Here is a 72,089-nt window from a genome sequence, read left to right as displayed (position 1 = left end):
AAAGCCCTAATGCAGTAGAATAATCAAGACCTAACTCCAAATCAATTGAGAAATTGAAATACCAATACACTAGCAAAATCACAAGAATAGAAAAAAGGAGATCTAGACTCTCAACTTACCATAAAATTTAGGTTAAACGTACTTTAAAAATTAGGAATTTAATTCTACAAAGAAAAGAAGGTCACTTATTTTCATTGATGACTCGAATGGAAAAGCATCAATTCTTCTTAGGATTGAATGCAATTAGGAACCTCCTTATTCTATGAGAATTTTGGGTTATTAGTTTGTGGGAACCAGTCTCAAAATTGGGGAAAGAAAAAGAGAATTTTTTTAGAGAGTTTTTTCAACAGAACGTTTTTTTACCTAAAAAATCTTCCTTCTGCAGAACTATTTAGGCCTGAGAGACTGAGAGTTAAACGTGGGAAGTATCCCACATTTTCTATTACTCCCATACGTGGGAGTTGTCCAATAAATTTATTTAATTTAACTAATTCAATTAATTCAATTAATTAAATAATTAATAATTAAACATAATTCAATTAATAATTTCATTTAAATCATATTTAAATGAACATCTCTCACATAATTTATAGTTTTAATTCAATTTATTTAATTAAATAAAAAATAAAATAAAATAATTAATTACTAAATTATATCACATATTTAATTTAACCTACATATGAATCATATTCAATTGTATTTCTTTCATAACCTATAATTTTAATGTGCATCTAATACGCATTAATTTTAACTTATAATTTCAATATGAATCCAATTCATATTAAATTAATACTTGAACCGTTCAAATATTTAATTCTCTCATAAATTAATTTCAAATCATATCCAAAATTAAATTTATATTATAAAGTTTAATTAAAATATAAACTTTATATTATAATATAACATTATAGATTATATTATTTTCTTAAGTGAATTTGAACATTTCAAACTCTATTCAAGATATAATTACCTCAATTCCCTTTACAAGCTAGAAAGGGGACCTCATTGGACCTCCAGATCAGAAGCTCCAACGATATGAGATTAATTTACCAAACTTATTAACCACATTAATCAATATTCGTTAACTGTGGGTTCACTATACTAAAGACCTATAGCTGCACTCTTCTCACTACAGATGTATTTCTGTGTCCACGAATTTAGATCAATAAGAGCAAGTTAGTCCTTCACGAGTATTCGTAACACCAACTGGGTCAAATTATCGTTCTACCCCTAGATTACCTCTATATCCTTAAGTACTAGTGTTCCTCTAATGAATAGTATGTTTATCGTCCAACCATTAAACATAATCCCTCTCAAGCCAGTGAGAGGGTAAGGCCCTTTATTCAGGTCCCAAATACACCACCTTAGGGAACACTCATCTACTTACTCTAAAGTTAGGAAGGAGTGAAATTCATCTTGTATTATTATGTTTTCAGCTCCCTACTCGGTCTTGTCTCCAAAATGGTAGGCATATTGAGTCGGTGAATTGGCCACTCTCACCCATACAAATCAAAGGAAAATCCCTCGTGAACAAGAGTTCATAATATACTCAAGATTAAGACTAAGTTGCCTAGGTCATCCTATTGAAATAGAAGCCTACCTAGTCAATAGAGTTACATCTAGTGGTTACTATTTTGTGATTCGTGTCTTATATAAACTCATTACATATGATACCCTCAATCGCATGTCACCTACACGAACGCGTTGGATAAATGCATTTGTATCAAATACAAAGTAGGTCGTGTCCATAGTGTCACCAGGATAAGGTACCCAACTTTATCCCCATACTGTAAACTATTTAGGTTGTATCTTGAACATTGATCCTTGTATGTCTCCACATACATTTCAAGACTCATAAGACAGCCTAGGATGTTAGTTTATTGGATTTAGAGTTATTAAGAAAAAACGAATACAATACAATCAATAACACTTATTGAAATAACATCAATAACTCTTTAGTGATGTCAGCCAATTATTTACATTTTTTATGTACAAGTTTTAGGACATAAAACCCAACAAAACAATTATTAGATTCTCTGTGGACGATCTCTTTCTTGCCATCTATACTATGTGTTAGTGTAGGTTGTTGGATTGGAGTTACAAATTTATTTGGTCCTTGGAAGTGTGATAACGAGACACATAGTCAAGTCAACCAAAAGGTCCCTTATATGCAAATATTTTATAAATTTAAAATTTTATGCTTTCATTTTAATCCTTTTAAAAACAAAAATAAAAGATTAATCTATTTCTAATCAAATTAGAAATATTTTAACATAAGTCTAAGTGAATTAATTTTAAATAATTTAAAATTAATTAAGACCTTACGTTTGCATGCAACTCTTTGTTACATGTTTTATCTATCTCATTAAACATATAGCACTTATTCAGCAACGTCAGACTTTGAGAAATCTAGCTCTTTAATATCCATAACCTCGACTTCAACCTCGTCCCTAGTAGGGTCGGCCTCAGACTTAGCTTAACCAACTTCAGACCTGAAGAAATCTAGCGTTCCAATATCCATAGCCTCTACCTCGACCTTGTCCTTAGTAGGGTCAATCTTGAACTTGCCTTTAGAAGCCTCAAACTCGGAGAAATCTGGCTTTTCAATATCCATAACATCTTCTTTGTGTATACTGGGCTCAAACAAGATTTTTACCGGTACTATTTTGCTAATTTCTATCTCATATGTTGTTGCTAATCGAGCTAATGAATCTACATTTGCATTCTGTGACCTTGTAACTTGCTTGATTTCATATTTTGGGAATGAAGCAAGTAATTCCCCAACCTTGGTTAAAAAAGTTGCCATCCTTCATTCTTTGGCGTGGTATTCCGTTGTTACTTTCTTTACTACTAATTTTGAATCACTCAAAAATAGGAGGTTAGAAATACCTATCTCTTTAAAACTTTTAATTCTGCAACAAGTGCTTCATATTCTACCTCAGTATCGTTCACCATCAGGGGATACCAGCAAAATCCATGTGTCACACCTTTTCATGTTGGATGATCCATCAACAGAAAGGGTCCATTGAAGGCTTACACCATTGAATGTAATGAATAGACCTTAGTCCTTGCTCTCTCTTGGTCGACCTTAACCTCAGCCTCAACCTTGGTATTAGTTAAAGTCAATTCTCCTAAAAAGTCTGTCATTTCTTGTACTTCTATTGAAGTCCTCGGCTTGTATGAATATCAAGTTCTCTTATCCTATTGCCCATTTCATTAATTACCCTGACGTCTCAGGATTTTGTAATACTTGCTTTATGGGAAAGTTAGTCAAAATCATATCTCTATATGCTTGAAAGTAGGGCCATAGTCTCTTGCTGAGACGATTAATGCAAGCACAAGCTTTTCTACTTCTGGATATCTGGCTCAGCCCCCACCATTGCCTTGCTTATATAGTAAATCGAGCGTTGATTCCCATTTTCCTCCTTGATCAGAACTGAGCTCGCTATTGTATTAGATGCTGCTGAATAGAGAAGTAATTTGTCTGCTGAAATAGGCTTAGCAAGAAGAGGAACTTTACTTTAGTATGCTTCAATTTTGAAAAGGATTTGTCACATTCTTCTGTCCACTCGAACTTTGACCTCTTCTTTAAAATCTTAAAAAAGAGAGTTTCGCTATTGAAAAATCTATTTACGGCAGAAATCTTGCCACTAAGGCTTCAAAGTTGCTTGAGATTGGTTGGGGCATATTTGTCAAGGATTGCTTGAATTTTGTCCGGCTTGGCTTCTATCCTTCTTCGGTGTACCATAAAGCCTAAGAACTTCCTTGATGTTACTTCGATATATTTGATAGGGTTTGACTTCATATTATACTTGTGAAGAATTTGGAACACTTCTTCAAGGTCGGCCTCACGTTGACTAGCTTTAATACTCTTCACCAACATATCATCCACGTATACTTCCATGTTTTTTCCAATAAGCGAAGTAAACATGTTATTTACCAACTTTAATATGTAGCTCCTGCATTCTTGAGTTCGAATGGCATGATTGTATAACAGCATGTATCTTTACTCGTAATGAAGGAAGTTTTCTCTTGGTCCAATCCATTCATCTTAATCTAGTTGTAGCCTGAATATCAAAGATGCAGTCAGAACCATCGGACCCGATGGAACCGCACCAATCGGTCGAAACTGCCAGTGGTTCAGTGACGGCTCGGCTTTATGGCATGGTGGCAGGTCATCCATGCTGGAAACTGTCCAAATTTCTATCAGCTTCGGTGGAGATGTTGTTTTGCCTTTTAAGAATCGAGCCGATCGAATAACTAAGCCTTTTTTCCTCCGCCGTTATCCACTGTTGGCACTACAATTTGCCTCTGAGATCGAAAAACTCACAGATGCTTGAAATTTTTTTATCAGACAGTGGGATTGGGACTGAGAGAAGGATACTCAAGACTAACATGACAAGACTTGAAATTTTAATCTTAATAAGACAAGGACAGGTTGTCCTTTTCCAATTTCCATTTACTTTGCGTGTAAAATTGTATATCATTAATCATTCTATATAATATTAAATATAATATATATTATTCTTAATTCTTCTTCTTTTTTTTTTTTTTTTTTCAAATGATCCTAGTTCATTTTCCAATTTCATTATTTCATATTCAATGTCATGATAATTTAATCTTAATTTTTAACTAATTTTAATTTTAATTTTATCCCAGATTGGATATGATTTTATTTCAAATTTTCTAAATTCAAATTCAAATTTCTAAATTATGTAAATATAAATCTAATTTATCCTTAAATTAAAAGATTTTGACATAATTATAAATTAATTCATATTTCCTTTTCCTACACATTTTTCAATTTTCCAATTCCAACTATATAACATAACTCATCTACCCTAGACCTGACGAGTAAACAATAACAATGGAATACAATTTTGTAATTTAGGCGTGATCAGGCTTCAGGCAAGCGTCACTAGCATTGGCAGCACAACAGTCAACTAGTAAAGCACTAGGCGAATATGATTTTTTTTAAAAAAATATATATATAATAACTATAAAAAAAAAAAAAAAAAGGAAGAAACATGCGAACGCACAGGTAAACTGCCCGCCCTGCGACCCAATTCACAACCTGCATGCCTGTGTGGCTAACCAAAGTCGAACTGATCAAACCACTTGGTTCAGCCAATGCGGTTTTCCTTTTAGGAAGTTGTCGAATTAGTTGTTCATATTTCCTTTGTTTTTTTAGCGGTTAAGTTTCAATTTTGTCCCTAAACTGAGCCGAACCAGCCTATGAACATCCCTACTCAATATGCATCCATGAAACTTAATATTTTATGGCCAACTGTTGCATCTGATCTATCATGGGAAGAGGAAAACTATCCTTTGGACAAGCTTTATGAAGATTAGTAAAGTCTATACGCATATGCCATTTACCGTTTTCTTTCTTTACCAAAACTACAATAGACAACCATTGACGGTAATGGACCTCTCTAATGAGTTCTGCTTGTAGTTATCTACCTGGCTTACTATGATTTTGTTTCACTCTTGATTAAACATTCACCGCTTTTGCTTTATTGGTTTGAAATCTCTATCCACATTAAGATAATGCATTTATACATTGAGATCAATTCTAGGCATATCCTCATGTGACCAAGTAAATATATCAGCATTCTTCCTCAGAAATCTGATCAAGCTCTCTCTTTGTTCTGCCCCCATTCTAGTTTTGATATTTACCATCTTATCCTCTGTGGTGAATGAGATTGATTCTAAAGTTTATGTTGGTTGGTTTCCTTGGTTGGCCTTGGTGTTGACTTCATCCTCCCCCCTTTGGTTGGAAAATTGATCGTTCCTTCTTCTTTTTAAGGAATTGAGAATCCCTTTCAATCTGAGCTCTCCCTCTTTGAAACTGTTAGGCTTGAGAAGTGAATGATGGGTTGAATACACACACTGCACTATTGATCTTTTGGGCTTAATGAAACCCAGGTCCTATTCTGAATACCGAATACCACCTTTGATAATCACACAAACATAAAACAATGTGCTAAAAGCACAATCCATGTGATAAGAAATGACCCTACACCTTGATGGCTGAGATTCGAGAAAGGCATTGCTGTCGTTTGTAGAACTCTAATGTCTATTCTTTTATTTTCTTTGTTGCAGAAAAAATGGAGAGAAAAGAAAAGAGAGAACCGAAGAGATATGTTACCGAAAATCGCCTGAACGATGAGGCTGCTATCGTCTACCCAATTGGAGGTAAAGCAGGAAGTCATCTAGACGATAAGGGAAGAGTCGTCTAGATGATGGAGGCTTTACTGAAGATCGTCTAGACGATGGGATTCAAGTCTACAAGGGTCTACATGATAGAGGTGTTGAGATAAACGATCGATGGCTAAATGCTACACGATCGATGGCTAAATGGTAAACGATAGAACAAGAAGAACGGAGAAGAAGATGAACACGATGATTTACGTGGTTCGGCCAAGGATAGCCTACGTCCACGAAGAAGCTGACGGGAGTTTTATTAGAGGAAATTACAAGATAGCTACAAGATAAGTCTCAATGCTTTCTTGCACACTCTATATAATTTTTCTCTCTCTCTCTCTTATATTTAGTTACAAAGTGTATATAAAAGTAGTTTGAATGTAACTGATTTGTAACAACCTTGAAGTTGTTTTCACCTTTTTGTAATAACAATCTCCACCTTGAAATAAACTTCAAGGTTTCTTCAGCTTCTCTGATTTGACTGTCTTCTTCTTTAACCTTTTTCTCTCAGCTCAAACCCTATAATATCAAGGCACTTCTGAAGTTTGAGCTGAATGACTGTCTTTGTCAACATGTCGGAGGCATTCTCTGAGGTATGTACTTTCAAAACTTCAATGTGTTTTGCTTCTATCTGTTCTCGAATGAAATGAAATTTAACATCAATATGTTTAGTTCTGTTATGGCACTGAGGATGCTTAGATAAATGTATGGTGCTCTGATTGTCACAAAATATCTTCACTGTATTCTGTTTGATCCCGAAGTCACATAGGAGACCATTTAGCCATTGGCCTTCCTTTACAACCTCTGAAAGGGATAAACTCTACCTCAATAGTAGAAAGGGCTACTACTAATTGTAAAGTAGCCTTCCAGCTTAGGATACACCTTCATATAGGAAGATATACCCTGATAACGATCTTTTCTTGTCTAGATCACCAGCATAATCTAAGTCAACATACCCAATCAGCTCTGATTCACTATCTGAAAGTTGTTGGTACATTAGTTTAGCATTAAAAGTACCCTTAAGAAACCTCATTATCCACTTTGTTGCCTCACAGTGCCTCTTATCTGGATTAGCCATATATCTGCTCACCAAGCTAGTAGCATAGGCAATGTCAGGTCTTGTAGACACCATTAGATACATTAAGATTCCCACAATTTGGGAATAAGGGACTGTTGACATTATCTTCTGATGTTCAATGTCAGATTCTCTAGAGCGCCAAAAACTTGGTAATAAAAATTCAGAATCATATATGATGCATGTCTTAGGCTATGCATATGTTCTCATGCGTCGGTGGTTATGCATTGGAATGGGAAGTATGCGTTAATCTCGTATGCAATGACCATGCGTTCCTATCACAAGATTTCTTGCTCTCTCGCCAAGTATAACGAGATCGTAGGTTTCTCGGGTGATCCGAGGTCGAACTCAGGGACTTGTAGCTAAATGTTATGAAGTTAAGTGTTTAAGGCGAAGAATAAAAGAATATAGAAGGTTATGGGGTATGCACTACTCCTACTCCTAATTAATAGATTAAGCAGTGGAAGTATGACTGTGAGAGATAGAGACATGGCAACTGTTAACGTGTAATAAGATGCATGAAAAAATAGATAAAATAGCGGGGATGACTTCACTGCAACACTAAGCTTGATCGCAAGGTTAACCCCAGCCAACGCAAGCTATGCAATTATGCTACACACACTTGACGAAAACGCATGCGATGTATATCCTATAGTGTCGAGAGGCCTTATTTCTAAGTCTCTATTCCTGCTCACGTGCTCTCACACATAAACAAGATGACCGCATACCACCATATCCTACTTCTGGACGCATGTGATGTGACTGCATACTTTCATATCCTATCTATAGGGTGCATGCGATGTGTAATAACAAACGGAGCTTATTTCTAAGTCTACATTCTTGCTTATGCGATCCAATCTGCTCTCTCAAGTCTAGGCTTTTAGACTACTCTCCCAAGTATGCCTAAATGATGAATGATGCGTTCATAAGACAAGGTAATCACATAAAACATGGTTGACATAAGATTACTGCTATCTCTAGGAACACTTGCTTACTTTGCTTAATGCGTTCAACTACTTACCCTCTAGGGTAGTTGGTCGCTGCTGATTCTACTCATAGACAAGCATTACGTCCGCTTATAGACAAGCGTTGGTACAGCTTCACATTAGGCAAATAGGATTTTCTCACAACACTCGCGCAACGCACACCTCTCGGTGGTTTGCTACATACTTCATATGTCTATGCCGCATGATTAAGTATGTGATACTCTAGTAGTCTTACTTAGTAGTGCAATGTATGTAAAGGATGCTAAGTAAATGAAGATGGAGATGGAGTCGAAAGAAAATATAGAAATGCATTGCTTACAAAATGTATTAATCTCTTAAGACACAATGTAATACAATACAAAGATAGAAGAGAAATGGAGGGTCAGATGGAAGCAATGTCTTGCTTCCATCAGATGTATGTCAAGGTTGCCGGTGGTGCCATGGATGAGCGGTGGAGCAGTCTCTCTCGAGATCTAACTCCGGCAAAGGCTCCGGTCGTCACTCAGAATGGTTGAAGGAATGAAGAACTCTTAAGACTATCTCCTCACGCTTTCATCTGGATCAGAAAGATCCACCCGAAGGTAGAAACTTGGATTCCCTTCAAGCAAGGGACCTTGGATAAATTGAAATTGTGCTCTAAGGCTTCTATTTATAGAGCTTGATCGTCGACAGCATTAATGGACCTGCTCTGAATCTGACAATTGCGGCATGATGGTCCTTCTCTGAATCTCGACCTTTCGCGGCATAGTAGGTGAAATGTCAACATCATCTTTTTGATAATCATAATGTATGTGTTCATGGTTGCATTCCACCAACCTTGTGATTGCCCTTCTATTATGGTTATTACTCTGTAGCCGTAATCTCCCTACGATGACCGCATTCGTTCGACAGCCACGACACCCATACAGCGGACGTATGCGATCACCGCATGCGATCGTCTTCGCGATAGCTTGGCTTCCGCGCATGCGATCGATTCCTGCATTAGCTACAAAAATAGACAATTAAACAAAAATAATGCATAATAGTGGGTTAGCCGAGATTCTCAATGTCGATCGATGCAAGCCCATTTTCTCATGAATTCTTAGTATAATCACCGCATATTAACAGCCCTCATAATTCTAAATAAAGGCTTATAATGACGTACATTTCTACCCGTCATTAGTGGATTCTCTGCTGAGAGTTTGAAATGGTTAGCTATAGGAGTAGATACTGATTTGGCCTTTATCATTTGGTACTTCTTTAACAATTTATTGCAATACTATGACTGATCAATGCTTAGAATACTTGTTTTTCTGTTTCTAATAATGTCAATGCCTAGTATTCTTGTTGCATTACCCATGTCTTTCATTTCGAACTCTGACTTGAGTAAATCTTTTACTTTATTTAACTCTTTCATAGTTGCTCCTGATAAAAGCATGTCATCCACATATAGTAACAAGTAGATAAGATGAGTGTAGGAATCTGTGTTTATGTAAACACAACTGTCATAGGAGCTTTTATAACAGCCATTCTTCTATACAAAATCACTAAACCTTCTGTTCCAGCATCTAGGGGACTGTTTGAGGCTGTAGATAGACTTTTTAAGTAGGCATACATAGTCTTCTTTCCCTCTAACCTCATACCCCTTAGCTTGGCTCATATAGATAACTTCCTCTAGGAAGCCATGTAGAAAAGCTTTTTTAACATCTAGTTGCTCTAGCTCTAGGTTATTTTGAGCCACAATAGACAACAAAAATCTGATAGAAGTCTACTTGACCACTGGAGAAAAAATCTCATTGAAATCAACATCCGACCTCTATGTAAAACCCTTGGCAACTAACCTAGCTTTATATTTAGATCCTTGATCATTAAGGAAACCCTCCTTCAATTTGTACACCCATTTGGATGCAATTGGCATGCATCCTTTTGGCAAAGGTGTCAACTCCCAAGTGTTGTTTCTTACTAGTGAATCAATCTCTTCATTCTTTGCTTCTATCCACAACTTAACTTTAGGACAACTCACTTCTTCTTCAAAGGTTGAGGGTTCTGAATCATTAGATAAATCAGAAGCATTCAAAGCTAAGTAGTCTTCATACCTTAAAGGTGGCACAATGGTTCTTCTCTGCCTATCTCTAGCCAGGTTGTGCCCTCTCAAATCTGGTTCTTCTTACCTGGGATTAGTAGTGGCATCTTCTACTTCTTCTTCTAAATGAAGTAGTTGATCAAAAAATGATCCAGAGCTTAAAGGATCAGAATTAGGGATAAGAACTTACTCCACCTCAATTTTATAATTCTTCATTTGAGGTGTTGAAACAGTAGGATTAGATCTCTACATATACATTTCATCTTCCCTTAAAACAACATCTCTGCTGGTGATACATCTCTTCTCAGTAGGGTGCTACATTCTAAACCCCTTAACACCTTCTGTGAAGCCCAAAAACATACACTTCACAGCTCTGGCAGCTACTTTCCCTTTAATCTGATGAACAGAGCCAGTGCAACCAAACACCCTTAGGTTATTCAGGTTAGAAGGTTGTTTGGTCCACCTTTCTTTAGGGGTTATAAGGTTAAGAGATGCATGGGGGCATCTGTTCAGTGATAGACAGTGTATGAGGTTGCTTTTGCCCAAAATTTCTCAAGAAGTATAACATCAGACAATAGGCTTCTTACTCTCTCCATTATTGTTCTGTTCAATCTCTCTGCCACCCCATTTTGCTGAGGTATATACCTAACTGTCTTCTGTCTAGTTATACCATGTTGTCTACAAAAAACATTAAACTCCTCTGCACAGTACTCAAGCCCATTATCAGTTCTTAGACACTTAATTTGACAGTTAGATAATTTTTCAACCATAATCTTCTATTCTTTGAACTTTTCAAAAACTAAATCCTTAGATTTAAAGAAATATATCAAACTCTTTCCAGAATAGTCATCAACAAAGGTTAAGAAATACCTGGCTCCACTTAAGGACTGAAAAGGTGAAGGACCCCATAGGTCCAAATGCACATAGTCAAGGATGGCCTTGGTTGTGTGCTGAGCCTTCACAAAACTCTACCTGGTAGCCTTCCCTATCATATAATGTTCACAAAAGAATAGGCTCTGATGAACTCCCTTAGGTAGAATTCCTTGGTTGGCAAGAGCTTGTAGACCCTAGCACATAGTTGAGCTCTATTTTCCTTTTTTCTTTATTGTTCTGTTTTGACTTACCCTTGACAAATAAGCCCTCTGTACTAGGCTTGTCTTCCTTACTAGTTATAAGCTCCATTTCTCTGATTTTGAGAGCAGAAATAATAATGTCAATAGTTAGGGAATCTCTCCCATATTTTAGGGCAATCTTCACATTTTTATAGGAATCCAGCAATGAGCTGAGAAGCACAAAGGCTTCATTATCTACCCCAATCTCTTCTCCTTGAGTCTTGAATTCAGTAGTTATCCTCTTAAAATCATCTAGATTCTCTGTCAAGGATTTAGAAGCACTCATCTTGAAGGTAAAGAACCTTTCCCTTAGGAAAAGTTTGTTGGGCAGATTTTTAGTCTCATATAACTCATTCAACTTGTTCCACATCTTAAAAGCTGTCTCTTGGTCGATCACTTGCCTTAGGACACTGTCAGACAAGTTTAAAACTAGTGTTTCATGAGCAATTAGCTCCATCTTTTCTTTTTTTTCTTCTGTTGCAGTGCTTAGCAGCTTGGCTGGATCCTCTAGAGCCTTATGTGCCCTTTGTTGTCCCAAGATAGCCTTAATTTTGACTTTCCACAAACCAAAATCGCCTTTCCCATCAAATTTTTCAATGTCATACCTTGCTACTGCCATATCTGTTTCAAATTCTAATTGAAAAGCTCCAAGATTTTGCTTCTATAGAATCTTGACTAATCTTGAAGCTTTCTTGCAGGCTCTGATACCACTTATTGGGCTTGAGAAGTGAATGATGAGCTGAATACACACACTGTACTATTAATCTTTTGGGCTTAATGAAACTGAGGCCCTATTCTAAATACCGAATACCACCTTTGATAATCACACAAACATAAAACAATGTGCTAAAAGCACAATCCATGTGATGAGAAATCTCCACCCTACACCTTGATGGCTGAGATTAGAGAAAAGTACTGTTGTAGTTTGTAGAACTCTAATGTCTATTCTTTTCTTTTCTTTTTTTTTTTTTTTTTTTGTTGTTGTTGTAGAGAAAATGGAGAGAAAAGAAAAGAGAGAACCGAAGGGAGATGCTGCCAGAAATCGCCTAGACAATGAAGCTGCTATCGTCTAGCCAATTGGAGGTAAAGCAGGAAGTTGTCTAGACGATAAGGGAAGAGTCGTCTAGACAATGGAGGCTTTACTGAAGATTGTCTAGACGATGGGGTTCAAGTGACGATGGTCTACACGATAGAGGTGTCGAGATAAACGATCGATGGCTAAATGCTACACGATCGATGGCTAAATGTAAACGATAGAACAAGAATATCGGAGAAGAAGATGAACACGATGATTTACGTGGTTCGACCAAGGATAGCCTACGTCCACGGAGAAGCTGACAGGAGTTTTATTAGGGAAAATTACAAGATAGTTACAAGATAAGTCTCGATGCTTTCTTGCACACTCTAAATAACTTTTATTTCTCTCTATCTTACATTTAGTTACAAAGTGTATATAAAGGTAGCTTGAATGTAACTGATTTGTAACAATCTTGAAGTTGTTTTCACCTTTCTGTAATAACAGAAACTCAAGGGTCAGCCTTGGCCTCTTCCCCTAGCTGGGAGGTTGGTCAAATTTTTTCTGTTAAAGAATCGAGAATTCTGTTTGATCTAGAATCTCCTCTCTTAAAACTCCAAGTGTCGACCTTGGCCTTCTTCCCCGTGTTGGGAGACCAATTGTCTCTTTTCTCTTTTCAGGAATCGAGAATCCCTTTTGACCTAGGTTCTCTCTTTTTAAAAATTCAAAGGCTGGCTTCAACCGAATAAACCTGTTTTGACTCCATTATGTTCCCTTCATTGTCTTCCTTGTCCATTGCTTCAAAACCTTTAGTTCCTTTGGTTTGGAGTCGTAGGGATCTAATTCGTCCACCATAGTTCTTGGGCTTTAAACATCTCCTCAAGTTGATCTCATTTGGCCGAGACTGTGGGGACTTTTCACCTTGGATCCTCAATGGTTGAGGATCTTGATCGACTCCACCCTTGCATCGGCTGATACCTTCCATTCCTTTATTTACTCCTTAGTGAATCTGGTGTCAAATTTAATGTAAGCTATTTTTTCCCACAGACGGTGCCAATTGTTAATACTGAATTTTAGCCAAGGAAAAATGCATTTTACCTCTACGTGATGACAACGATAAATTTGTATTACAGGGAAGAGAACTCACCTGCAAACGAAGAGAAATCTGAACACCAATGTGATGTAAGCCACAATCACTCCCATGCTTAAGTCAGAAGATTGGAAAACACTAAGGGTATTTGATTATAAATGGAAAACTTACTTCCTTGGTATGTGTCTACTTCTCTTATTTATAGGCTTCATTCTTTATCCTTTTCCTTATTCTTTATCCTTTCCTTTTCCCTATTCTATTAGGGTTTTACATCGGGCAGACTGCGTATGGGCCTTACTCGGACTGAGGCTGATCAACCTAACATTCTTCCTAGGCACGCTAGGGTTTCATCCTTTAAGACCTAACCATACTGGGCCTTTGGTTATTAGGCTACTCTAGAAGGCTCGACGTTGATTGGGTCAAAGACGGCGAGGACCAGTTCACCCCTGGCCTATTCTCTCGATCTTCTCTTACTCTTTTTTTTTACTATTTTACCCTTGATTCTAGAATCCACCTATAACATACTCAATTTTTGTTCTTTTAATTTGTTTGTATCTAATTGTTATGTGCTTACATTCTTTTAATTGTTTTTTTATCTAATTGCAATCCATGTAATATGATGACCCACCCTAATAAATTTCATCTAGTTCATAGGTAACTTCGACTAGATTTATTTTATCTAATCTTTACTATATATTAAAAGGGCAAAGTGGGAACTATATATAAAAGGGGCAAAGTGGAGAGAATCTTTACATTTCCACTTTGCCCCTTAATTTTTAACATACGACTTATACCCCTGGCTTTAATGGTTAGCTGTTAACAAATCTTCTTAAACATACAATCAAAACCTTCCCACCTTTCCATCAAAGCATCTTTTCAATAGAACATAACTTTTCACCAAAATATCTATTATTCTGCATGTAGATCAGTGATTTCTGGGGCAGCCCACCTCTTCTCCAAACAAAGATAATCACTATTGATGCATGTTTTGTATTTTTTTTTTTTTTTCTAGATCTTCCCTTCTAATTGCGCTTTCAGTAGTAACATCTCCATAGAAGCATTCTCAATAAAATATTGTAAATACTTGTACTTTTTAGGAGTTTTATTTTAATCAAAACAAAGATAACTATCATTAACATGTGTGTGCTTTTCCTTGTTTTTATTTTCCTCGATTCTTCCTTCTCCAAAACAAAGGATATCCTCATGTATACGTGTTTGCATGTTTTTTTTTCCTTGGCTTTCTTTTCTTTTCTTTCCTTTTTTTTTCCAATTCTTCCCTTGTAACATCTCTAGAAAAGCATTGCTTTTGTAGATACTTTATTTTGATTGATATGTTTATGTTTATGGCAATCTCTCTTCTCCAATATAAAGGTAACTACCATTAATGTGTGAGCTTTTTTGTTTTTTGTTTTATTTCTTTTTTTGGTTCTTCCTTCTATATTCTCAATAATACTATAAGTGCTTGGGCTTTATTTTGATTGATATGTTTATGTTTATGTTTATTATTACTATGGAACATTGAATAGAGAAAGAAAAGAAAATAGGGAAGAATGAAGCGGGAAAAGGGAGATATAAAGGTAACTACCATTAATGTGTTTGTTTTTTTGTTTTTTTTTTTTTTTTGTTTTTTTTTTTTTTTTTGTTTTTTTTTTTTTGTTTTCTTTCTTTTTTTCAGTTCTTCCTTCTACATTCTCAATAATATTATAAGTGCTTTTTTGTCAGCTTTATTTTGATTGATATGTTTATGTTTATTATTACCATGCAACATTGAAAAGAGAACAAAGAGAAAAAGAGAGAAGAATGAAGAGAGAAGAGAGAAATACAGATAGGGATTCTAGAAAATCCACATTAGGATCAGTGTTCACTCTTAATTGAGGGGTTATAGTCTGGTGATGTACAAAGTAAGGCTGCATTGTTAACTCTACCATGGAGGCAAAGTATGTAGCTATTTGTGAAGCTACTAAGGAAGCTTGTGACTAAGGAAGTTTTTTAGAGACTTGGAAGTTGTTCTTGACATGTGAAAGCCCATCACCCTTTATTGTGATAATAGTGGTGCTATGAAAAATTCTAGGAAACCTAAGAGCCACAAGAGAGGAAAGCACATTAAACGCAATTATCATCTCGTCAGGGAGATTGTGCATCGAGAAGATCATGTCACGAAGATCACTTTGGAGCACAATGTTGCTTATCCATTTACAAAGGCTCTCACGGCTAAATTTTTTTAGGGTCACCTGGAGAGTCTAAGTCTATTGGACATGCTTCATCTTGTCTAGGTCAAGTGGGAGATGTTATTGGGTATATTGTATGCCCTAGGTTATTATATTGTATACTTTATTTTATTTTATGCTTTGTATTATATACCCTACTAACTTTAGGACAAATGAGAGATTGTTCGAGTTGATTCCCTAAATCTCATGGATTTCATAGTTTGTAAATTCTTTGTACACAAATTAATTATTTAATAAAATAAGAAGTTATTTTATTTGACATTCAGTGTGCATTAACCCTATCTAATAAACTAAGATTCAAGGTTATTTAATGTAACTTAAACATGTATATGGTTGACATACAAGGGGATCATGTTTAAGAAATAACTTGAATGGTCTATAGTATATGGATAAGGTTAGATACCTTATCCTGATACACTACGGATACGACCCACTTTGTAATTGTTATAATAGTTGCAAAGTGTTACAAATGATCTAATCCTGATCATTCAAGTGGAGACATGTAGGTATGGTATCCTATATATAAAGTTTGTATAAGTCAAACCGTGAAATGTTTAGTCTCAATTTATAACACCATTATTTGAAGGCATTTCACTAGGATGACCATAGGTGACTCGACCTTAATCCTAAGTAAGTACTTCTGCCTATGATAGCAATCCTTTGATTTGTATGGGTGATAGTGGTCAGATTCACAAACTCAATAAGCCTACTATTTTGGGGATATTTTCGAGTAGGGAGCTAGGAACACAACTAAAAAAGATGAAATTTACTCATTCCCATTTTGAGGGTAAGTAGATGAATTGCTCTCTTAAAGGCTTATTCAGAATTTTGAACAATGAGGTACCTTACCCTCTCACTGGCCAGAAGAGGTCTAGTTTGTAGTTGGTCTATAACTAATTGTTCATTGGAGGGATCAGTAGTACTTAAAGAGTTATATATGAAGAAACCTATGAAGGTTCTAAGGGAAACGTAGAGATCAGTCCCAATTTCAATTTTACACATAATACCAATTACAGAAACAATTATGCAATTCAATTAAAATTTACAGAATGCCAATTGAACAAGAAAAAAGAAAAGAAAAATATTAGGGTTTCAAAAATCCTTACCTTTGAAGAACTTACTTCTTCATGTATTTCCTTTTCTCCAAAAATGGTCACATACTACCACGAACTCAAAATCCTAATGGCCACCACCAATTGGAGCCTTCTATATTCTCTATGATGAGAATCACAAAAAATTGTGGGCTTTGTGATTTTTGGAAAGGGAAAGAGATTGAGAGGAGGAGAGGAAAACGCTTGGAAAAGGAATGCAGAGCAAAATCAATGGTTTTCTGTAATTCTTCTATGAAGAAGATCAAGAAAACCACCCACACCAAAACTTCCCTGAAAAAGAGAGAAAAGAGGGGGAGAGAGTTACAACTCCCTTCCATAATTAAATTCAAAATTTAATATTAAATAAATAAATTTTAATATATATTTATATAATAACTAATTTATCATATAATATAATATATATATATATATATATATATTAAATCATATGTTATATCGCATATAATACATAACCTATAGTTTTTATATTGTATCAAATACAATAGTCTATAGTTTTTAATTATCTCATTAATACATGGTATTTAATATAAATCTCATTTATATTAAAATTAATTATATGAATCTAATTCACATAATTAATATTTAAATCATATTCAAATATTACTATCATCTCAAATAAACTTTATATTATAATGTATCAAATATATTATAGTGATTATATCATATATAATTAAATTAAATTAATTATACCATATATAATTAAATTAAATTAATTATATCACATATAATTAATTCCTTCATTTAATTTGAACAATTCAAATTAATCCACATTTGATTCTCAATAAATCCTTGTAGAGCTATAGAGGGGACCTCATGACCTGTAGCTTGAAGTTCCAATAGTATTTGAATAATTAATTAAACTCCTTTAATTAAATTATTCAACATTCATTAACTGTCGGGCACTCCACTAAAGACCGATAGCTGCACTATTCACACTATAGATATATTTTTGTGTCCATTGGATATAACCAGTCAACAATGCGATGACCCATCACAAATTGCTCATAAGTACAGCTAGGCCAAAATTACTATTTTAGCCCCGTAGTTACATCTAACTCTTTAAGTACCACTGATCCCTATAATGAACAATAAGTCATAGTCCAAATATGACCAAACCCCTCTCGAGCTAGGAGAAGGTGTGGCGCTACATTGTTCAAGCCCCGGAATTAGCCCTTAAGGGAGCAATTTATCTATTTATCCTAACATTAGGGAATAAGTGAATTTCATCTTGTGTAGTTGTGTTCCCAGCTCCCCAATCAGACGAATCCCCAAAATGGTAGGCTTATTGAGTCAGCGATCTAGCCACACTTACCCATACAAATCAAAAGACCGCCTTCATAGGTAAAAGTTCACAACTCACTCAGGATTCAAGTTATGTCACCTATGGTCATCCTGGTGGAATAAATATTTCTTTTGTTATGCAATTAGTCCGTCGAATATGCACAACGGTTAGTTGTACACGTGTCACAATCCTCCGCATTTGCGTTGCTCATTTGTATCTTTCGATCGTGTGTCCGCATGAGGTGTTGTTTTTATTACCGCATACGGTTGAAGTTCAGCTCTGGATCGACTGTCGCATTGCGCCGTCATTGCATTGATCGTCTTTTCAGTATTGATTTGACGGGCGCAATGCGGCGGAGATGCATTGTTCAGTTTCTCTTTGAGCCTTGATCACAAGCGGTGACTTGGTTTCCTGCAAAACAAACTTGAAATATCCTTTTCTACCATCTTAATGGTCTTAGTGGGTATATTTGCGATAATTTATAATTATTGAATTTCTTAGTTAATTTTCATACAATTGATGCATATTTTCTCTCTTTTGGCCGCAATATCTGAATAAGGCAGCATACATAACTTGTATTTCTACAAGTTATCATAAAGTTATTGCATTCGTGATCTTTTGCAGAGGTTTTCAAGAAGAATTTCTACAAGGGTAAGTGTACTCATTCCCTTTACTTCTTAGTAGAACAACATGCTTAAAGTTCTTAATTTTCATCCCATGATACGTTTTTTTTTTTTTTTTTTGTATGTTTTCTCTATTTTTCATTGGTTTCAAAATTAAATCACAAATGCTCAATATTCACATGCTTTTGCACGGAATTCAGTTCCTTTAGTTGCATCCATGGATATAACCATTACATGTAAGTCAATTTTTCACGAATTGTTCGTAACTACAATTGGATCAAATGTCTATTTTACCCCTATAATTACCTCTATATCCTTAAGTACCACTGATCTTCTAATAAACAATTTGTTCATGATCTAACCATAAACCAAGTAACCTCGCCAGTGAGAGGGTAGGGCCCCATTGTTCAAGTCCCGGAGTCAACACTTAAGAGAACTACTCATCTACTAACCTTATATGAGAAGGAGTAAATTCCATCTTATGAAATTATGTTCCCAATTCCCTATTTGGTCAAGTCTTCAAAATGGTAGGCTTATTAAGTCGGCATCTCAGGCCACTCTCACCCATGCAAATCAAAGGACTAGCTGATAACGGGCAGAAATGCATGTTATTACAGCGCAAATAAGTAAAACAATGAGGGAATGCGACGGTAAAAATATACAAAATCATGTCCAAAAGCGTTAAACTAATAATATTGCAATCGCATGCGCCTATCGGATAAAAGCAGCTAATTTACTTATTTTGTGCAGGAAAAATGTGTTGGCGCAAAGCAAATTGCAATCCAAGGAATTCGCGACCGCGCGTATTAAAAGATTGTGACCGCAAAGCTATGTGATCGTATGCGCTCACGAGAATCTGCTCAAGTAGGTGGCCGCATAAAGACAACACATCAAGGTGAAAGCATAATAAATCATGAGTGGATGGAAAGTTGATGACGGTCGAATCCGAATTTAGTTGACAAGTCGTTAACGACACACTGTAGCAAGTACATTCAACTTTTTGATGACTATTAATCGGCGCATCAAACATAAGATTTAATGACCTCCCATCATTGCAATCATTAGAGAGAAAAGCTTCTTCACCTTGAGCTCTATAAATACCGAAGGCCACCATCGTTAAAGGAGTTTGACACATACAGAAGATAAATCATATACGAAATAGATAGTCGTTAGTCTGTAGTTATTCATATACTTAGAAGGCAGAGACGAGCAAAGAGAAGAAAACGCCGAAAGGACATTCCTGGACAGCTCGAAAAACTGTCGGGAAGTGCTCTATACAAGAAGAGAAGGCCGACACTTGCGAAAGCAAGTATATTCTTCTGGACAGAGTAGAGTAAAAAGATAGTGTAAAAGCCACGGGAAGCAAGACATTGCTACCGGGCTTCTTATCCCTACTTTCCATTGTTGTTTTGTATTCTGACTTTATTTATAAAATGGAATTCTCATCTCAACATCTGTTCAATCTCTTCACATTTCGCATGAGAAGCTAGAAGCTAAACTTCTAAATGGGTTGAGAACCACTTAGCTAGCATGAACTAAGATCTTCACTTTATGCGATCATCTTGTTTTATGTATGTTCCATTCACCCTTTAGAGATACTTGAGAGAGTAGTCTAAAGAAATAACCTAGACTGAGAGAGTCAGGTTAGAATCTAGGCTTGAGAGAGTTAGATTAAAACCGCATAAGCAAGAGATAGAAACTCAGACATAAGTTCTGTTTACTATTATGCATCGCATGCACCCTAGAAATAGGATATGATAGTATGCGGTCACCTTATGTATGTATATATCATTCATCATCGCATAGACAAGAATAGAGGCTTAGACATAAGTCCTATCGACATTATCGTATACATCACATGCTCCTAGAAATAGGAACTATGGCATTTGCATTGAGAGATGACATGTTGTTGTATGTGTGTAGCATGATTGCATAACTTGAACGCAATCTTAAAAAGTGTTAGCTAAATCCTTTCTCAACCTGTTCATCGCATACTCATTGTATTTTCGATTTCGTCAACTCTTTACTCAAATCCGTCACATAGGATTTACATTTAAACAAAACACCAACCAACTTATTTGTTTTGCCACCGCAAAGGAATCAATTTTACTGTCGCATAGTATCTCAGTAGTCCTTGTGTTCGACCCTGGACTTATCAGGAAACCTAGTGAGATTTATACTTGGGTCTTACTAGGAAAACTTGCATGTGCAACGCATAAATCATCATCGCAATTATACACCATTATTTTATCACATTTACAATGCATCACTAGCCCCTATAAGCAAAAGTTCATAACACACTCAAGATTGAAATCGAATTACATATGATCATCCAGTAAAATATTAATCCCTTCAATTAATGGAGTTATGAGGAGAGATTAATTATTTTGTGGTCCAATATTATACAAATTCTTTGAATATGATACCTCATTCACATATTCCACATGAACAATTTGGATTACATCATTTGTGAGAACACTTTGGAAGTTGACACTTAGACTTTAGAAGTTGACACTTAGACAAAATTTGAAGTAGGAGCTGTCATATTGGAAAAAGTTGAGGAGATGACACGGATGGCTTGAAAAGTTTATAAATACTAAGAGAAGGAGTCGAGCTATTAAAGAGGCAGTGTGAGAGGAAGAACTTAGGTTGTTGAGATGAAAATGAGGAGGTCGACCATCACCAACACCATTCGAAGACAAGCGATGCACCCAACTGATTAGTAGTATGCACCTGACATGTTGTGTAGGTGTTGAAAAGGACTGTCTTTGGGCCCAACTGATCTGAGGAAGACTGTCCCTTCCCCTATTGTTGTATTTAGTTATCAGAAGCCTAATTTTGCACCTATGGGCATTGGTAAACTAAATTTAGGGCAAAAAATTATTAAAGGTTATTTCAGCCCTAATTACAGGATTCTAAGCCAAACTTGAATAAATTCGGGATGAATTGGAGTTAAAGGGAAATTGAGGATCCAAAAAGAGACTAGGAAGTTGAGAATACTTGAAGAAAGAAGGATCCTTGTCAGGGAACTGTGAGTATTTTATTTTCAAATGTTATGGTTAATATACTATGTATGGTAATATATATGTATGGTTTGAAAATCTAGCATGATCTGTTTTACATGTTTTCGACTGGTTGAAAACTCTGGATATAGATAAATATATTTCATTTATGGTTTGCATGAAAACATGTTTTATATTTGAATTTATTTATAAATAATGGTTTGGCTAGAAATCTCTGGTTTTGATTAGAAAACTTATATTTCATTGTGGTTGCTGGAAATGGATTTCAATCACTGGATAATGTATCCTGGTTTTGTTAGCATGTCTCGAGCACATTAACGAGATATTGTCAACATGTGCACATAAGATGGGTTGTATTAGGTACGGGATTGGTATGTTTTTCGAAACTTGGATGTGCATTTTACTCTTGGATATATTTGGAATAAAATTTGTGATCATATCATACTACTGTTTATTCTGTTTTATCTGTTGATGCTCATATTTTGGAACCTACCTGGATATTTCATTATTCTTTTGTTGGTTTACATTGAAAATAGTTTTATAATAGGTTTTCAAAAGAAAAACGTATGTTTATATTAAAATGACCACTTATTGGGCTTTCAAGCTCATTTTCCAAATGTTTTGTTTTTCTCCCCCAGGTAGCAGAAAGGGTTGAGTTTTGTGTGCCACCCAAAGACGAGGTCTACCACACCATAGGATTAGTCTTCTTTTCATAAGTTTAGTTTCTGAGGGTTCGGGTAGTTTGAAGTTGGGTTTGGAGTTTTAAATACTTTGTATGAATATATAAGTTGTATAAATTTTGAGTTGTTGCAATAAAATAATTAGCTTCCAAGTTAAGTTCTTTACTTGATTTCCATAGTGGTTAAGCCAAATAGGTCAAGGCGGATAGTAAGTATCATAAAATGGTGGTATTTGTTGTCTTCACGCCTCCTTTTAAGTGAATGAGGTAAGCCTAAAAGGGAATGTGACATCATTAAACTCGAAAAATGTGTTTATCATTTCCAATTGGTAAAACCCTAGTTTTAACAAGAATTATTAAATAACAAAACACGTTACAAGATAAATTGACAAATCATACAATCCATTCTTCACAAGGTTGCCAAAAATCCCCGTGGGGTCAAGTTCCTACTCTGATCGGGGCGGAAAATCCCCGATTTGAATGGGGATGGGGTCAAACTGGCGATTCTAACCAGATCCCCGATCGAGGACGGGAAGGTATCCTCGCCCCGTCCCCGATTAAATTTTTTATTACTTTATTATATATATATATATATTATATAAATGGGGATGGGTCCCCGTAGGGACTCGTTTCCCCGATGGGGATGAGGAATCCCCCACCCCGCCCCGACCCCGTTGCCAACCTAATTCTTCATCGTCTAGCGATTTTTCCAAACAAATTCAAGTTATCTCTCGAACAGCATACAAATTCAAATTATAAGCTTAAGTCATCAACTAGCAAAAGTAATTAGAACATAAAAGAATGAAAACAAACCAATTCAAGTAAGAAGACAAAAGTACACCACGGAAGAAATGAAAGTTGTCAATTCCTAATGAGATTAGAGCTTCTTCTTTAACAATTGAGAGAAAAGAGAGGAGTGATAGTGGAAACTTAATATATTTATACAGAATTAACAATAGGGTTAGGTTCAAATTAGTGGGCTTCGGCCCGTAGATTTATTACTGAAAAAAAAAAAGAGAATTTGGACCACATACCAACGTTTTAGGATAATAGCTTTTTTTTTTTTTTAAATATGAATTATTACCTGTTTAGATGGACCAATACTATAATTTTTATTCCAATATATCCTCGTCCATATTTGATGATCAACTTTGATGACCACTTTCATGCAAAAATCATCTTCAATGATCATCTTTGACAATCACCTTCGTGCGATCAACTCTGACGACCATCTCCGACAAAAAACTCTGGCAAAAATCATCTTCGATAATCGACTTCGACAACCACCTCCAAATACTATAAGACCAATGACTTTTAAAGTATGTTGTAGATTGTTGATTATATAAATAATAATATTTTTTCTACGTTAAGTGTAATATTTATATGTAGAAAATTGTTAAATATATTTTTATTTAATTGATTTCACATATCAAATGAGTGTTAAGAATATTTGGAAAAGTATGAATGTATTGAAAAATATGTAACAAACAACAAAAAAAACCCATAAAATGGAGTTGTTTTTTTCCTGAAATATTTTCTGACAAGAATTAGTGGAAAAAAATATTTGTTCTCTAATGATCCTCCAAGTTTGGAGGAATTGAAAGGGCATTTCATTGGCCGCTAAGGTGAATGAGGGAGATTCAATTAAAAAAAATCGTGACAAAGGAACAATCCAGAGCAAAACAGGAAGAAGAAGAAAAAGAAGATGATGATAATCATGAAAATCATGAAAAAAAAATAGGAATCAAAAGTTTTGATTTCTTTTTTAGTTTCCTATTTTATAATCATATTCCTACGAGAAAAAATGTTGTAGGTTAATTATAGTTCATTAGAAAAATAAAATAAAATAAAATAAATAAAAAATTGTAATCTATATTTTGTTCAAATAAATTAAAGGTGAGAAAAATTATTGAATAAAAAAATTTCGAAACAAAAAATATAAATCATAAAAGTAGATTATTTAGAGTTTAAAAATTACACTAGATACACCGAATATATGGACTCAACTATGCACCTCAAACATAATCCTTATATGTTTCATTCAATCACATGGCTCTATTTGACCTTTTCTCTGTTGAATTTTCTTGGAAGACAGTTGCTGTTTGGTCTCTATCTATGTTTTTTCTTCACTCTAAAACACTAAACATTTGCATGTTCAAGAGTCCATTCATTTTAAAATTACAACTATATATGTGAAAACATAACTCGATTTGGGACTACAAATGATATGAAAAGGGAATCACTCGGCTTTAAGGAAAGTTACAAAGCTTAGAAGACAAAACCCAGCTGACATTTTTAAAAACGTTCCATCCAGTCAACTCCATTTTATAAATACTGTTTTGACTAATTTCCCAAATTCAAAATTTGATAAAAAGACAACCAGAAGAATGTTAATACTCTCTCTAATGCTTGACAAACATAACCTTTTGGTGATGATTGGCTTACACTTGAAAAAAAAATTGAGGCTCGAGTAATTTTGTATTTTGGATTGTACCAAAATCAAGTTATAGATACTTAGATTTGCATAAGTTGTGTTTAGATTGTAGATTTATTATTTGTAAGTGTAAGTATGAAGGGTAATTGGTAGGTTCTCCAAGTTTAGATGCGTAATTTCTTATAGCCTAAGAGATATGAAGCACGGATATGACATGTTCGACCTATTTATTTTTAATTTTAGACACGTGGGTCTATTTAGGACACTTCTGCGACACGCTTAGGATATCTTTTTAGAGAGAATATATTGTCCAACTTTTTATGCTCGACCTAAATTTAAAGTCCAAATCAATTATATGTTAAACTAAGATTAAAAAACAAGAAAACAAAAAAGAACCAAAAGGAAAACCCATTTTTTAAATCCAATGATTCAAAAAAAAAATAAAAACATAAAAAACCAAAGTTAGAAACCTAAGACCCTAATCGGTAACAATTTCGTTTTTTTTTTTTGGTTTTTTATTTTTGAAAATTTAGTCTATTTCCTCCCTTTTTATACGATGGTTGACATTTTTTTAAGCATAAGAATGTAGTTCTTAGGTAAATTCTAAAAATAAAAACAAGTTTTTAAAAAATTACTTATTTTTAGTTTTCAAATTTTGACTTGATTGTAAAAAATGTGGTATAAAGTACATAACAAAGCAAGAAATCTAGAGGTCTAAAAGGTATCTGTAAGTTTAATTTTCAAAAACTAAAAATTAAAAACCAAATGGTTTAACGGGGGCCTAAATCTTTCATCTCCTATAATTGTTAATAACTTGACATTTTATGCTTTTTTTAGTGAAGTATATTTAGTATTTTATATTAAATCTATATATATTCTAAACTAAATATTAATAAAAAAAAGGAGTGCATCCCCAACATATCCGTGTCCTAGGTTTTCTGAAATCGTGTATTGCCGTGAATATGGATTGGCTTCTAAATTCAGCTTTCATAAGTTTAGTTTATGAACTAAACACCCTTTTATTGAAAATTATTACTTGCTAGATTAGCTAGAATTAGAAGATTATAGAGTTGGTGTTAAAGGAAAACAAATGGTTGGATTTATTTGCTAATATGTATAATAATAATGGTGCATACTACAATTCTAAATAGCTGATCTCAAATAGAAAACCCCCTTCCAAAGTATATAATGGGAAAAAAAAAATAATAAGCAATATAAAAGAATCTGTATCCATGTGAAGATTTTTTTTTTTTCTTTTAATTTGTTTGTATATGTGCAGCTATTGTTGTTCTTCCATATGTCATGTTCTAAATTTATTTTGGTTTGTGGTGAATATATAGAAATATTCAACAGTATGGTGATGAATGAACTAGTAATAAAAATGGAGAAAATACAATGATAATAAAAAATGGAGAAGATAATTATGTTGATGAATTTCATATTCATTGATTATGAATTGTGATTATGTTGAGGTCTTCATGAAATAGAAGACTAAAATCTTGTGATTTTGGCTCTCTTTAGTTATATGAGGTTTGAAGTTGTGTAAATTTAAGGTTTCGTTTAATAATCATTTGGTTTTTGAAAATTAAGTTATGTTTTGTTATTCATTTTTCTACTAATATTTTAAAAACCCACACTAAATTTTGAAAACTAAAAATAAGAGTCTAAAAAATTAGTTTTTATTTTTAGAATTTGACTAGAACTTTAAGTGTTTTTTAAAAAGATGAAAATCATAATTAGAAAATTGAGAGAAAATAAACATAAATTTCAAAAACTAAAAACGACATCGTTATCAAATGGAGTCTAAGTTTGTACATTTATTTTAGGGACAGTTGCAAATATAGCAATTAGATTCAAAGTATTAGCAAATATAGCACAATACAAAAGAATTTGAAATATAGCAAAATTTAGATCCAACTCTTAGAGTTTATTAGTGATAGACCATATCGCTGGTAGGAGTCTACATTGATAGATTTTTCTATATTTTTAATTCTTTAAAAATATTGCTATACATTTAATTAATCTAAGTGCTACTCATCCCTTTGGTTTATGGATACAAATTTAGTTAACTATGGGCACCCCATTAATTGAATCTTTTTTTTCTTTGGCTTGAATATATTTATAAGGAATTGAGAAGTAGGAGTTATGAACTCCACCCTTATTTGGTCCATGGATTTTACGGATTCCACTATTAAAAAACATCAATTTTATATGGTCAACTTCTTACACTATGAGCTCCAGAAGTTTACAATTCTCTAGACTTTATAATTCCTTTGAGCTCATTATCGCACTCTGTCTCGAATATAAATGATTATTAGTTTTTCAAAAAATAAATAAAAAAAGGAAAAAAAAAGACTAAAAAATGGATGGAGTAGAATGATTTCTCTGAAAAATGTATCCATGGTGAAAACCCTGTGAAGGAGAACCAAAGCCCAAATGCTCAGCCTAGTGATCTACAACCTACAGCCCACACACAAACAGCCCAACGGTGCTCACTACAACAATCAAATTTATGATTTCCTTTTATGGACTGTACAATGTATTTTCCTTTTATTTTACTCAGCCCAGTTTGGCTATTCTTTGGTTAAATGTATTATAAACCTAGGTGTCTGAATAATGCACTGAAATATACAAAGGATTTTCCCTCGAAAGGCTGCCTCCTTATTCTGCTTATTACTGCTTCTTTGATCATCATTGAATTAGTATCAGAGCTGATGGCTAACGCCTCCTCAAATCAATTCAATGGTAGCAGTTAATTCATTAGCCCTACCTACAGCAGCCCATGTTGAACCAACTACTTAATCAGATAACTACAATCAAGCTGGACCGTGGAAACTTCCTTCTCTGGAAGAACTTGGCCTTACCGATTTTGAGAAGCTACCGGTTGGAAGGACTCTTGACCAGAGAAGACATTTGCCTTCCAATGATGACTGAGCAAGGAGAGGGAGTCACAAACCAAGTTTTTGGAGCTGGTGTGAGCGTCAATCAACAGCCTGATGGTGGTTTCAGAGCTTCGAGCTTGTCCTCTGCTTCAGTCCCTACGGTAAGTCCCCTGTATTTGTCTTGGATCGCTACTAATCAATTGATTTTGGGCTGGCTATATAATTATATGACTGTAGAAGTTGCAACACAAGTAATGAGACATGAAAATGCTCATAGTTTGTGGAGTGCAATTCAGAAGTTGTTTGGGATTCAGTCCCGAGCTGAAGGTGACTACCTTCGTCAAGTATTCCAAACCACCCGAAAAGGATCAATGAAAATGAACGATTATCTTAGAACAATGAAGAGTCATGCTGATAATTTGGAGCTGTCTGGCAACCCGATTTCCTTCAGATCATTAGTGTCTCATAGAATTGGATGAAGAATATAACCCCATTGTGGCTACATTGTAAGGAAGAGCTGAACTGAAATGGGTAAACATACACTTAGAATTACTAAGCTTTGAAAAACAGCTTGAACTGCAGAACATAAGCAAAGCAACCTCACTGGGCAGTGCTTCTTCCACTAGCAATCTCACAACCAACCACACCAACAGTCAGTCTCACAACGGGAACAAGCAACAAAACAGCCCCAGCACTCAACCTCCCTTCCAAAATAGTGGATAAAGAGGAAATGGTCTTGGCAGAGGCAAGGGTCTATGGAATGGAGCTAGCAACAATAGACCTACATGCCAAATCTGTTTCAAACAGGGTCATACTACCCTTAATTATTACAAACTGCTGAACAGAAACTTTGCCCCTAGTCAGAATACACAGCAAATCAACAGAAATCAAACTTTAAGGCCACCATTTAATAACCAACACCCACCACTCAATCAAGCTCTCATGGCAACCCACACTACACCTTCTTGGCCACCCCTGAGTCAGTTGTTGATCCCGGATGGTATATGGACAGTGGGGCCTCTAACCATGTCACCAGTGACCCAAACAACATGATTTATTATCTGAATACGGAGGTACTAAAAAAGTAACAGTAGGTAATGGAAGTACTCTTCCCATTTCTCATGTTGGTTCTTGTTCTCTTATGACTGATACTGGTATAGTTCATTTGGAAAATATTTTATGTGTGCCTGAAATAGCTAAGAACCTTATCAGTGTTTCAAAGCTAGCTAAGGATAATAAAATGGCTATTGAGTTTCTTGATGACTGTTGTTTTGTTAAGGATATCCATACGGGCAAGGTGGTGCTGAAGGGGGAACTCAATGAAGGGTTATATAAGTTGAAAGCAGTAAGAGCCACTGGCAGTAAAGTGAAGTTGCATAGTTCCCACTCAATATTGGATGGTAAAATAATGGCTTGTTCTGCTGTTACTCAAAGTCATAGTGCTAATGTAGTCGTGTCCAAGGAAGTTTTGCATAGAAGACTTGGACACTCATCTCTAAAATTCATGAATGATGTAGTTAGAAAATGTAAACTGCCAGTAAAAGTTAATGAAGCCTTTACTTTCTGTAAAGCATGTAAATATGGCAAGTCCCATGCTCTTCCCTTCCTCAACTTTTCATCTCATGCATCTTCACCCCTTGATTTAGTACACTTTGAATTGTGGGGCCCTACACCAGTAATGTCATCTGATGGATATCGTTATTATGTTCATTTTCTTGATGACTATAGTAGATTTGCTTGGATATATCCTTTAAAACTGAAAAGTGACACCTATGTTGCCTTTACTCACATCCTTAATATGGTCAAAACTCAGTTTGGAATAACCATCAAAGCTTTTCAAACAGATAATGGGGGAGAATTTAAAAGAATACATCAATTATGTAATACTCTAAGGGTCAGTTCAAGACTATCTTGTCCATATACCTCTACGTAGAATGGACGGACAGAAAAGAAACATAGGCATATTGAAAATGGAACTGACTTTATTAGCTCAAGCCTTCATGCCCCTAAATTTTTGGTGGGATGCATTCATGACCTCTACCTTTATTATTAATGGAGTGCCCACACAAAGTCTAAAAGGAAAGTCTCCAATGGAAAAACTTCTTCACAAACAGCTGAATTTTTCTGAATTAAGAACCTTTGGCTGTGCTTGTTATCCCTATCTCAGACCATACAATAGTCAAAAGTTTCAATATAAGTCAGAAAAATGTGTGTATCTTGGGCCTAGTCCAGTTCATAAGGGTCACAAATGCCTAACGCAATCGGGGAAAACCATTATATCAAGGCATGTTGAGTTTGATGAAACGTTTTTTTCCCTTTGTTTCAGGTTTTGTAGCAGAACCAACACGGTCCCAACCCACTGCCCAACCATCTTTAATTTATCCACCACCACTTTGGTATGATCAACCACCACACTGTCCATCTCCACAACTCAATACTGAAACCAGTCCAACAAATATCCCAGCCTCAACTCACGCCTCTATCCAACTCCAAATCAGTTTACCTCATTCTCACCCCTGCCAAGCATACCTTCTTCCCCTTCATCTACCCCACACTCACCCAAATCAGTAAACCCATCTCCACTGGCCTCACCCTCCAATCTGCTGCCACTGCCTAACCCCTCCCCAATGTCGCCCTCCACTCACTCAAATATTCCATCTCCTGAAGGCCAAACCTTCCATATACCAGCACCTTCAGGCCACCCATTGATAACCCGTGCCAAGGCTGGAATCTTCAAGCCAAAAGTATGGATGACAAAAACTACAGTTCGTGACTGCACCCTCACTGAACCAACCAAATTAAGTGATGTACTAGCCACCCAGGCTTGGAAAAATGTAATGGACTTGGAGATTCAAGCTCTAAACAGCAACCACACTTGGGACCTCGTGCCAGCACCTACTCACAAAACTATTGTTGGTTGTCGATGTGTATTCAGACTCAAAAGGAACTCTGATGGATCTATTCAAAGGCACAAAGCTCGGCTGGTTGCCAAGGGTTCCACCAAAACCCTGGCGTTGATTTCTTCGAAACTTTCAGCCCCGTGGTCAAAGCCACCACCATCAGAGTCATTCTTACACTAGTTGTATGCTATAACTGACACATTCGGCAACTAGATTTCAACAACGCTTTTCTCAATGACCATCTAGAAGAAGACGTTTATATGACTCAACCACCAGGGTATGCTAATCAATTTCTGCCCAACCATGTATGTAAGCTGCACAAAGCCATCTATGGGCTGAAGCAAGCTCCTCGAGCTTGGAATACAACACTCAAGGATACTCTACACTCATGGGGTTTCCACAGCAGTCATGTTGATACTTCTTTATTGATCTACAAGGAAGGCTCAACCATTATCCTCATGTTAATTTATGTAGATGATGTAATCATTACAGGTAACAGCCCTTCACTTATCAACAATGTTATTGCCTGGCTGGACAAAACCTTTGCTCTCAAAGATCTTGGTCCAGTTAGCTATTTTCTTGGGATTCAATCATCTCGTGTTAGCTCCGGTCTTCTCCTAACTCAAAGCAAATACATTGATGATCTTCTCTCATGGCTGGAACTCTAACACCTCAAACCGGCCCCAACTCCCTCTGCTGTAGGTAAACATTTTTCAATATCTAACGGCACCCCGTTACCTAATCCCTTTGTGTACCGAAACACCATTGGAGCACTCCAATATCTCACCTCTACCAGACCGAATATTGCTTACATTGTCAATCATCTCAGTCAATTCCTGAAGCAACCAACCGATGTTCATTGGCAAGGAGTGAAAAGAGTCCTTCGGTACCTAAGTGGCACTAAAAACCATGGCTTACTAATTTCACCAGCAGAAGATCTTTCTATTACAGCATTCTCTGATGCAGATTGGGCTTCAAATGTTGATGATAGACGTTCAATAGCTGTCTACTGTGTATACTTGGGCAACATCGTTTTCTCTTGGTCCTCTAAGAAGCAAACTGTCGTGGCAAGGTCCAGCACCGAATTAGAATATTGGGCACTTGCACATGACTCTGCTGAAATAGTGTGGCTCAAACAGCTTCTACTCGAGCTTGGCTTTCCTACTGTCTCTAAACCAACGCTTTGGTGTGATAATATCAGTGGTGGTGCTCTCGCCACCAACCCAGTTTTCCATACCAAGACTAAACATATTGAGATCGATGTACATTTTGTCCGAGGCAAGGTACTTAAAGGAGCACTTGATGTCCGGTACATACCCTTAGCTGACCAAGTAGCAGACTGCCTGACGAAGCCGCTCTCCCACTCTCAATTCTCCTGTTTTCGGTCCAAACTCAGGGTAACAGAATTACCCGCTCGTTTGAGGGGGGATGTGAAGGAGAACCAAAGCCCAAATGCTCAGCCCAGTGATCTACAACCTACAGCCTACACACAAACAACCCAACGGTGCTCACTACAACAGTCAAATTTATGATTTCCTTTTATGGACTGTACAATATATTTTCCTTTTATTTTACTTAGCCCAATTTGGCTATTCTTTGGTTAAATGTATATATAAACCTATATCTGGGTGTCTGAATAATGCACTGAAATATACAAAGGATTTTTCCTCGAAAGGTTGCCTCCTTATTCTGCTTATTACTGCTTCTTTGATCATCCTTGACTAACCCATCATAAATAACCTCTCTTTTTTAGTTTCAAGGTTAGGAATATAATCTTATTATTACTATTATTATTGTTTTAGGTGCTCTATGATTACTTCTTTTATTGTAAAAGCTGAAATTTTTATAGTTTACACTATAATTGTAATTTTATATAGTTTTGTATGCTAATTTCTATTAACCTATATGAAAAGAGCATCCAAATATTATTTAATTTTATATGTATATTTGACTAGCTATAACATGCACCTGTACTTCATTTATATGTATGAATTAATCAATGAGCTAAAGGAAACAATCAACTTGTATAAATAAATCAAAGAAATTCAAATTTGGTGAAAGTGAAACCAAACAAATAGCTACAAATTTAGACAAAATTTAGATATTAAGGCTCTGAGTCATAATTTGGAAGTTTTATATGCCTTTCATACATTGAATATGGCTATGATGTTAGAACTCTTTATAAAAGGAAAATTTTCAACCTCACACTCAATAGATCTTGTTTCTCATTTTCTATAACATATAGTTATAATTGATATGATTTCTTATTACTATATTTTGTGATTAGTGAAGATAAAATCTCGTAAAATTCGTTTGATACCTATTTGATTTTGAAAATTAAATTTATAAACATTATTTCCGTCTTAGGTTTTTTTTTTTTTTTTTATTGTCTCTCTTTTGCGAGTAAGTTAAGTTATGAAAACTAAAAAATACGGTCTTCCCATTTGGTAACTATTTGGTTTTTTGTTTTTGTTTTTGTTTTTGTTTTTTAAAAATTAAGTCTATAGACACTATTTCCACCTCTAAAATTTCTACTTTTGTTATCTACTTTTTATCAATGGTTTAAAAAACCAAGTCAAATTTTGAAAACTAAAAAAAATAGTTTTTTATTTTATTTTTATTTATTTATTTATTTTTGAATTGGAATTGGAATTTGGCTAAGAATTCAACAATTGTATTTGAAAAAAAAATATGCAAATCATGAGAAGAAATGGTGAGAAAATAGACTTAATTTTCAAAAACCAAAAACAAAAATACGAAATAGTTACCAAATGAGGCCTTAGTTTTTTGTTTTGAAAGTTAAGCTCTTTCCTCCCAATTTTCTTACAATTGTTTGTATCTTTTTTTAAATAATAAATTTGAATTCTTGGCCAAATTTCAAAAATAAAAACAAGCTTTTAAAAAATATATTTTTTAGTTTTCAAAATTTGACTCAATTTTTTAAACCATTGGTAAGAAAATAAATAACAAAATAAGACATTTAGAGGTAGAAGACATGTTTATAAACTTAATTTTTCAAAAACTAAAATAAAAAATCAAATAGTTATCCAATCGGACTCTAATTCTTAAGAACTTATTTTTATTATTGAAATTTAGGTATGGATTCAAATGTTTATATAAAAAGAAATCATTGTTAAAAAAATAAGTACGGTTAAAAAAAACCAAATAATTATCAAAGGAATTAATAATTTTCTAGTCTGTTCTTGATCAGCCTATATTGCCAACAATGGTAAAATTAAATTCATCATTCCATTATGTGCATGCAGTAAATATTGTTTAATTCTGACCATGATTTAATATTAATATATTACATAGCCTACGTCTTATAGCAAAAAGTTTCAATTACACTTTTGGAATTTTTTTTTTTTGCTATAAAGTAGAGATATACATGGGTTAGGTTGGATTGAGTTAAAAATATTTTTTGGATCAACTTAAAAATTCGGGTTGGTTTGATTGATAACTCGAATGACCCAAATAAAGTTTCAACCCAACCCTTAAAATCGGGTACGATTTGTTTGAGTTATCGGGTTTTAACTTATTTTTTCATTTTTAGTAAAAAAAATATGTAAATTTATATACGTTAGACTGATAACTAAGATCTCATAAAATTAAAATACTAAATACCAAATATCTATAATATTTATTGTAAATTTTAAAAAAAGACAAATATCATAACAATTTTAAAAGAAAAATATTAAAAATCTACAAATTAATCAATACAAAGTGATCAAATTTTAAACAAAGAGGAATATATATATATATATGTCGGGTCGGGTTGGGTCAACCCAAATTTTCTTTTTAACCAACTCACATCCCAACCCAACCCAATAAAAATAAAAAAATTCAATTCAATTCAACCCAAGAACAAAACTAACTCAACCCAACCCTTACATTTTGGGTTAGATAGTCCGTGTTGTTTATGTTATCCGGTTATTTGAACACCCCTACTATAAAATGTAAATATTGTATTATTAAACCCATCGATTTGAATCTCTTTTCATATTAATCAAATATCATTGTCAAACCAAGTTAATTTATTTATTTTTCTTTTTATTTGAGTTAAATAATTTTCAATCCAACACAAAAAAAAAAAGAGTGAATTACCAAATTGCCCCCCAAATTCTCACTCTCTCTTACTATATATCCATTTTGTGCAAATTCTCATACAATAATCAAATTGTTCCTTTCAGGTTCTATTATTTGGCTATAGAACCACAAAGGAAAGTTGCTAACCTGAGAAACTGAGCTCTTACTTGGTGCTGCTAAGAGGTGAGAAGCGTACAACTCATTTTCTTTGTAAACTAACAATATTACTTTTATTTCAATTTTCCATAACATTCTTTAAAAAAAAATAATTACGGAGACTAATGAACTGATATGATTGAAGATTGAATTCAATCCATATATTGATCTTGTTCTTCCTCCCTTTCCTCATAATAGAATTACATAGGAAAATACAACTAATTTTGTTATTTGATTTGTCTTTGAACTTCAGAGGGTTTCTTTTCATAAGCTTTTTGCCTGGAAAGAATCAGAAAGTTTGAAGGATATTTGGTGGGGGAATAGTTTACGACATATCGTAGAATCTTAAACTAATAAGTTATGATAAATCCAATTGAAAAATATTTAGGTATTGTCTAGATTATACTTATATTTCTGTCGTACAGGTATCTGTCAAATAAAAAACTGTTATGTGTTAATGATTTTTTCCCTTGTGTGTAAGGGAAGGAGAACATAAAGTTAGATGCAGCCCTAATCATTGCTCAATTTAATTATATCGATACTTCTAATACTTATCAATACTCTGGGCAATTTATAAAATACTCCACAAGTAGAAATGAATGTTGATTGGGTAGAAAATGACATTATAAATATTTGAATATAAGAATTCTTGTTTTGATTTATGATATCATGTTAAATCATTAATCAACCTAAAAACTTAAGCTAATGGGTTATGGTCAATTTTATTATAATCGATACTTTCAACATTGTTATATATATTTACTTGACATAATCGTTTCATTGACGAGATTCTTTTTCTCTTATTAAATTTGGAGTAGGGTAACGTCTCACTTTATAAATCTTTTTGTAATAGGACATAGTGAGATTTACTGGTTAGCATGGATGTTCCATCGCAGATGGTTAATAATTAGTATGTATCAGTTCTCTCTCTCTTTTTATTTATTTTTTGAATGACCATATGAATTGTAAAAAGTCGTAGAATCATGAAATACAAAACGTAAGAAATTAATAAAATATAAAATTGATATTTTTTTAGTCGTACGGCGAACAAACACCTTTGGTAGAAGGGCTTATTGTGATCTTCACTTTAAAAGTTTGTTGATTTAACTACAGTGGGTTGTGTTTGGAGTCCAAGTTATTCAACAATGATGGCCAACTAAAACTAAAAGGTGGAGGCTTCACTATTCCCTGTCAACACCCATTTACCTACCAGCCAGGTAATCTGTTTCTTCTTTATTTTCTTATATTTATTTTGGGGAAATGTGTTCTTCCTGACTTTTCCAAATTTCATGTCTTCTTTCCCTCAACCACCTAATTTAAAAATGATTGCACTAAATGACATAACAAAATATCATTTTAATACTTATTATTAGTTAAAAATAAAGGATACACTTGGATAAAGAGTGGGCTTATATACAGTCCTATAATTATAAGGTTATAATAATTTGTGTTTGAAGTGTAGTTTATTTAAGTTTGGATTATAAGAATATGTGTTTGAGGTATAAACTATTTTAGTTTGAGAAGAAAATAGTAAACATTAGAGAAAAGAAAAAAAAATGATAAATGTAAAATAGTAAAAACTATGGCAAATAGTAAATACTAAAACAAATGGAGATTTTGAAATAATATTTACTATAGTAAAATGTGGTTATTATAGTCTTAGGATAATTTTTGCTCCAAATGCCCTAAAGAAGTTATAGTTATAAGTCAAAACTAAACTTTCAAGCGTCATTTGGTCCACTAGTTTAAAGTTAATAAATTTGTGTTTGGGGTATATGATTATAAAATGAAGTTTCTGGATAAATGTAAAAAATAGAGATAGGGGAGAAGATGAAGTTTTTCAATATACAAATTTCAACGGTATTTACTATATTGAAATAAATTGAGTTGTTTGTTTAAACCAGCTTAAGAAGTTGGTGAGTCAAACGGCATCTCGATGATTTGGACAGCTTATTATTTGTAATAAGAACGATATAAATAGACTATGATGGATAGATTGGCCTATAGAATTCATGAGCTCCACAACTAAAAAACATAAATTTATGTCATACTCCTTACATTGTGAGCTCAAGGAGTTCACAACTCCACTTCTGGATAACTAGATATTGAGACCTCAAACCATAAACAACACAATTATTTACCATTTAAAAGTGGCCTTTTGAAGTTTTGAATATTGTTTTGTTACTCAACAAAAATTACTGAGTTACATTCTTTTATGGTTAGATATTAATTTTTTGTTCTTGACAATTCTGCTTGTGGAAGGTTGCAATGCAAGTATATCCATGAGTGATAATATTTCACCGCAGTCAATTTTGTTTCCCAAGAAGGTTTCTTCTATGGAGAGTGAATTGGTAATACTTCATTCCCTCTATTATTTACCTGCTTGTATTTAAAACTTCCAACTTTCCAAGGAATTTACTATTTTTTACTGAAAATTTGTGTGTAATCTTTTGCTTTTTCTGGCCTAATGTAGAATGCAAAGAAACATGAGTTGTTTACCCAAAAAGGCCTACAAACAGCACCATATGATCTGGCAGGAGATTACAAGAGAATGAAGGTTAGTCCCTTAGTTAGCAGAGTACTTCAAACTTTTTATTTAAATCAGTTAGGTAATTATTTTATTTTTTGTCTTTTGTTTTTTAAAATTAAATTTATAAACACTATTTTCATATCTAAATTTCTTCTTTTATTGTCTATTTTTTATTAATAATTAAAAAAAAAGTTGAATTTTAAAAATTAAAAAAAAGTAATTTTTAAAATTTTGTTTTTTATTTAAAATTTAGCTAAGAATTCAACATTACAGTTAAGAAAGATGCAAATCATTGTAAAAATGAGAAAAAAATATACTTAATTTTCAAAAACTAAAAACGAAATGGTTATCAAATAATGTCTTATTTATTTAAATAAAAAAATGAGAAAATACATTGATATAAAAAAGAATAAAAACAACCTAAGAGTTTGGTTTTTGAAAATTCAATCTATTTTCTATTCGATTTTTACTCTAATTGAGTTGAATTTTTAGCTAAATAAAAACAATTTTTAAGAACTACTTAAAATTGGATTGGTTTTTGAAAACATTTAAAAGAAAGTAGATAATAAAGCAAGGAATTTAGAAGTTAAATGGAGTATTTATAAGTTTAATTTTAAAAATTAAATAAAATAGTTATTAAACCGAGCTAAAATCACTCAAACTGATTTGAAAAATTCAAAAATCGAATCCACTATTTTTTTTTTTACCATCTTATGCACTTTCATTTGTCTTTTACTGAAAGAAGTTGCAGGTACCAGTAAGGAGAAGCCAAAGGCTTAGCGATAAAATTACTGCCCTTCAAAAGCTTGTTTCACCTTTCGGCAAGGTTGGTAATTCTTATTTTTTTTAAGAAAATTACTTTTTATATAGTTCCTAAATATTCACTAATTAATTTTATTTTTTATATTCACTTTCAATCTTTATTATAATATTTACTAATTAATTTTTTTTTAAAAATAAAATTAATTGTAATTAAATTAATTTTTACTAATTTTCTATCACTACTAAATTAATTAAAAACTGTCCCATCATAATTATTTTAAATTATTTAACAAAAAGTTAATGTCGAAGACCAAGATGAACATTAGTGAAAACTCAAGGGTAAAAATGTAAAATATTGAAAGTTAAGGACTAAGGCCATGTTTACCAATTCGTAATAAAAATTGATGTTATCTAATGGAAATCCATTGATAACTCAATCATAATGAGTCACAATAGCAAACGTTATTGTATTGCATTTACTTAAAATTATAAATCTTATCAAATTTACTGTTACTATTATTACCTTTACCTATTAGGGTGAAAATAACGGTAACAGTAAAAATGTCAATAATAATAATAATCGTTATTGTAACAGTAAAGATGTAACACAATTGGATTGACCACTTTCTGTTCGTCAATCAACTTGCATTTTTGTAAAACGGATTTGGGAGTGAGCCTCAAATGTGCAAAATATAAGTAAACAACACCCAAAGTAATCAAGTGGGACCCACTTTCCAAATCATTATTATTTATTTATTACATTTTCAAAGTAAATGTGACCTAAATGAGAACTAAACTCAAAACTTTAAAGGTAAGAATGTAACATACTAAGATGGAATTATACTCAAATCTCGAAAATAAAATTATAACTTTTTGAAATATAAAGACCAAATATAACGTAGATTCAAGACATAGAACCAAGAGAATTTTAAATGAAATATGGAGTAGTTTCTCTTCTTAAAACAGTATTTATGTTTTTATTAACTTTATTGTAGACGGATACTGCATCTGTTCTTCAAGAAGCCTGTCTTTACATCAAATTTGTTCAAGAGCACATTCAGGTATAATATTTAAAAAATATTATGACAAATTACAAAAATCATCGTGATAGTTACAATATAAACCTTTAAACTTTTAATTTTAAAAATTATGCCCTCAAACTTATATATATTAAAATTTAATCAAATTTGACCTTGAAATTTACATAATTGTATTAACTATAATATTTATATGAGTTCAAGGGTTTCATTTTTATCATTTGTGGGTCCAATTTCAGCAATTATAGTAAGTTTAAGAACCCAATTTTAATCTTTCTAGAAGTTTAGGAGTCCAATTTTTACCATTAAAAGTTTGAAGATATAATTACAACTAACATCATACTTCAAGAGTAATTCTTGCAATTTAAAAAAAAAAAAAAAGTGATCTGAAGCTTGAAATTCATAATTTTTTTTCTGGGTTTGGAGCAGAATCTACTTCAAATGCAGAGTAGCTCATATAAAAGCCAAATTCCTGAGGTAAAACTGTAAAAAAATTCTTCATCTACCAATCTCTTTCTTATGGTGAAATTTCAAAAGGAAGATAAAATTATAAAAATTACTCCTCAATTTAAGATGGGTCTGTCTTAAACGTCAATTTCTTTTTACAGGAAATTCAACAGAAGCAAAGAAATTTAAGAAGTGAAGGACTGTGCTTAGTTCCTGTTACTCTTACTCAGAAAATAGCCATTAATAACGACAAATATGATCCAACCCCATAATTTTAATTGATTTTACACCCTCTTTTTCTTTTTTCTTTTTCCTTTTTCTTTTTCCTCTCTTGTCTAAAGAGGGGTTGGTGGAGAATTTTAGTAAATTTGGTGTCCTAAATAGTAAATTCAGTATGATGTATCAAAACGACATGTCGATTCACCAACCCTATTATGTGGGATAGTTTTAAGATGAATGAATTAGTGATTATAAATTTTTGCTGGTATGATCGATACAATTAAAAGTTTAGAGATTTATTAAACACAAAATTAAAATTTCAAGACTCTATCATATACTTTTAAAAGTTCGTAAACCAAACCAATGCAAATGTTAAAGTTCAAGAACTAAACTTCTAATTTAACCGATGTGAATTTATGAAATAAAATAGGTCAGATTATAAGTTTCACAAATAAATAGATGAACAAATTTAGAGACAGAACTTCATTAGACAGGTTGTGTAGTTTATATTCATAGTTTTAGAGTTGGAGGAATCAAACTTTTAACCTCTAAAGTAGAGAATATATAGTTCAATCATGGAGAGCTAAAATTATAGATCGTGTTTTTTTCTCTTTTTTTAAGATCAATAATGTGTGGTGAGGATAATCAACCAAAACGAGCTTATTTTAATGGTAATTGGTATAAACTCGCTTGTTGTTGGAGATTTGATCTTTCATCCCACCAATTTTATTCTAAGAAAATAATTTTGTAGCCATTTAATTTATTCAAACAATTAGAGGGGCTAAGATTATCTAATCTTTTAGAACACATATCTAATATATTAATTTTTGTCCTCGGAGTTGTAATTTTATTGCTCACAGTCTAACTTATTATGCTCAAAGAACCCACATCTCTATCTAGTATATGGTTGGAAGATCACTTTTTATTGATCAATGTTATTGTGACCCGTGAAGATAGTTGAATTATACTTAAATTAACGACACACTCCATGTAATTGAAGAATACTTCAAAATAGCTAAAATGATTTTCAAAGAAAACCAATTATAAAAATTAGGGATATTCAAAAAACTCAAAGATTACCAATTATAGAAATTAGGGATGTTCAAAAAACTCGAAGACTTGAAAAAACTGATCAACCCATCTAATACGTGCAGTTTTGGGTTGGGTTATATCAACATATTTGGGTTGGATTAGGTTGGATTCAAATAAATTTAAATTTTATGAGTTGTATTAGTTCATGTGTTCACCTAAAATAACAAAAAACAATCCGAACTTTTATTACATTAGATTTTCTTTTTTACTTATAATACAATTATGTATGTATATATTTATTTTATTTTTCTTTGTTTTAATTAGTTTTTGGATAATTTATTCTCCAACAAAAACATTTTTTTAGTACTTTAGAAAGAAAATTTTTATTTTATAAATTGAAATTGAGTTTTATTATTAATTAACATACGAAAATAATTAAATCATATTTATATTATTTTTTTTCTTCTTTTTGTAATAAAAATTTAAATAAATGATCCAAGTAATCCAAATCAACTCAACTCAAATGTTTCATAAATGAGTTGGGTTGGGTTCGTTTTTTAATAAGGATTATTTGAGTGGGTTGAATAAATTTACAACTCGAATAATCAGGTTTGATTTAAAAAATTCTTCAACTCCACCCAACCCAACCTATGAACACCCCTAATAAAAACAAGAGGAACAAAGTAAAAAAGCTTGTATGAATGACCTTTTTTTAGATCCCCAATTGAAATTTGGCATAAGATTAAAAATGAATGAAAAATGGTCTTTTGCTGACATCAGACACATATGGAACTGTCCATTTGACCCTAAAACGCGTACGAGGGCCTGAGATTGTGTTCCTTCTTTTCGCTTCTTCCTCTTTAGAGTCTCACTCTGATTTACGCTACGTGAAGAAGAAATGTAAAAAAGAAGAAGAAGAAGATAAGGAAGAAGAAACGCAAAACAAAAAAAAAACGAAAGAAGAAAAATGGGGCGAAGCAACTAGCACTAGACAGTAACAAAACCGCAATGTCGACAACAGACAGGGTGAACGACAAAACTCAGAGCTAAGGACTAGAAAACCTTCGAGAAAATGGAAGAAAATACTCACAGATAAAGGCTAGAAAACCTTCGAGAAAGTAGAGGAAGAAACAAGATGAAGGAGTGAGAAGCGAGAGAAAGAAACGAGATCCACTTTTTTAGCATCAGTTTATTGAGCATGTTTATGAGTTGAACTAGTAATTTCACAGCATGTTTGTATCAAATTTCATTTAGGCCACGTTTATGTCATTGGAACGAAAAATAGTGTAAATGTAATGGATTTTCATTGATAAATCAATTGTAATGGACCTCAATCATAAAGGTAATTAGATTACTTTTGAACACATTTACTTAACTATTTTGTAAACGTAATTTAATTACTATTGATGTTGTTTACTTAACTGTTACTATTGGTGTAAACGGAATGGATTTTTAATTTTTTTTAATCAATACCTTTATTTATCGATATCGTTATCGAACAAACAACTTCCCATAATTTTAGATTTTTTAATTTTTTTTTTAACTTATCAAATAAAATCTCAATTTTTTTAATTTTTTTTTATTAAGCAAATAACATCCTAAAATTTTGAATTTTTTTCGAATTTTTTTACTGGTACGCTATCGAGCAAATGACATCCCAAAATTTTGATTTGTTTTTTTTTTCCGATATTTTATTAGCAAATAATATCCAAAATTCTAGATTTTTTTATAAATACCGTATCGTACAAATAACATCCCAGAATTTTAGATTTTTTTTTCACTTTTTTTAATCGATATTGTTATTGGACAAATAACATCAATATACTAGGATTTCTATTCTCTGCTCGACAAAAATTTCCCCTCTAATTTGGCTCATATTCTCTCACTCAACAAATTTAAAAAAAAAAAAAAACATCCATTTGTTTTGTTTTATTTTCTTTACCTAGAAAGAAAGAATGAAAAATAAAATAGCAACATGATTCCAAAATTAACTGGGCTACCGATATTGACCATATCCCAAAATTTTGAATTTATTTCGTACTTTTTTTATGAATATTATTATCAACCAAATACATAGATAACATGGTCTTACCAATAAAATTTAGCGATAATCCAAAACATAATACTTAAGACCAAATCTGAAGATCGTTCAAAAATATTTTAAAAATACGGTAGATCTCACTAATTTTCAAAGATAATCTAATTGATCATGTTTTAGTTCTCAATGAGATTATAATATTGATTACAGATTTTCATGATAGGACCCATCAGTGTCGTGGTCTTAATTTAATTTCATTTAGGCCTCTAAAAATAGGCCAATGGTTCCATTTTCTTAAATTAAAAAAAGAACTCATCAATATTCAGAAAACCTTTTAAAAAAATCTGAAATTAGATTTATTGAAATGTTAATTTCAGTCCATATCAAATTTAAATTTTCCCCAAAAAGTTGCATCATATTGGCATAAAAGATGCATAAATTATATAATATTTGCCAAAATTGATTTCCTTTTTTTTTTAAAGGAAAGTTGGAAATTTTTCCTTCACCAGCATCAAATCAACAGGACGTGGGACCAAAACGATTCCCACCACTAAAATTGGGTGGAACCAATTAATTGGTACAATGTTCGGTTTTTTAACCGCTTGGTCACGTTAGCAATCGTCCCCCACCGCCAGTGTGAATCGCTACCACATTTTTTATTTATTTTTTAATCTTTTTAGTTCAATTATTTTATTATTAATAACGTTATTTTTTTCATTTATTTTCTTCTTCTAGTCAACTTACTATAAATAAAATAAAATTCACTGTTTATCATTAATGTATAGCGACATTTTGCTTTAAAAATATTTTCGGTTGATTTTATCATTAAAAATAATTACCATATTTTTAAGTACAAGTGATTTTAATTAGCCATTGTGAGATTTATTGTTTCTTTTTGGGAGCTACAAATTTTTTTTTTTTTTTTTTTTTTTTTTTTTTAAGATTATGAGTTTAAAAATTTAATGTTTTATCCGTCGATCAATCTTTCCAATTTACTAAAAATTAAAGTTAGAAATAAGCTCTTGAGAAAGGCCGGTGTACCCTTCAAAACAGACGGAAAGAAAAGGCAACATTAATCCCTTTAAAAAATATGGGAGATCGAAACTCCAAACTTTAAAGATGAAAATATGCTAATTATCGTTGAATTATAAGTCATTTTGTCAATAACATTATTATTTGATTGAAAAAAATACTGTCTTAGAAGCAAATTTATTCCTTTAGTTGACTATATATATAAATACTTATTTATTTATTTATATCTCTAAAATCAACTGTAAATTGTTAGTATGTAATGACAAAGTCGTTAGAGTTTATTTAAAAAAAAAAAATGATTTCTAATAAATCTATCAATCTATATGTATACGAAATTTAATTAAATCTTAATTATTTTTTTGTTACAATATTTGACTAAATCTTTACAAATCCTAAAGTATAGGTATAGTTTTTTTTTTCTTTTTTGTGAAAGGATAAATACTTAATTATTACTCATAAAAGCTCGAGAATTAAAATTGTTACAAATTTAAAAATAAATCGTTACCAATTAAAGTTTAGAGATTGAGGGAGTGTCCAAATCACTTTTTCAAGTTTCAAAATCACTCCAAAATATACCTGCAATAATTCATAATCAATTGGGATAAACATTTAAAAGTACAAAAATAAATCAAATATTAAACTAAAAGTACATGATTAAAGACCTGATCGAAGTGATTTTACCGATTTCAAAATCACTCTCAAATATCGTACTAAGGTCACGTCTACCAAATGTAATGAAAATTGACGTAATTGGAATGAAATTTCATTGATGGATAAATCATAATAGGCTTGAATTGCAAATATAATTGGATTGTTTTTTATCGTGTTTACTTAGAATTACAAATTTATCATATTTTACCGTTACTATTACGATTTAACCCTAACAGTAACAATAAATGTCGTAAATTCATGATATTCATACGGTTAAATATCTGTAGCGGTAACGATAACGATAACACGTAATTTTCAACTGCAATCATATTAAACACCTCTTATTTCACAATCAGATTATGTAATTTGATTACAAATTTCAAGATAGATCCTATATCTCATTATGATTATCTAAAATATGTAAACAATAACAAAAGTAACGAGCTGGACTCACTTCTTATATTATTACTTTTCAAAAAAGATCCTAAAAATTTATGTATATATAAAAATAAAAAATAAAAAATAAAAAATGAGAATATTTGGGTTTTTTTAATATTAGCGTCGAATCTATTTGCACAGCAGAGCCCTCAAATTCCCAATCCCATCATCCTCTTCTTCCCTTCACCCCCTCGTTTCTATATTCTTTATCATATCATATCCCTTCTGGTTGCCCTAATTTTTCTCACTCTTTCTCGCCTTTTCTTGCGCTTTCTCGGCAAAATGGTGAGCTTTTCTTCCTCTTCTATGCCCTTCATTCCACCCATTTATCTCTTTTTTTTCCCCTTAATTTATATCTTTACTTTTCCTCTATTTCTTCATCATCGCCGTTTTTCTATTCGATCTGTCTTGTTCTTGGTTCTTTTGAAACCGAATCCTTCTAAATTGCTGCCCCAATTGATCGCTAATTTGTTTCTCTTCGTCTCGATTTTTATTTTGCTCCGCTTGTTTATTGTTTTTATGGCCCTAGACTATTGATTATGCTGATATATTAGTGTTTGATCTCCGTTCCTGTTTATATCTATATATTTAGAGGGCCATGCTTCTTTTAAGCGAGTGGGTAAAACGTAAAAGCATTGGCCACCGTTGACGTAACGCGACGACTTATTATATTGTCGTACATTTCTTCCAATTTTCACTAGGACCTTGTTACCATATCTGTTTAGTAATTTCAAGGTTATATATATATATATATATATATATATACACACACACACACACACACACATATGGGTCCATTCTTTTATCAATCTTTTAATTTATTTTGTAAAGTTTCCATTTTGTACAATAAAGGTGATAATTAATTTGTGTTTGCTTCATCTCAGTGGCTTAAATGTATGCAGTTGTGTTGTTGGATATAATTAGTGTCGTGAGTTATTTTGCAATACACGATCTTAAATGAGAGTGACGAATTCTTAAAAAATTATAATTTTGAAAGCTAGGAACGCTTAATGACGAAATTTGATGGGAAGAACTGATGGATGTTGGATAAAAAAGGATAACATCAATTAACTATTTAAGTAGAGGTTGATTAGCTGAGTAGCCCATCTCATTTTAGTACACTTCTTTCCTTTGGGTCGGTCCTTGTGAAAATTCCTTCATGAATATAAGTTATTCCATTTGGGAATAGTCAATGAGTCGCCTTCTTCTCCCTCTTCTTGTTAATCCTTTGTTCTCTTCCTTATCACCATCAGCATTAGTGTGTATTTGTTAGAAAATGGGGATAGGAGACTTGTTTGGTATAGACCATAGAGTTGAGCAGCAAAACTCAAAGGTGTGTTATAAGAGGTGGCTTTATAATTTCAGGAGGGAGGACCTGGTTAAAGTTGGTCTCCTTCACATCAAAGATTAGGGTCACTGTTGGGTATAATGACAGCAAGAAATGAGTTTGGAAAAAGGGATAGTGTTTTTTTTTCCCTTTATGTTAAAAGTTTTTCCAAAGGTTCTGTTCATACTGTACTGAAGTCTTTTAGGACTTCCTTAAAGAATCTAGGATCTGAACACTGTTGTAGGTACATTGTTAACTGGCTTTGTTTCTGGGCCTCTGTGTGTTCAGACAATTCTTATGTTGTTTAGTAGCAGAGCATGGTTATGACTACAATAATAATATGAAGACTTCTTGGCAGGGGAAACTCAAGTAGAAGTTAATTGTGATCTTAACAAAGAAATAGCTCAAATATTTTATCCTCAACCATACATGTCGGTAGTGGATTCCCCAAGCACTTAAGTGATTCTAATAACTTGAGTGGGCTAGTTTTAGATTGATGTCGAGTTTTATGCCATATTCCCCACAAAATACCAAAATGGAAAGGTTTCTCAAAGAAGAAATCCTTTGATTATAAAATTGGTGTATCATGAAGAGTAGGGAAGTGGTTTGAAATCTTGGCTCTAAACCCCTTTACACATTTCATCTCAAAATTCTCATGGGACCACTTTAGACCTTATAATTTATAAGTCTAAAATTTTAGGCCACATTTTTTGTTAAAACCTGTTGGATATGCCTATCAATGGATAAGAGGCTCATTCAATTATGAAAAACTGGTAGGAAGGACATACTTACTATATACAGACAACTCCATTTTGTTAACTTATTCTATGACTGAAGAAGATATATTAGCCTTTGACAAAGAAGCTAGATAAATTTCTAAGGGGTCTAGGTGGGATGCGTATCTCTCTGAAGGAAACTCTGGTAGATTCTATTTATCAAATTTGAGCTGCATGGTCGTATTTTTTAACAAAGAGGTCCAATTCCTTAAGAGTAAAGGGAAATTGGGCCCACTTTTTTTCCATAATCTTTTTCTAGTCTGCACTGGATTTCTACTATGGTTGGGGTTCATGGATACTATGGAGATTTAGGTTCTCTGAGTTCATAATTTATATTTGTAAATCAATCTATCACAGGCAAATGCAGCGTCAGGGATGGCTGTGCACGATGATTGCAAGCTTAGGTTTCTGGATTTGAAGGCGAAAAGAACCTACCGTTTTATAGTTTTCAAGATTGAGGAAAAACAGAAGCAGGTTGTGGTGGAAAAGCTTGGCGAGCCATCTCAAAGTTATGAGGACTTCACTGCCAGCCTCCCTGCTGATGAATGCCGATACGCAGTCTATGATTTTGATTTCGTGACTGAAGAGAATTGCCAAAAGAGCAGGATTATATTCATTGCATGGTAAACGTACTACCTAGCATTCACTCATTATTTTCGAAATGGTTTTGTCTCTCATTTCATTACACATTCTGACTCATGATTTATCAATTTTGTATTAAGGTCTCCTGATACATCAAAGGTGAGAAGCAAGATGATTTATGCAAGTTCCAAGGATAGGTTCAAGAGGGAGTTAGACGGAATTCAAGTGGAATTGCAAGCAACTGATCCTAGTGAGATGGGGCTTGATGTTATCAGGAGTCGATCCGGCTGATGTGATGCAGATCTGGAGTTGATTACGTGAAATGTTCATAAGATTGTGGGCTCGAAACTTGCTTTTTATGAATGCTATATGATCATAATATTGGCTTGTTCTTAAAAAGTTTTTACCTAAGAGTTTTAAGGATGATTGTTCTTTGGGTTTGGTGGACACTGGATTTTACTTGGATGGATTAATTTTATATGCAGGTAAATATGGATGGATGAATGCCAGTTTGGTTTTATCAGGACAACCACTCGGAATAATTTTCAATGATTTTCGAGTTTTATAGGTTCCATTCTTTTCTATTCAATTCTTCTCATGATTTAATCTCTTTGTCATGACCTCCTCCTAAGGCCTTTATGAATCAATATCTGACCTACTTTTGCTGTAAGGCTTTTCTTTCAAGCTTATGAATTTAAATCTAATTGTTGGATGTTTATTTGTTCACTGGGAAATGCAAAACTGATGACTTTACAGCGTCCTGTTTGTTTTGACTGGCTAATGTGTTTGTGGTAAGCCATTATCTTTTAATTTTTGTAAAGGTCAAATTCAAGCTTTGAGTCAAACACTAAGGACAAAAAGTGTTGATTAAATAAAAACCTGATGTAATTCATTCTCATGTTAACTTAGGAGATCCTTTTTAAAAGTACAATGGGTCAATAATTATTTCATCGGTCATGACACTTGCCTACCTTTATAAACTAAACATTATATAAGTTTATAAGATCTATTATACTCGAATTTACCCTCTCTTTGGATTCAGAAAGAATAAGTTTAAGAAATGATTCTAACTCCTGTGATTTGAAATCCAAGAAATGTTTTTAAATTAATAACTTTGTTTATTACTTTGTTTGAAACAAGAAAGTTTTGAAGTAGGTGTATTTAAAATTTTGTGTTTAGATGGTAATTGGAAAAGAAAATAAAGTTATGAAATTACTATATTTAACTTTAATGTATTAATGGAAAATTACTAATATAACCTTTTAATTATGATGTATTAATTGAAAATTAGAATTTGATGAGTTAATTAAGTAATTTACTATCAAATCCTATGAAATCCTTCAAAATTAGAGCATTAGAATCAGATTTTTTTTAAAAAAAAAATATTAAGACAATATTTGAAAACATTTTAGATTTTAAAATCATTCTTGTCACATCCCCTTCCAGATGTGAGTTACCAACCCTGCTTAGATCCCTGAAATACATATATAACATTCACCAAACTAAGGAAACTTTAAAAATAACCTCAGAACACTAGGGATCAACAACAACAACATAACTACATTATATTAACTCATACAGAGTTCAACGGTCCCGATATACTTTACTAGTCCTAAATATGAGCAACACATATGTACAAACATTTACAGAATAAACACCTAAAACTTCTCTCTAGACTTTTGATTTTTAACTGAAGTCCTTGAGTGGCAGAGCAGGATGACAGCTAAGCTCTGGAGAGATGACCACTACCTGGGAAAAGAAAAACATTTGAAAGAATGAGCTACTCACTCAGTGAGTGACTTAATAAAAACATAAGTCTTATGCTTAAACTGAAAGCTAGAAAACAGAATACTGAAACTAAAACATGCCAAGCAAACGTGTACATAAAACTTTTAAAACCATTGTATCTGAAAACATAGCTAAACTAATTCCCGGTTGAGAGAGAACCCTCGTGGTTCAATCTCAACGTCAGATATCATGTTCAAGAGAGAACCCTTTTGTTCGATCTCTCAAACATAAGCCTGGGCTGGGTTGAGAACCCTTTTGTTCAACACCTTTTAGCCAATGCTAGGAAAGAACCCTCGTGGTTCAATCTCATCATCGGATATTATGTTTGAGAGATCGAACATATCAAACAATGAAATTCATTTGAAATCCATCAAAATCATGAGGTTCCAAACAGACAACTTGTGCTCTTATTTAGATATAATTTAACACATTAAATGTTGATGTGGCTCTCAATTTATTAGACATAATTTAAATGAAGTGATATAGTTTAAGAGATTATGGCTTTTAGTAAATAGGAAATATTGATTATAACTCAAATTTCGAGTTAAGCATGCTTTATAAAATTTCTTATTTGTCAAATCGAGCATAGTTTAATTAGCATCTGAATGTATTAGAAACTACGAGATCTATGATTCGAATCTTTCTGTCCTCAATTGCAATAATAATAATAATAAAATCGTTTATTTTGTATCAACATGATTCAATTATAACTTTATAGTTAAACTAGAGTAGGAGTACGAGCTTTTGATCTCTTAGTGGCAATCAAAGGTATATATCTTAATTGATTAAACCATATTAGAGTGATTGACATCCATTTAAATTTAATACGAATAAATGAACTCCTTTAAGAAACTTGTTTTCAAACACGTATATTTTATAATTTATCTAAAATTTGGAAAAAAACATAGTTGCAAATGTGGTGTAATTGAAATTTTGCCAAAAAAAAAAAAAAAAAAACTTTGGAATTGTAGTTTAAATTATTTTTTAAAAATTGTGAATGCCATCACATAAATTGCAAGTTAATTAACTAAAATGAACTTAATTTAATGGTAATTAAAATTATCCTCTTTCCTAGAAATTGGAGGTTTGATTCTCATCTCCAAAATTCTTACCCACCAAACAAACTGCAAGTTAATTATAAGCATTTGTTTGACATTTGATTAATAAAATATATTTTACTAGATTTCTCAACAAAGGGTCCATAGCTCAGTGGTAGAGCATTTGACTGCAGATCAAGAGGTCATCGGTTCGAACCCGGTTGGGCCCTTTATTTTCCAATTTTTTAAGTTTTTCTTAAGCAACCGTATTCTAAAGTTTATGAGTCGCTGTTTTAATTATTTAAGATTTTATTTAAAAAATTATGAATTCTACATTATGATTTTTTCATATTAAACCATATTTTGATCTTTAAACTTTAAATCTTATTTTATTTTAATCTTTAAACTCTAAAACACATTATTCTAATTCCTAAATTTTTAGATTTTTTCATATTAAACCATATTTTGATCTTTAAACTTTAAATCTTATTTTATTTTAATCTTTAAACTCTAAAACACATTATTCTAATTCCTAAATTTTTAAAAAGTATTCCATTTTGATTTATATTATTAAAATTTTATTTACTTAAAATGAAATTGCATCTAACATTAGTTGAATAAGATGAAGTAAAGTAAAATGTCAAGAATCAATACATTAGTCAACAACCAAAATCTTGAACGCAAAATGACGACTTTTGAGATATCTTGTAAAAAATAATTAACATGGTTATTAAAAAAATACAAGTCCCATGTAGGAGTTAAAAAAATCTTAATGGAAAAGATACCAACTTTTTAAAAATTCAAGAATTAGAATGGACATTTTTTAGAATTTAGAGATCAAAATAGAACAAAATTTAAAATTCATTGACCAAAATAAGAATTAAACCTAATTTAAATTAACAAAATTCTATGTTTTTTTTTTTGTTTAAAATTGAAAATTAAAGGCAAAATTACCAATTGAAATTTTTAGAGAAACTCAGTTGACAAAATAACCAATAGAAAACTACAGTAATCCAATTTACAATTTGTTAAACGAAAAGAGATGAAAAAGAAGAAAATTCTTCTTTAGTTTCTATCTCAGACACTCATAACCTTGTTATTTAAATAAATTGAGGAACCGCAAAATGGGAAGGGAAAAAAAGAAAAAAAGAAAAAAAGAAAAAAAGAAAAGCAACACAACCCATCATCAAACACTCTGATTTGGATTCTAACCACATTCTGTATTGTAAAATCTCTCTGGCTTAACATGAAGATGTGTACTGATACAGATTCTAAAAGCAAAAGATTTCTGCAAAACTTGGATGAAATTCTATCAAAACTCATTCTTCAGCTCAGCATTTGTATCTTCCCTTCAATCCCTTAAAATTATAACCCTGTGCCTGAATTTGAGATTGCAAAGGCTTTAATTTAAAAAGGCAGATATCTTTCCCTTGGTTAAAAGCTGAAAACAGAATAAAAGGAAAATTAGAAAAAAAATGCAAAATATGTTGATCTACATGGATTGTCAATATGAAGATATGCATATCCAGTATCAGCAGTCAAGGTTTTTTCAACCTAAAAACGTTATAGAAAAATGAAGAATATTTGGAATCAATGCAAAAGAATACCAACATTAATTAACAACTAAATTGGAATGTCAATACTCGGATTATTAGGAGAATATTGGTATGGTTATTAGAAAGGGCATATTAATAATTAGAGAGTAAGGTTGTTAGGAGTTATAAATGGTGGGAGTGGGTAGCGAAGAAGGTAGTGAAGAATTTTGTGGTAATTTCCTCCAGAGAATTCTGGGAGAGAGTAGCCCGTACAAAAAGGTAGGGTATATTATAGTTTCATAATTGATATTGTAAAATGAATCTATCATTTAGAGTTCTTGTTGGTTTTTTAGCGTTCTCGAGTGTTTCTTGTTAGGAAATATCCTAACAGAGATGTTATTCTTGCACCAATGAGTAATAAAAGGTGCGATGCTACAATTCTAGAGGGAAGGATTTGGAAGGTGTTTATAGGAGGGAGAATTCTCAAATTGGTTTTCCTTATCTTTATGCTTTGCCTATATATCAGAATATGTCCATCTCACAAACTTCATGTTTAGAATGAGGAGGTAGAAAAATGTTGAGGCTGGAAGATCTTATTCTCAGCTTTCTGTAGTTCCCCAGTTTCTAATAGAATTCTTCCGTGCATGAAATGGAGTGATTATGGTATAAGAAGCATAGATATGAGACAAATACACAACACGAATATGCATGAAATGGAGTGATTATGGTATAAGAAGCATAGATATGAGACAAATATACAACACGAATATGGTGACACGTCATTTTGTAAAAATCTAGAACACAAACATGATAAGGACACATTTATTTAAAATATATATCATTTATATATTAGAAGAAAATTCAAAGTAAATGGGTTGATGCATTTGTGTACATAGAAAATTATTTTGAAATATATTACACTCAAAATTTATTATTATTGCCATGTGTCTTTTTAGCCCACTCAACAAATGTTTTATGCATGTCTAACACATTTGTTGCACTAGCATATGTCCAATGTATCCAATGAGTGTTGGAGGACCTAAGTGTCCAACACGTGCTAAACACGGACACATTAGGCAAACTAAAGTGTCTGTACTTCATAGATTATGGTAATAGTAATGACAGATATGATGAAATTTAATTGGTCAGTAGACAACCATCAAATGCTATTTACATGCAAGCTAACAGATAGGCATAAAAACACAGCATGCTCAAGTAGTCAAGTTAGAATAAAATTTAATCAGTCAAGTTACCAGAGCTCACCAGTCATGAAGAAAGGAATACTCTAGAACGCCACGAGAAAACTTCCAATTTTTGGACTTCACTTTTCAATACTTGTACGTAGTTTTCCAATGTGTCTGCCTGTTCATTTATTATATCACTAGAAATAGTATCATTTGCAAGGTTCATAGCTGCCATTTGTGAAAGTTGAAAGCTCTCTGCTGTTCGTTGGAGCTTCTTTGCAGTTTCTTCCTTTCCCAGCATCATAAGGGAAACCAATAATGATTTTAGCTCAGACCTAGCCCCAGCAGTTAGAGACATGCCCTTTAAATGCTCTACAAGAGCCATCTCCTCACCAGGACTACAAGTGTAAAATATTAATGTTATTTCCTGAGTGCTAAGATGCCATAGTTACAAAGAAAAATAACCACTTTAGATACCTTCCAGGACGGATTTTTCCTCTACTTTTCTGTCGTCTTGCCTCTCTTGACTTCCTACCTGCAGTTGTGCTCATGGAAACAGCTGAACTCCTTTTACTCCTGTTCATAATTTGAGGCAAGCACTGAAAAACTAATATTCGAAGAACCCACATGTTTATACAGAAGGGTGGCCAAATAGAAGTAAAAGCATCTTCTCCAGGTTCACTCATAACGGATATATTGGCAGACTGATATTCGATCTTCTTCATGCTCAACCATATATTTAGAGTTTGTAGAAACTAGGCTTGGGATGAGAAATTGAACTTAAAAGAAAGAGGAGAGATTATTTTTAGAAAAAGAAAAAAATATGAAAAAAGAACAAGCAAAAATTCTGAAACCTTTGTTGGAACTGCCAGTTATCAGAAACTCACAAAATTTTAGTCTTGCCATATCAAACAATACATACCATAAATTTCAGCAAAATCGGTAAGGATCTATTTAAGAGTTGAGAAATTGAATCACACAGCCCACTAGAATTGCCATAAATTTTGACTCCAAAGTCAATAATTCATATTTACAGATTCAAAGTTACAAGTAAAGAGCCACATTCTTCTCCAAAAAATAAATAAACAAATAAATAAAAATTTGGGATAAGAAACAATTTTATTGATGAAATAAATAAATAAATAAATAAAACTTAAAGCATCTTCAGATTTAACAAGACAAAACATGAACCAACATCCATACTCCATAGAACTCAAGGACATAGGTGTGCAACTTATAGTAAGGCCGTAACTATAGAACATGAGCAAGAACCAGAACAATGCATCAGTAACTTCCAAATACAGGTAGATGGACCTCTACGGAAATATATTAGAGAAGCACAAAAGAAGCAAAGCAAAATCCATCTAATTAAATTAGGTGTCAAGAGTATAGAAGTTTGTTATCTATCAAGGTCCAATTCAATAACATTCTTATTTTCCCCCTTCAATTTATATTCCTACAATCCTATGTTATTACAGATGTTTTCCTTTCTTTTTGCAAAGGTTTTAAAATGTTTCCATTTTAAGAGAAACAATGAAGATGCTTCTTTTATTATAATTATTGTTTTTATTGTAGATATTCAAACAAGCCTCTTGACTACCCTTATAAGATCATCATCTAAAAGCCTACAACCTTCATTGTCAAGAAATAACATTTCATTCGTTTGAGGCTTTTACAAAACCCTACATGTTAACTTCCAAAAGTTGTACAGCCAAACAGGAGTACCTTATTTCAGTTATAGCAAACATAGAGAGAGACTTTGTAAATATCAAAAGAACCGTGAAGCAGTATTATAAAGAAGGTTAGAATACATACCCAGCTGAGTAAGCACTCATTCCACTCAAATTACTACTAGCTTCTGACGCAGTATCATCATCAAGATTACTCATTGAACTTTCCTCTGCCTTGACCTTAGCAGCAAGAAGTAATCTTCTCTGTCGGACAGCTAAGTATCGAGTTATATACTTCCCAACTTTCTCCAATCCTTCCTCATATTCACCAATAAGCAAGCTCGCACATTCTGCAGATGCATTCTTCAGTTCTGATATTAAATCCTCTCTCTGATGCATAAAAGCAATTCTCAAAGCCTCTTCCCAGTCCCTAGCACTAATTAACAAAGCCATACCACGGTTAATATCCCCACAGTACTCTAGGGCAATTTTAGCAGCTTCACCTGGTTTACCAAGAGCTTGAAGCTCTTCACAGAGTTCATGAGCCAATTGCAATATCTCATCTTCTCTCATTTTAAGAAACCCGGCGACTATAAACACCCGACTCCAGTTACCACTAGCACGATATGACTTCAAAGCTTTTTCCAAATTGAAACAGCAGAGATAAGTTTCTGCAGCATCCTCAAAACTTTTTTCATCAATAAGATAATCACCCCATGCCTCAAGGACTAATTTCCTCTTAGCATTATCTGTGATCAACTGAAGTCCCAAAGGGAATAATTGAGGTTTTTTCTTCATTAGGTTTATACAATCAGAAAAATGATCCTCCCCAGCAGAAACAATATGTTTTAAAGCTTTCTCAAATCTTGACAATCTTAGGTCAATATTGTAGCACATTAAGAGGAATTGCATCTTCTCCAGTTCCTGAAGATGAGGGATAAATTCTTTTGGATCCCGCTGCGAGTTTATCGCCACAATAGCAGCAAGTTTTAAATCATAAAGGCCTAAAGCGGTCTCAAAAACAGCATCGGGGTCAGACAACCATAAGAGATGTTTTAGAGCTTCTTCAGAAGAAGGATAAGATATTCTCCTTGGGTCATCAGAATTTAACAGCTCAATTTCACGTATTACTTTTATTCTCTCCAAAGCTTCTTCAAGTGCTGGCGGATCACTGCGTGCAAGGGTGGTCAAAATGCATAGCTCTCTTGCTGGACTTTCCATCATATGCTCCTCAACAGCTTTCCTTGTGGCCAACAGGACCGAAGAAACCTTGTTTTTTACATAAGAATCTTTGGCTTCTCTCCATGCTCCAACTTTACTGTCATCAGTGCATGAACTAGATATGAAGTTTTTATACAGGGTCTCTGTTACATCTTCATTTTTTATGGCACAAACAAATTCAGTGATATAGTTAAAATTATTAACCTGCTTCACAAATTCGGCCGCAGACTGAATAAATGCTTGTAAACCACAGTAATCAATAATGACATTAAAATCTATCCTATGGCGCCTAACCATAAGAAGTGCATCTCTGAAGCGCCCTTGGATCAATGCATTAGTGATAGATGCAAGTACCAACTTTCGTGGATATACGCACTCTAGATTTCCTCGAGTAGTTTGTAATATAACAGCAGCAGCATCACCATGCAGAACACCAACAATTTTGGCACTTCTTTCCCATATATAGATAAAGTTTCTACTTTCTTCTTCTTTGCATTTGCTACTAGCTTGAAAAAAATTGTATTTCTCTTCTATTTTTTCATGCAATACATCCGGAATGTCTAGAATACAAAGCATATCCTGTTTAGTTGCTAAAATCAAATGCGTAGTTATTTGGTCCCCCAAATTTGAGTAAAAGGAGAAACCACTACAATTGTTGCAGACTACCATCCTATTCAAATGTAGCCTCCCAACATCATCAAGTCCAAAAAGAAGGGGCTTTAGTAACCCATTATTATCCACCAAAGCCACGCTCATCCAGGGACAAGATGATGAAAAACTCTTATCCTCCTCCTTCAAAAATTCACAAGAAAGGCCTGATCCAGATGCATACTTAAGAATTCTCCCACCATTAAGCTGGACAAATGCAGTACAATTCTCAGCAGGATTTGAAGCTACACAGATGACTGGTCCTTCAATAAATTTTCTATTTGAAATCCTTGCATACCAACCAGAACATGCCGGTAAACCTAGAATATGATCCTTGGGAGATTCAAGATCAATTTCCAATAAACAAAATCCAAAAGGTTCCTCATTGGGGGAGCCTTGAGAGATGTAGTTATAATAGTCAAACCCATAATGCGAAACAACAAGAAGTTTATGCAAGTCCAACCAGACAATATGCTGAAAGGAGCCAAATGTTGATTCAGAAGTCGAAGCTTCAACATAAAATTCCTTTCCTTCTAGTTCTTCCCAGACATCGACTGCAGGAAACTCAACAATGCATAAACAGCCATCTGATAATAAGGCAGCCAAACAATTCTTAGAAATCTTAGAGAAAAAGGCCACGTCACGGACAGCACTTGAAAATTTCAAGCTGAATAAATACAGAGGAGGTGGCATGAGTGACAAAGAAAGAGGGGTCACTAATATCTTTGCATCATCAATGACCAATGCTGTTGAGTTCTCCATGATAGCTGAGATCCACATAAAGTTGTACATTGTAATTTGTCCATGAACAGTCCAACAAAATAACTGAAGAGGCCTTGTTGGATCCCATACAAACCTAACCACATCCTGCTTTGAGTACCGAATTTCATGCTTCAAGTACCAATGATTATTGCTGAAAAACCAGATCTTTACAGAATCATAATTTCCGCATCTGACAGTAGCTGCAAGGAGATCTGAACTGCAATTCCACTTTAGAAGTTCAACTTTTGCACCAATTTGCTCGTTAATACAAAAAGAACTTCTTTCTAATCCATTCCTTTCGAAAAATACTATAGTAGAAAATTCAGATTCACTTTTCTTATCATAAACAGCTGCAATTTTAGCTCCACTGGGCATCCATTCCAAAACTCCTCCCACAAATGTTTTTGATTCAGATGAAGCGTGCAAGGAACCTCCATCTCGCTCCCAGATCTTGAGCTTCTTGAGTGCAGTATTAGAATTTTCTACATCACTTAGTGTCACAAAGTATTTCCCATCACCTCGCCAAGAAATGGAACCTTCAAAATCATTTTGCTCTGAAAGGTTTGGTTCACCTGAAGACAGCCCAATACTTTGTATTAACAAACATTCAGAAATATGATGAAGCCATTTCTAATGTAACCATGGTTGGTCTTTTTTTCTTCATTTTATGAATGTTCATGAAGATGACCAGAGAACAGGAAGGAGTACATTGCACCCAATATCAAGTAATTCAATATCTATTACAAATCTCACCAGTTAAACAAAGTTCACCAACTCTGGAAATAGCAAGTAGCTTAAAAAGAAGCAAGCTCAAAGAAGAGGTCATAATTTTTCTTAATCGGTGAGCAAGATGCTCTTTACGTCAACACACATGTACAGAGCAAGACATATGTTGAGATAGATAAGATATAATACAAAATACCCCATTCAGTCATGTATGGGAGACGTTCTTACGTACGTCAACACACCTTCAAGAAAATCCTCGAGATTGTTCTCATACATCAAATCCCAATCATGAGTCATTACTAAAATCTGCCGAAGCCCAGAAATTATGCATAACAAATCACCATCTGGACTAGGTGATATGCGTTTCACACCACCCTCCACCCTGCCAACAACTTCACTCCCATTTCCATCCACAGAAAAAAGCAAAAGAATTCCATTCCGAGTTCCAACTATCAAAGTTTCTTTCTCCATCAAATAATCAAAGGACGTAACATAATCTCCAGTTTCCACATTTATAGGATGAACTTCAGCAGGCAACATGGCTACACTCTTCATTACTCCATCCTGATACATCAAACATAAAAACGCGAATAACAAGCACACTTTGCAGAGTATATCATCGAAACGCCATAACATTGAATCGAGAATTAAAGAAATAAAACAACATAATCACCAAAAGAAGATAAGAGCTCACATGGAATGAAGTAAGCTGAGTAGTGTAAATGAAATTGGCGGAGGAAAGAAAGAAGAGACGATTCCGCTCAATGTCGAAGGCGGAGAACTGTATGACTTCTTCATCGGTTTGTAATTCGAGTTTGAGAAGACTCTCGGAATATAGCTTCAAGTTATTCATCTCGCAACGCAGAAACTTTGAATCTTCAGAGGGAGTTGGGGTTTTTGAAGGGTTTTAAGTATGGAAACCTTTGAAGAAGGGGAAAGTTTTACGGCGGCGATGTATGAACGGCGCTGGTTGCTGACAGGTTATTTATATAACCTAGTTCCACCGATCGATCGGTGGGAATTTTCTAGTCCGTATTATTGAGACAACGCAGCCGTTGTGTTCACTTGCTGCGGTTAGTGGCAGAGTATGTTAATAAGTTGGCTGATGAAGGGTAGTTTTGTCATGTTTGTCAAGTGACTCACATTGACGGGTATTTCCAGTTAATTTTTCCAATTTTTAGATTTTAAATGGTTAGGACTCTATTTGGAATTGATATGTTAGAGAAGACATTTTCTACATTTCATATCTCGAATATGCTATAACACTAATATCGAAATAAAGATTTTAAATAGTATTCTGAACTAATTTCATGTTTTCTCGTGAACTAACAAAATAACAAGGTATTAATGAAAAAGCATAAATTTCGACCAACTAGAACAACACCATTCTCTGAAATGAATGTTGTGAATGTTAATAATTGTGGTCGAAGTGGTGGTCGCGGTCGAGGTCATGACCGTGGTAGAGGAAGAAATAATTGGTGGTCGTTCTAATCATTCAAATTTCAAAAGAACCACACAAAATGATTATCACAAAGGAAAAACTCCACATGATAGAGTTCAAAAGGTGTTGAAAATAAATGCTTCCTGTGCGGAATGATTGGGCATTGGTCACGTACCTATCGTACATCAAAACATTTAACTGATCTCTATCAAGTCTCTCTGAAGGAAATGGAAAAAAATGTGGAAGCAAATTTATCTCTTTTCTACTGTCTCAAATGAAAAATGCATATTGGAAAAGTTGCCTGCTTTATCTGGATTATATTATACTCATATACGAGTAATTGAAACATATGCAACGATGAACCGAAAGTTCATGAATTCAGACATATTTATAATTTGGCATGACAGATTAGGTCATCCATGAAAAAATCGAATTCCCAGAAGCGTGTGAACGCCTTGCATTTAGACATTCGATTTTTACGGAAACAAAATTAATAAAATAAAACATGCATTTGTAGGATAAACATTCAAACAAAACTATAAACATGTTAGAAAAGAGGAAGAAGAGAAGAAATCAAAACTCACTTTTGTTGATTCGTCTAGCTTTCCTTTTCCACTGTTATCAACGATCTCGAACTTCTACAATGAAGGAAACCATCAATAAAATTACCTTGCTATTCTCTAGGATTTCAAAGAACTTGGAAGAGTGGTCTTCAAGAACTTTTAAGGAGGAAAAGGGGAGAATTTTTAGAGAGAAGTGGAAGCTTGAAGGCAAAATTTTGTTTATTTTTGTGTAATCAATACCCTTGCCCTAAATAGGCTATAAATATATATTTACATGAAGAAAGGTTAACCTCTTCTCCAAGTATTTCCCTTTATATCCTTAGTGCTAATTAATTAAATAACTCACACATTAATTAAATGACCATTTAATATACATTTAATTAATTATCATAAATATCATATATTTATACTAACCTCCAATCTCCATTATTTCTCAATCAATTAATTAACCTTAATTAATCAATAAAATCATATTTAATATGAAGTTAATTAACATATAAATATTATGTATACATCTTTTTTTTAATCCAACTCATATAAATCTAATATTTGAATCATATTCAAATATATCTCTCTCTTACATAATTTGGATTTAAATTGATCAAATCAAATTTGGATTATAGATCATATCTAAATATAATTAACCATTATATATTAATTTCATCAATATAGAATTCTCTCATTTGATTTGAACAATTTAAATCATTCCTCATTACTATCCTTTAGTGAGCTAACAAGGGGACCTTATTATTCGGTTGTATGTCCTAAAACTCGCACTTTGTAATGTTAAATATATTCTATTATCAATAAAGATGTTATTACCATTTATTCAATTAAAATGTTGTTGAATATGTAAATTGCACTTGTAATGACTAAATCCAATAAACAAAAATCCATGGCTATTACATGAATACTTTAACTTTATGTGGAGACATAAAGATAGATCAAGTTCGAGTAAATAGCCAAAACGGTCTATAGTATATGAATAAGGTTGGTACCTTATTCTGGTAACACTATTGGATGCGACCCGTTTTGTAGATAGTAAAAATAATGTGATCCTGAATCGTTCATGTAGGGATATGAGAAGTGGGGGCGTCCTATGCAATGAGTTTGCATAAGATCGGAACAAGAAATAAGTCACTCTTACTTTATAAAGATGTTTACTGTTTAAAAACTGACTATTTCGAATAGATGACCTAGGTAACTCGACCTTAATATTGAGTTAACTATGAACTCCTGTTTATTCGAGATTACCCTTAGATTTGTATAGGAGAGGGTTGGCTCAACAGTGCCGGCTCAATAAGCCTCCCATTTTAAGGGTAAGACCGGGTAGATAATTAGGGAGATAGGGTGCAAGACAGAATTTACACCTACTTAATTAAGGGATAAGAGAAAGATTGTTCTCTGAAGTATTGAATCCAGGTCTTGAATAAGGGGTCCCATCCTTTCATTGAATTGAGAGGGATTCGGTTTAGTGATTAGATCACAAATCAATTGTTCATTAGAGGATCAGTGGAACTTAAGGAGCAAGATGTAATTTTGGGGGTAAAATAACAATTGACCCTTTTGTTATTACGAACAACCTGTGAAGGGTCAACTTACTAGTTATGGTTAAATCAAGTGGACAGAAATATATCTACAGTGAGGAGAGTGCAACTCCCGAGTCATAGTGGTATATCTTGATAGTTAACGAATATTGATTAATTCGGTCTAAAAAGTATAGCCAATTAATCCCAAATCATTGGAGCTCATGATCTTTAGGTCCATAAAGTCCCTCTACTAGCTCGTAAAATATGAACACCTTAGATTAGTGAATTGAGTGATTTTGAGATGTTCAAAATCAAAATTAAGTTTTCAATTTGAAGTGTTCAAATTGAATTTTAATTTAAAATGTTTAAATTAAATTTAGGGTTTCAATTTGAAGTGTTCAAATTGTTAATTAGGGTTTGATTTAAAATGTTCAATTTCAAATTAAGCTTTGCATAATTATATTCGATATAATTAACGAATTAAACGAAATTGGAGAATTTAAAATATTTATATATTGATTTAAATATTAATTACATGAATAGGATTCATTATTAAAATTAGCTGTTTGATTAATTTAATATTTAATATTAAATTATTAATTAATTAATTTTGTTAATTAATTAAAACCAAATTAATTTTCAAAATTGCAAAATAAATTTTAGAAATTGAATTTTGTGTTTTGATTTTGAAAATTAATTTAATTTAAATTAAGTTAGTGGAGAAATCCACTATTTTTTTAATATTTGGTGGATTGATCCATCTTTAAACACCTAGCTCTTCAATTGAGTGCTCTTCAATTGAGTGCTCTTTGATATGTCATTGAGTTGAATCTCCTATTGATTGCATGTATGAGTTACATAAAATCATCTGATTTTTGAGATGGTGGTGGATGATTGCTAGAAAACTTGATTTTCTGCAAAAAAAAATATTTTCTCTCCCAGACCCTTTCTAAACTATCACTCAATTAACTTCAAATTAGAGTTCCATCACTCAAATCCAAGGCTGAGAATAGTAGAGATGATTTCTTGGTGGTTCAATATGGATTTGAAGTTCAGGATTCGTGGAAAGCAGCTTGGATTTAGAGGAATTCTTCAAAGGTAACAATTTTGAAGCCTTATTTGTTGAAAAATTGTTTTGCATGCTTTTACAACTCAAATTAAATGTAATTAGAGTGCTTATTGATTCTCATTGCTTCCATTGCATGCTTGCTTGTACATTCTATCAGTTGGTATTAGAGCATGATTTAAGCACTCAATTAACGTTAATTTGAGTTGGTGGGTGAATTTCTATGATTTCATTTTTGAGGACTAATATGGTGCTTCAATCAATTTTGACATTAGATTTCTCTTCGATTCAGTTGTTAAATTTATAATTGGCTCTTGTTTGATAAGCTTATATGTATGCTTTAGAGTCTATAATTTATTTAGAGTCAATAGAGTTGAAATTAGGGTATAATTGAAGTTTGAAGCAAGTTTGGTCAACAACAAAAACTAGAGAAGAAGCCACTACCTTGCAGCATTGAAATGCCACGGGCTGAAGATTATCAGCGTTGCAACGTTGCAAAGCACTGGTTTCTTCTCCAGTTTTTGCTGCTGACAAAGCTTACTTCAAACTTCAATCATTGCTGGGCTGGGATGAGCAGCGTTGCAATATCACGGCTGAAGATAAGCAGCATTGCAACGCTGCAAGGCAGTAACGTTGCAACGTTGGGACAGAGCGTTGCAACGCTGCTCATCCCAAACCAACAATGATTGAAGTTTGAAGCAAGCTTGGTCAGCAGCAAAAACTGGAGAAAAAGCCACTGTCTTGCAATGTTGCAATGCTGCTCATTTTCAGCTTGTAGCGTTGCAACACTGGGATGGAGTGTTGCAACGCTGCTCATCCCTGCCTGGCAATGCGCGCGTTCACAAATCGGTTCGCGCGAAGTTGTTATAAAATTGGATTAGACATAAAAATTCATAACAAAGATAAGTTGCATGCTCACACAGGTTAACCACTTGTTTTAATAATTAAAAAATAGGTCGGTATCTTATAAAACATGGTAACAAACTCAACTACTATATAATGTTGTTCAAGACTAGAGGTATTTAATTTGACGGTTGATAACTTGTAGAAATACAAGTTATTTATAATGCTTTATTTAGATATTGCGGCTAAAAGAAAGAAAAGTTGCATCGATAGTATAGAAATTGGCTAAGAAATGCGAAAATTATAAAATGTTATCAATATACCCATTAACACCATTGCGATGGTAGAATCGAATATTTCAGTTTCTGTTTTGCAGGAAATCAGTCACCGCATGCATTCATGGCTCAAAGATAAAATAAACAATGCATCTACGTCACATTGTGCCCATCATTCAGGAATGAAGATATGATCAACGTAATGATGGCGTATGCGAAAATCGATCAAGAGCTTAGCGATCAACACAATTTCAACCGCATGCGGTAATAAAAAAATAACATCGCATACGACGATTGATCGAAGATGTAAGGAGCAACGCATTTGCGGAGGATTCTGACGAGTGTATAGCTTTCAGTTGTGCATTTCTGACGGGTTGATTGCGTAACAAAAGAAATATTCACTCCACCATTTCAGGAAGTACCATAACCATACAGTGGGGACCACAAAGTCAAAGAGCCAAGCTTCGCCTATAAATAGCTTATGCAAATTCACTGAAAGATATACAGAATACATAGAGACGTGCATATACTAATTCTGAGAGAGAGACTGATCTGAAGCGACTGTCCAGAGTAGATCTAGGAAGAACCACGAGACAAGGCCGAGGGGTGAGTCTCTGAGCAAAGAATCCTTCCAATCCCCGTAGTTGAAGCTCTGTACGAAGGTCACTTCTACCGGGAAGGCAAGCTTGAGAGGGAAGCCTTCCTCTCCACCACTGTCACACACCGACAAGCATAATCTCCGTTCAGGATCTGTGTCAAGACGTTGACACTCTTTCTGTATTCGTTTCTAATCTCTATTTCATCATCTGTACTCATCTTCTCTAATCTTTCATTCACACCATGTATCAAACGCTTAATCTTAGTATTAAATGTTATGATCATTACCATTATCATCTCTCTATCTCTTTCTGTTCATTCATAATCCATTTTCTCCATGATGTTTTCCTAATTCCCTGGGTAATTAGCAAGAATTGAGCGAGTAAGTTAATTTGTGTTAAGGAAGTAATTAAGTTTAGCTAAAGCATGCTCGACGACATATTCATCTGTGAGAGCAAAAGTGAAGATGTTATTCCGCCTATCGAGAGAAGGTTGGAAGAATGTGTTAACTAAAGTAAGAAGTACTTCCAGTGATGGAAGCAATCTTATGTTCATCACGTTCATCCCTGTTTCACCATAGAGATATGGGAACGCGGCCGATCACTGAGAGGTGTATGCCAAGGGAAAGTGGAACCTTAGTTGTATCTTTAACGCAATTGACAAACTTGCATTATTTTTACTATTTACTCTTTCCCCTTCTGCTTCATTCATAAAGACTTGCCATTGCATACCACGATTCTTTGTATAACTTCATAGTCAGTCTCGACCTCAGTATCGTGTATCATGTATTTTGTATCTTGTATCATATTAGTTTAAGATTTTATTTTGTCAACGCAACTTTATCTTATCAACGCAATTTTATTTCATCGCAATTTACATTTCTATATAAACCCACATTCCTTATTCATTGTAAAAACCGGTCACATGTATCACAAAAGTAACATTAACGAAAACAATCCCTGTGTTCGACCTCAGATTATTCTGAGAAACTTGCGTTGGAATTATACTTGGTTTCAGTGCAAGGAAACTTGTGACACGCATTACTACATCGGATACTACGAGCATATCATTAAATCTATGTCATCAAGTTTATGGCACCGTTGTCGGGGACATGAGCTTGTATGATTCATTTTTTCATCAGTAGTGTGCATAAGCGATAACACAGCATAACATTCCATTTTTAGAGTTTATGGCGCCGTTGCTGGGGTCATGAGCTTGTATGATTCATTCTTTCATCAGTAGTGTGCATAAGCGATAACACAGCATAACATTCCATCTCCATCGTTACAACAGTCTACAAAACATCTTCTACTTGGGGATTATGGCTGAATAATTAAGTGATGTTAATCGGTTTTATGAGCAATGCATGAACGGTGTGAGGTAATAAAATCAGTTTATGACCTAGACATTGTAGGTTAAATCCATTTATAAACGTTATACTTGGATAAACCATATAGACTTAGGTTGTTTATTTAGCTGGAATAAACCTAAGTAAAAATATACCCAATCAAATGTTAGAACACTTCAGTCGGAGATTAATAACATATACAATATGTTTTAACACTTCAGCGAGAGATCAATAAACATATACGATATGTTGTTTTTATCACTCACGTCCCTAAGAGTTCACATCATGAGATTCATGCTTCGCTTCTGTCACACTAGGAGTAACCTCCATTCGGAAAGTGTTTGCATGGGTCGAGATCAAGATGAATAGGGGAAGTAGTTCATAGTAAAATTAAATATATGCGATATATTGATTTTAGCTCTCACGTCCTTAAAAGTTCACACTGTGAGATTCATGCTTAGCTTTGTGTCATCCTGAGAGTGGCCTCCATTCAGAGAGTGTTTGCATGGGTTAAGATTAAGGTGAATTGGGGAAGTAGTTCATCGTAAGTGGGTGAAGGATATGTGACAAACTGTCCTACAGTCTTTTCCATTGGTTTGGATCATGAGATTCCTATGTTGCGCTTGCTTGTTGACTTTAGGCAACCTTGCTAGTCATTTATTGATGGATATCCACTCGGAGGGTCGTAACATGGGTTTTACAACAACTCAAACTCCAAAAATGGCCAGGATTTTTTAGGTCCATTCCCAATCTTGACTCTCCAATTCGGTATTATCGTTGAGGCCGACCTTTGAAGTCTAAAAATGGAGGGTTACACTTACAGAATTACTAAGTGTTAGTAATAGCTGACCGAAAACAGTAACTAAATGACTATAGGAATAAGAGTTATTCTGGAAATAGTATTTAGTAAAAAATGTCTTGCTTTAGTGAATGAGTATTTGACTGCCCCTCGGTAGCACTTATTCTGACTCGCTATAGTATCGTTGCAAATAAATAATAAATTTGGGTATATTTTTAATTTTTTGCTAAAAATTAAATTGGGTTTAATCGCAATTTACTAATTAGAACTTGTTTAAAATTTCAGCATGTCGAATTCCTCAAAAATATGTGCTTCCAATTAGTTAACTATTTTAAATATTCAACATGCAAATCAAACATACTAGCAAATGATGATTCAAAATGGGTTTTAACAGAGGATTGTCCTCTATCTCCCAACTCATCTACAAAAGTTTTGAACATTATAGATCAGAATGCAATAGTAGAACGACAAAGTAAATATGATTTGCTTGTCATCGAAACGTGTTTAGTGGATGACAAAAGAACCTGGATTATAGATTCAGGTGTCGCTAATCATATATGTATTTTTTCTCAGGAAACTAGTTCCTAGAGACAGTTTATAGAAGGCGAAGCAACCTTTAAGATAGTTTGTAGGAGATAGATACATTTTACTTGAAAATGTTTATTACTTCCTTCTATGAAAAAGAATTTAATATCCGTCTCATGTTGGCCAGAACAAAATTACAAAGTTTCTTTTGAAAATAATGAAGTGTTCATTACATCGAAACTTACCAAAATTTATTCTGAAAAACTAGAAAATGACTTGTACATGTTAAAACCAACTGAGATAAAAGCCGTCTTAAACATAGAGATGTTTAAATTAGCTGAAACTTGGAATAAAAAACGAAAGATTTCTCCAAATTCCTATCTTTGTACTTGAGACTTGGTCACATAAATCTTAACACGATTGAGAGATTGGTTAAGAATGATAATCTAAATCAGTTAGAAGATAATTCATTACCACCATGTGAATCTTGTCTTGAGGGTAAAATGACTAAAAGATCTTTTTCTGGAAAAGATCTTAGAGCCAAAAAACCCTTAGAGCTGGTACATTCAGACCTTTGTTGTTCGATGAATGTTAAAGCTAGAGAAGGGTATGAATATTTCGTCAGTTTTATATATGATTATTTAAGATATGGGCATATTTACATAATGTATCATAAGTCTGAATCACTTGAAAAATTCAAGGAATATAAAGCAGAGGTTGAGAACCAATTAGGTAAAAGGCAAACACTTCGATTAGATCAAAGTGGTGAGTACATGGACTTAAAATTCCAAGACTATTTTATAAAACACGGAATTCAGTCTCAACTCACAGCACCTGGCACATCTCAACAAAATGGTGTTGTAGAAAGGAGAAATAGAACCTTATTGGACATGATTCAGTCTATGATGAGTTATGCTCAGTTGCCAAGTTCTTTTTGGGGCCATGCAGTAGAGACTGTGGTGTATATATTGAACATGGTTCCCTCGAAAAGTATTTTTGAAACACCTTACAAGTTATGGAGAGGACATAAAGGTAGCTTACATCACTTCAGGATTTGGGGATGTCCAGCACATGTGTTGGTACAAAATCTAAAGAAATTGGAACATCGTTCAAAAGTGTTCCTATTTGTAGGCTATCCTAAAGAGATAAAAGGTGGTTTCTTTTATAATCCTCAGGAAGATAAAGTATTTATACTGATAAATGTAACATTCCTGGAGGAAGACCACATTAAAGATCATCAACCTCACAATAGGCTAGTATAAGTGAATTGACCAGAGAAACTACAGATAAATCAACAAGAGTTGTTAATCAAGTAAGTCCATCAACAGGAGTTGTTGATGAAGCTGGTACTTCACATCCTTCTCACGAGTTGAAAATGCCTCGACGTAGTGGGAAGGTTGTGCAACAGCCTGACTGGTACATGGGTTTAACTGAAACTCAAGTCGTCATACCAGATGATGGCCTAGAGGATCCATTAACTTTCAAATAAGTGATGGAAGATGTAGATAAGAACCAGTGGATTAAAGCCATAGATATTGAAATGGAGTCAATGTACTTCAATTCAGTCTGGGATCTTATAGGTCAACTAGAGGGGGTAAAGCCCATCAATTGTAAGTAGATCTACAAGAGAAAACGAGACCAAGCTGGTAAGGTACAGACCTACAAGGCTATGCTTATGGCAAAAGGGTTTACCCAAATAGAGGGAGTAGACTATGAAGAAGCCTTCTCTCTGGTTGCCATGATCAAGTCTATTAGAATAATCTTATCCATTGCCGCATTTTATGATTATGAAATCTTGCAAATGGATGTCAAGATAGTTTTTTTGAATGACTATCTTGAAGAGAGTATCTATATGTCTCAACCAGAGGGGCTTATTGAACAGGGTCAAGAGCTTGGTTTGCAAGCTTAATAGATTCATGTATGGGTTAAAACAAGCTTCTCGATCCTGGAATATGAGATTTGACACTACGATCAAATCTTATGGCTTTGAACAAAATGTTGACAAATCTTGTGTTTACAAGAAGATTGTCAACAAAACTGTAGCTTTTCTTGTTCTATATGTTGATGATATCTTACTCATAAGAAATGAAGTAGAATTTCTTGCTGACGTAAAGAGATGGCTTGCTACGAAGTTCCAAATGAAATATTTGGGAGAAGCACAGTATGTTCTTAGGATTCAAATAGTTCGAAATCACAAGAATAGAATTTTAGCATTATCTCAAGCATCTTATATAGACAAGATGTTGTCTAGATACAAAATGTAGGATTCTAAGAAAGATATGTTACCTTTTAGGCATGGAATTCATCTGTCTAAGGAATAGTGTCCTAAGACACCTAAAGAAGTTGAGGTAATGAAACGAATTCCATATACATCAGTAGTGGGGAGTTTATTATATGCCATGTTGTGTACTCGTCCCAACATATGCTATGTAGTTGGAATCGTCAGCAGATATCAGTCCAATCCAGGATATGATCATTGGACTATCGTTAAAAACATCCTCAAGTATCTTTGGAGAATGAGGGACTATATGCTTGTGTATGGTGCTAAGGATCTGATCCTTATTGGATACACTGATTCTGACTTTCAGACTGATATAGATTCTAGGAAATCTACATCGGGATCAGTATTCACTCTAAATGGAGGAGCAATAGTGTTGAGGAGTATAAAGCAAAGTTGTATTACTGACTCCACCATGGAAGCTGAGTATGTAGCTGCATATGAAGCAGTAAAAGAAGCGGTATGGCTCACAAAGTTCCTGACCAATTTGGAAGTCGTTCCAAATATGCATTTACCGATCACCCTGCATTGTGATAACAATGGAGCAGTTTCAAACTCAAAGGAACCTAGAAGCCATAAGTAACGAAAACACATCGAGCGCAAGTATCATCTCATCAGGGAGATTGTACACCGAGGAGACGTGGTTTTCACACAGATTGCCTCTGAAGACAACTTGGCTAATCCATTTACAAAGGCCCTCTCGGCTAAAGTATTCAAAGGTCACTTAGTGGGACTAGGCCTGCGAAAAAGAGAGAATAGGGCAAGTGAGAGAAGTACTGGGTATCTGATGCCCTAGTTTATTGTTTTTATTCTCTTATTACTCAACACTGTATATATTTGTATATAGATTTACCCACTAGAGTTTTAGTCCAAGTGGGAGTTTGTTTGGTTGTATGTTCTAAAACTCGCAGTTTATAATATTAAACATATTTTATTATCAATAAAGATGTTATTTCCATTTATTCAATTAGAGTGTTTTTTAATATGTAAATTGCACTTGTAATGACTAAATCCAATAAACAAAAATCCATGGCTATTGCATAAATACTTGAACTTTATGTGGAGACATAAAGATGGATCAAGTTTGAGTAAATAGCCAAAACGGTCTATAGTATATGAATAAGGTTGGTACCTTATTCTGGTAACACTATTGGATGTGGCCCGCTTTGTAGATAGTACAAACGATGTGATCCTGAATTATTCATGTAGGGACATGAGAAGTGGGGGTGTCCTATGCAATGAGTTTGCATAAGATTGGACCAATAAGTAAGTCACTCTTACTTTATAATGATGTTTATTGTTTAAAGACCGACTGTTTCAAATAGATGATCTAGGTAACTCGACCTTAATCCTGAGCTAACTATGAACTTCTTTTTATTCGAGATTATCCTTAGATTTTCATAGATGAGGGTTGACTCAATAGCGTCGACTTAGTAAACCTCCCATTTTAGGGGTAAGACCAGGTAGATAGCTGGGGAGATAGGGTGCAAGACGGAATTTACACCTACCCAATTAAGGAATAGAAGAAAGATTTTTCTCTTAAGTACTGAATCCAGGTCTTGAACAAGGGACCCCACACTCTCATTGGCCCGAGAGGGATTCAGTTTAGTGATTGATCACAAACCAATTGCTCATCAGAGGATCAGTGGAACTTAAGGAGCAAGATGTAATTTTGGGGGTAAAACAACAATTGACCCAACCGTTACGGACAACCTATGAAGGGTCGACTTACTAATTATGATTAAATCAAGTGGACAGAAATATATCTACAATGAGAAGAATGCAACTATCGAGCTATAGTAGTGTGTCTCGGTAGTTAAAGAATATTGATTATGTGAAACCTGGATCACAATTTCCTTACTTAAGCAGGTAATTAAGAGAATTAACTAAGTGTAAGTCAAATCCTATGTAAAGAGAGAGGAAAATTTCTAAGTGTTGAAGAGATTTCCTTGAGTAGCTTTGAGATAGGCCTTAACGAGTAGAATTTGGCCAAGTGTGAAGTCAAAAGAAACTATGCGTTGGATGTTAGAAACATTAACGAATGAGATAGGTTAAGTTGAAAAGAGTTAAGCATTGAAGCCAAGGACAACCATGTATTTGTGAGGTTGGACGCATGTTGGCCAAAGCATTGGCAGGAGGCATTGTCAAGGGTTGCTCATGCGTTGAGACGGCATGAGCGAGAGGGCTAGAGTGCAAGATGTTGGGCAGACAATTGTAAAGCTTTGGGTGGCACTGAGTGATGCGCTAGACGATCGTGTAGCTGTGCGTGACACTAAACGATGTGAAGTGATGCGCTAGACGATAGAGCTGCACGATAGGCGATAAGCATTACACGATCAGTGTAAGTGCTAGATGATAAGCATGGAAACTAAACGATAGTGCTAGACGATAGCATTAAACGATAGCGTTAAATGATGAGTGGGCGCTAAGC

At 33.6% G+C, this 72,089-nt stretch overlaps 3 protein-coding genes and 1 non-coding gene across 11 annotated transcripts; 3 read left to right on the top strand and 1 right to left on the bottom strand.

Moving 5' to 3' along the window:
• The first annotated feature begins 34,854 nt into the window (after window positions 1-34,854).
• LOC120080300 (transcription factor bHLH112-like) lies at window positions 34,855-40,203 on the top strand. 7 transcript variants are annotated; one of them, XM_090314606.1, is made up of 9 exons: window positions 34,855-34,979; window positions 35,806-35,862; window positions 36,066-36,169; window positions 37,215-37,303; window positions 37,426-37,509; window positions 38,234-38,308; window positions 39,240-39,305; window positions 39,711-39,758; window positions 39,890-40,203. In XM_090314606.1, exons 2-9 carry the CDS (start codon window positions 35,831-35,833, stop codon window positions 39,998-40,000), a joined length of 609 nt encoding a protein of 202 aa, XP_090170732.1. In that variant the 5' UTR covers window positions 34,855-34,979; window positions 35,806-35,830; the 3' UTR covers window positions 40,001-40,203. The 7 variants fall into 7 exon arrangements, with proteins under 7 accessions (XP_090170732.1, XP_090170731.1, XP_038890858.2 ...); XM_090314605.1 differs by having other exon boundaries at window positions 38,228-38,308; XM_039034930.2 differs by having other exon boundaries at window positions 38,225-38,308.
• A 5,033-nt stretch (window positions 40,204-45,236) lies between these two features.
• On the top strand, window positions 45,237-48,352 carry LOC120080498 (actin-depolymerizing factor 2). The gene is made up of 3 exons (XM_039035171.2): window positions 45,237-45,423; window positions 47,599-47,864; window positions 47,964-48,352. Exons 1-3 carry the CDS (start codon window positions 45,421-45,423, stop codon window positions 48,112-48,114), a joined length of 420 nt encoding a protein of 139 aa, XP_038891099.1. The 5' UTR covers window positions 45,237-45,420; the 3' UTR covers window positions 48,115-48,352.
• A 2,454-nt stretch (window positions 48,353-50,806) lies between these two features.
• Window positions 50,807-50,878, top strand: TRNAC-GCA (transfer RNA cysteine (anticodon GCA)). Its single transcript has one exon. It is a non-coding gene; the product is annotated as a tRNA-Cys (tRNA).
• Window positions 50,879-51,831: 953 nt separating this feature from the next.
• On the bottom strand, window positions 51,832-59,461 carry ABO1 (IKI3 family protein). 2 transcript variants are annotated; one of them, XM_039033633.2, is made up of 6 exons: window positions 59,089-59,461; window positions 58,637-58,958; window positions 55,183-58,240; window positions 53,845-53,943; window positions 53,447-53,765; window positions 51,832-52,089 (listed from the first exon to the last, which is right to left on the bottom strand). In XM_039033633.2, exons 1-5 carry the CDS (start codon window positions 59,245-59,247, stop codon window positions 53,450-53,452), a joined length of 3,954 nt encoding a protein of 1,317 aa, XP_038889561.2. In that variant the 5' UTR covers window positions 59,248-59,461; the 3' UTR covers window positions 51,832-52,089; window positions 53,447-53,449. The 2 variants fall into 2 exon arrangements, with proteins under 2 accessions (XP_038889561.2, XP_038889562.2); XM_039033634.2 differs by having other exon boundaries at window positions 51,832-52,027; window positions 59,089-59,428.
• Window positions 59,462-72,089: the final 12,628 nt, after the last annotated feature.

This window comes from Benincasa hispida, chromosome 6, assembly GCF_027475165.1.
Source record: "Benincasa hispida cultivar pf3 chromosome 6, pf3_genome.v1.1, whole genome shotgun sequence".
Classification (NCBI taxonomy): domain Eukaryota; kingdom Viridiplantae; phylum Streptophyta; class Magnoliopsida; order Cucurbitales; family Cucurbitaceae; genus Benincasa; species Benincasa hispida.
The sequence above is the reverse complement of the archived record's forward strand: the minus strand, read 5'-3'. Positions and strand labels throughout refer to the sequence as shown.

Bases quoted from the DNA above. Each gene is read 5' to 3' on its own strand.
- LOC120080300 (XM_039034930.2), top strand. From the start codon at position 35,831: ATGGATGTTCCATCGCAGATGGTTAATAATTA. The intron at 37,304-37,425 runs GTAATACTTCAT...GGCCTAATGTAG, and splicing joins CTTCTATGGAGAGTGAATTG to AATGCAAAGAAACATGAGTT. The intron at 38,309-39,239 runs GTTGGTAATTCT...ACTTTATTGTAG, and splicing joins TTGTTTCACCTTTCGGCAAG to ACGGATACTGCATCTGTTCT.
- LOC120080498 (XM_039035171.2), top strand. The intron at 47,865-47,963 runs GTAAACGTACTA...TTTTGTATTAAG, and splicing joins AGGATTATATTCATTGCATG to GTCTCCTGATACATCAAAGG.
- ABO1 (XM_039033633.2), bottom strand. From the start codon at position 59,247: ATGAATAACTTGAAGCTATATTCCGAGAGTCTTCTCAAACTCGAATTA. The intron at 58,959-59,088 runs GTGAGCTCTTAT...TTGATGTATCAG, and splicing joins CTCAGCTTACTTCATTCCAT to GATGGAGTAATGAAGAGTGT. The intron at 58,241-58,636 runs GTGTGTTGACGT...GGCTGTCTTCAG, and splicing joins TCTCGAGGATTTTCTTGAAG to GTGAACCAAACCTTTCAGAG.